The sequence below is a fragment of the Miscanthus floridulus genome, chromosome 7 (assembly GCF_019320115.1).
Source record: "Miscanthus floridulus cultivar M001 chromosome 7, ASM1932011v1, whole genome shotgun sequence".
NCBI classification, from domain to species: domain Eukaryota; kingdom Viridiplantae; phylum Streptophyta; class Magnoliopsida; order Poales; family Poaceae; genus Miscanthus; species Miscanthus floridulus.
The window spans coordinates 83594450-83666538 of NC_089586.1; the positions used below are offsets into that span (position 1 = coordinate 83594450).

The 72089-nt window shown below is 44.8% G+C and overlaps 2 protein-coding genes, 1 long non-coding RNA gene and 1 pseudogene across 5 annotated transcripts; 2 read left to right on the forward strand and 2 right to left on the reverse strand.

Annotated features, from left to right (window-relative positions):
- Positions 1-5257: 5257 nt before the first annotated feature.
- On the reverse strand, positions 5258-7609 carry LOC136463623 (uncharacterized). Its single transcript, XR_010761047.1, has 3 exons — positions 7474-7609; positions 7260-7377; positions 5258-5466 (listed from the first exon to the last, which is right to left on the reverse strand). It is a non-coding gene; the product is annotated as an uncharacterized lncRNA (long non-coding RNA).
- A 2358-nt stretch (positions 7610-9967) lies between these two features.
- Positions 9968-16289, forward strand: LOC136463624 (calmodulin-binding protein 60 B-like; annotated as a pseudogene).
- Positions 16290-16407: 118 nt separating this feature from the next.
- LOC136467196 (coleoptile phototropism protein 1-like) lies at positions 16408-22558 on the reverse strand. 3 transcript variants are annotated; one of them, XM_066465796.1, is made up of 6 exons: positions 22305-22558; positions 21935-22146; positions 21755-21824; positions 20884-21541; positions 17933-18705; positions 16408-17809 (listed from the first exon to the last, which is right to left on the reverse strand). In XM_066465796.1, exons 2-6 carry the CDS (start codon positions 22051-22053, stop codon positions 17177-17179), a joined length of 2253 nt encoding a protein of 750 aa, XP_066321893.1. In that variant the 5' UTR covers positions 22054-22146; positions 22305-22558; the 3' UTR covers positions 16408-17176. The 3 variants fall into 3 exon arrangements, with proteins under 3 accessions (XP_066321893.1, XP_066321891.1, XP_066321892.1); XM_066465794.1 differs by having other exon boundaries at positions 22263-22558; XM_066465795.1 differs by having other exon boundaries at positions 22245-22558.
- A 13075-nt stretch (positions 22559-35633) lies between these two features.
- Positions 35634-36284, forward strand: LOC136465765 (FHA domain-containing protein FHA1-like). The gene has a single exon (XM_066464373.1). It carries the CDS (start codon positions 35634-35636, stop codon positions 36282-36284), a length of 651 nt encoding a protein of 216 aa, XP_066320470.1.
- Positions 36285-72089: the final 35805 nt, after the last annotated feature.

A 72089-nucleotide genomic window follows, 5' to 3' on the forward strand; every position in this document is an offset into this window, starting at 1 on the left:
GGCGACGACAATGGAAGGACCTAGGAAGGCCTTGAAGACTGTCAACCTCGACGAACCACATGCCCAAGTCCACCTTAGATGTGTGGGCACCGACCAGGAGCAGCAGTGGTACCTAGACTCTGGTGCCAGCAACCACATGACGGGCTCCAAGGCATCCTTCTCTGAGCTCGACGACGATGTTGCTAGTACGGTGAAGTTTGGTGACAGCTCATGGGTGGCAATCCAAGGGCACGGCACCATCATCTTCACGTGCCAGAATGGGGAGCACCGTGCATTAATGGATGTATATTACACCCCGCAGCTACGTTATAGCATCATCAGCATTGGTCAGTTGGATAAGCATGGTAGCGAGCTACTGATCAAGGATAGAGTCCTTAGAATCAGGGACCGGGAGCAGTGACTTCTCGCTAAGGTGAAGAGGTCCCAGAACTGGTTGTACCTGCTCGACCTAAAGGTAGAGCAACCGATGTGCCTGGCGGCAAGGCAAATCGAGGAACCATGGATATGGCATGCCTAGTTTAGACATATCAGCTTTGACGCGCTTGGTCAGCTAGAGAAGATGCTCCGAGGGCTACCCCACATCAAGCACGAAGGCGAACTATGTGACAGCTACTTGGCTGGGAAGCAAAGGAGGCTACCATTCCCAAAGGTGGCCAAGTATCACACGAAGGATGCTCTCGAGCTCGTCCATGGCGACCTTTGTGGGCCAATCACGCCAGCTACAAATGGTGGTTGGCGGTACTTCCTCCTGCTTGTGGATGATTGCAGTCGCTACATGTGGCTGCAACTCCTAAAGAGCAAGGTTGAAGCGGCGACGGCGATCAAGAAGTTCAAGATGCACGCGGAGGCCGAGAGCGGAGGACTGATCGCGGCGATGAATTCACTTCGGTGAAGTTCGCTGTGTACTGTGCGGATCAGGGTGTGGTATGACACCATACCATACTCTCCACAATAGAATAGCATGGTGAAGAGGCAGAACCAGACGGTGGTCAGCATGGCTCGATCCATGATGAAGGCCAAAGGCATGCCGGAAAGGTTCTGGGGTGAGGCGGTGACCACGGTGGTGTTCATCCTCAACCGTGCTCTGACCAAGGCCCTGATGGGCAAGACACCATTCGAAGCTTGGTATGGGCTCAAGCCAAGCGTGTCCTTCCTCTAGACATTCGGCTGCATCGGCCACATTAGGATGATGAAGCCGATCCTCACCAAGCTAGAGGATAGGAGCACACTGATGGTGTTCCTAGGCTACGTAGAGGGTACCAAGGCATACCAGCTCTACGACCCACGTGGAAACAAGGTACTTGTCTCATGCGATGTCATGCTCGACGAGAAGATGGCTTGGGACTGGAGCAGTCCGAGCACGGGGGAAGCTGGCAGCTTCACCAGCACCTTCGTCGTCGAGCACCTGGTCATCCACAGTGGTGGAGACACTGGGGAAGAGGTGCCGAGCACTCCTGGAGGGATGCCGAGCACGCTAGGAGTGATGCTAGGAGGTTCTGTAGTGGTGGCGACCACTCCAGGATGGGTGTCGAGCACTCCCATAGCGGAGCCAAGAGGTCTTGCAGTGGTTCTGACCACTCCAAGACTAAGGCTGAGCACTCCTACAGTGGTGCCAAGCACTGCAGGAGTAGTGATGAGCTGTCCAGAAGTAGTGTCGAGCACTGCAACTAGGGTGCCAAGCACTTAAGGTGCTGTGTCGAACACTCCGACAGGACAAGGAACTCCATCGATGATGATCGAGTTCGCCTCACCTCCAAGTGACATCACTGAGTTCGTGGATGCCTTCCACGAAGGTGAGGAGGTGCATTTCTATAGGCTGGACAACATCGTCGGTGGCACAGGGCCCTCAGGACTAGCTAGGTAGCTGCTCAATGATCAAGAGCTGTTGCTCGTTAGTGCAGAGGAACTACCCATGTTCGCGCTAGCGGAGCGCAACGAAAACTAGCGATGGGCGATGCTGGAGGAGATGAAGGCGATCGAGGAAAACAAGACATGGCAGCTCGTCGATCCACCTCTAGGATACCGTCCGATCAACCTAAAGTGGGTGTACAAGGTCAAGCGGGATGAGCTCGACGCCATTGTCAAACACAAGGCGCGCCTCATCGCCCGAGGCTTTGTTCAGTGTGAGGGCATTGGCTTCAAGGAAGTCTTTGCTCTAGTAGCATGCATGGAGTCTGTTCGTTTGCTACTAGCCTTGGCAACAGCAAAGGACTGGCGCGTCAATCACTTGGATGTTAAATCGGCCTTCCTTAGTGGTGAGCTAGCAGAGACGGTCTTTGTCAGGCAACCTCTAGGTTTTGCCGTCAAGGGAGAGGAGCACAAGGTGCTCCGACTACACAAGGTGCTCTATGGGCTGCGGTAGGCCCCACAAGCATGGAACGCCAAGCTTGATGCCACGCTGGGCGAGCTTGGATTTCATTGGTGCGCAACCAAGCATGTGCTCTACACACGGCGATGGGGGATGGAGGAGCTCGTCGTTAGCATGTATGTGAATAACTTGATCATCACCGGTATGCGCACAGAGGACATCAATAGCTTCAAGCGCGAGATGGCTCATTTTTGAATGAGCAATCTCGGCACACTCTCCTACTACCTCAGCATCAAGGTGAGACAGGGGAAGGAGCAACTCACGCTCGGTCAGAGTGTGTATGCCTCGAAGCTGTTGGAGCAGAGTGGCATGGCTGAGTGCAAGCCATGCGTGACTCCGATGGAGGAGTGGCTGAAGCTGACAAAGGCCAGCACCACGGTGAAGGTGGATGCAATACTCTACCGGAGCATCATCAGTGGTCTGCGCTACCTAGTCCACATGAGGTCGGACATTGCGTTCGCCATGGGCTACGTCAGTCGCTTCATGGAGGATCCTAGAGAGGATCACTTGGCTGTGGTGAAGCGGCTACTGTGCTATGTCAAGGGGACGGTGGATCAAGGGATCATCTTTCCCAAGACCGGTAGGAGTAGGCTGTAGCTCACTGTGTTCAGCGATGCAGACATGGCGGGGGACATCGACGGACGACGGAGCACCTCTGGTGTGCTCATCTTCCTCGAGTCGGCCCCAATTTCATGGCTGTCGCTGAAATAGAAGGTGGTGATGCTATCTATGTGTGAGGCAGAGTATGTAGAGGTGGACACAGTGGCGTGCCAAGTTGTGTGGATGTGCTGGCTACTGGGTGAGCTGACCCGCGTGGAAGCTCACCCACCAGCACTAATGGTGGACAACCAGCCCGCCATCGCCCTCGCAAAGAATCTGGTTCTCCATGATCGGAGCAAGCACATTAACATGAAGTTCCACTTCCTTAGGGACTGTGTCGATGAAGGGTAGATCATCATTGAGTTCATCGAAGTTGGTCAGCAACTCACGAACGTCCTCACCAAGCCGCTTGGACATCTTTGACTCACGGAGCTAAAGGAGATGATAGGCATGGAGGGGGTACAAGGGATAGCAGTAGGATTTGGGGAAGAATTGTTAGATAATCTACTGCTTCCTTGTGTGAACACACAGTAAGAGAAGATGACACTAAAAAGGCCCCCTGGGTATTGTAGCTGATGTAGGGGCAGGCACCGAACGTCTCACCTGCCGGACTATAGCCACATGCAGGGACAGGCATAGAAGTCAGTCCTACTGTGTTATCTAGTCACTGTTACAGTAGGGCAGCTATACTAGAACTAGATGGATAGAGTTATATATATAGTTTGCCACTGTAACTCAACAAAGAGAGTTTAGTTTTGCCATCTCCTATACAGGGCTCCGGCCAATGCTGGTGCTTGTACTATGTGTGTATGCTCTGTTCTCCCTCTTCTTCTACCTCTAGCCATAGTGTGTATGACGGGATAGCCTCTGTCATTCTCGGCAAGACTGGTGAGTGGTCGACTCACCTAAGCCAGTGATCCTGTGGGCTAACAAAGGCGGTAGAACAATGTCTAGGGTACGCGCAATGATTTGTTAGGGGCACATCAAAGAATTAGGAGCAGGAGGGGCATGTACATAGGTGAGCGGGACAACGGGTACACTTGTGGATAGCAGGAGCATAGACGAGCACGTGCAGTCATGTTGTGGCCGACCGTTGTCGTCGCCGATTCTGATATGAAGACATGTGGGCGCTCTCACTTGGGCCACATCGGGGAGGTAGGGACGAAGTGGACGGCGATGGGGACGGATGCTTCTCAGAGGCCAGAGCGGTGGAGTTCTAGCGAGTCTCCACCATGGCATGTGCCGGAGGCAAGGGTTTCCTCTCGTCTTGTCTCCTCGGAGCGCGAGGACGTGGAGCGGGTAGAGGAGGCGGGACGTGATGGCCTAGCCCAGGAGCTTCTAGATCGAGGGTGAGTTGTGCGCGAACTAGAGGTTGGAGCCCCCTCCCCTGCGACGATGTGGAACAGCCACACCACCTGGAGTAGCGACTTGTCCCCCGTATCCGCCGCTACGACGGTCGCCACGGTGGGATGAAGTCAGACGGTGCAGCGGCGGTGTTTGGAGATGGGGAAGGAAGTGTGATTCACGGAGAAGGAAACCGCCCGTGGGGGAAGGAAGCGAAGAAGGAAGTAACCGCCGGTACACAGGAGGGTTCGTCCTGGCCTTGAAGGTGCAGTCGACAGTGAAGTTGTCGTGGGAAGGGAGCGAGGAAGCGTGGCAGTTGGCGGTGTGCAGGTACCTCGTGCAGGCGGGTAAAAAACTTTCTTGGTGAAAAAAACTTGGGTCAAAGTCGAGCGTTTCTCGAGGGAACACGCATTTCATATGTCAGGACATCAGGAAATGCTCCGGGCTCATAGTTAACCATCTAATTAGATGCGTTAGATGTAAATTTAAGTGTGGAGATTTTAGGTGGTAAGATGTTTTTTGTGACAAGTATTTTCTAATTCCTTCGCTCCTTTATAGTAAAGATATGGTAGAAAATTTGCATATTTTTCATGCATGATCATGAGAAATAACAAGCTGTTTGGTTCCCCCACAGGTAAGGGAAACATTATGGGAAACAGATTGCGGGAGAAGATGGAGTGTGATAATGTTTAATTGTTTTGTTTGGTTGCTCATGGTAAGGGTATCCAATACCATACGGGTGTTTTGTTTGCTGCTACAGTATTGGAATCCAATTTGAATACTAGTATAGTAGTCTCATCCAATGCCTGTCGGGTGGCATGCCATGCACAAGTAAAAAGAAACATGCTTATCAGAGCATCATCGCATATCAGAGCATCATCGCAAGTAATCCATGCTTCTCAGAGCATCATCACAAGTAAAAAGAGACATGCCAGGCAACACAAATGCAAGAATATTTTTTGATAATAACAATTGAAGATCAAGGCCGAGATCCAATCATATATAAATAAAACTCCAACATAGTTTAGTACTTGAGAAAGAGTGAAATGGAAGACAACAAGCATTCTCAATGCTCTTCTTCTAGCTTCAAGTCTTCAATGCATAGGCAAAATCCTATCTTTCTCCACCTTCTATGTGCTTCCTTCTCTCCTCCTCTACAAAAAAAGAGGAGTTTATAAAGACAATAATTCTGCAAGCTTGATCAAGTGCATGGTTTACAAAGACAATAGTACAGACTACTCCCTCCGTCCCAAAATAGATGTCATTCTCACTTCACGAGAAGTCAAACACGTTTAACTTTGACCAAATATATAAAAAATATATTAATATTTATAATACATAATTAGTACCATTAGATAGATCGTCGAATATACTTTCATAATAAACTTATTTGGAGATATAAATGTTGCACGTATTTTCTACAAATCTAGTCAAAGTTGAGAAAGTTTGACCTATACGCATCCCATAACGACCTCTATTTTGGGACAGAGGGAGTATGTGCATAGTTAACCAAAACAGTAGTATAGAATATATGTAGGCAAGCAATCATACCGCATGTTTAGAATGAACTCCCTCCTCAAAGACTATATGCATATGTATAGCACCTACTGTATTTATAGGAAAATAATAACCCATGGTCAGTCAAGATGGACTATGCTAGAAAGATTTGAGATTCAATAAAACAACAATTAAACCTTTATGGCACTATTTGATCTTCACACTTGATACAAAACAGTTTGCAACCTCCCTATTATAACCCATGTTCAACAACAACCTTCCTATTATATAAAGTATTGATACTGAAAAATCTATCTATGACCATATAAAGTATTGGTGCTGAAAAATATATCTAGGACTCTTCAATAAGATTCAATGCAAGATCTAAACCATCTCTATGCAAACTCTAATTCCTCCAAATTAATTTGCACCACCATTGGTAGACCCTTCCTGCCCATTTCTTTGACCCGAACCTATCTTCAAAAGTTCAGAACCTATCTTCAAAAGTTCAGAAGCTCTACTCAAACAAGTCTTTGTTTCATTCTTGATCTTGAATTAAGCTGATCGGTTTCAAAGAAACAACGACCGCAGTACTAACGAACAAATGAACTTGACAGTGAATATATAGCAACTCAAAACATGTGCATATACAGAATCAGTTAGAAGACAACATGCAACAACTAATTACATTACACCAATAGTTCTTCAAAAAAGGATCATCACATTTCTAGATTAACTAAGAAAAATATATCTAGGACCCTTCAATAAGATTCAATGCAAGATCTGAACCATCTCTATGCAAATTTTAATTCCTCCAATTAACTAAGAATGCAAGAGCAAGCAATTTCACAGAGATGGACTGAACCCTTATTGAGATGTATGTATAGACAGAAAATATAAAAACAGAATAGGTAGGATCAGCTTCTACAAAGGGGATTGGGAGACGACCTACACCGTGCAAACTACACCGTGCCTACGAGGATAAGCAAATATTCGCTGGACAAGAAACCAATAAAAATGAGCTGACCAGCGACCTTGCGACTTTTCTTTAATTCATTTCAACAACTTTAATTCATTTTTAGCAACTTATCATAACAATTTCTAAGCGGAAACTAGAAAGTGTGCCATCGGTCACCCCCAATTCCAACCAAATACTGGAGCATGTATGGTCATTCTTGGTTGAGAAAAAGGTCACAAGCAAAAAATGTGACTAAATTAGCAGATCACCCCGACCAGGACCTAGGCATGGGTGCTCCACTAACCTCCTAATCTAAAAAATTGATTAATACACCTATTTACTACTGATCTATACAAAAAGCAATACTCATCTCAACTACCAGATCTAATCATGAATATCTAGAAGTGATGCATGTATATCTGCAAAAGAAGTAGGGAGAGATGGCGATTTGAGGGAGATGGGAGAGCGGGGAAGATAACCACGACATCATACCTAGGACAAGACAGTGCAACAGCCGCCGGCAGTGAAGTTGCTCGCTGCTCCTCACGTCCTCCTGCTTTCCTCCCCTTCTCCTCCGTGCAAGGATCTTGGACTGGAGAAAGAACATGATCTAGGGTAGGGTTACGAGAGAAATTATGCACCGTTTTTGGGGGAGAAACAGAGGAAGGGAGGGGGGAGGGGAGCGTGAGGGAGCCAGAGATCTCACCGTCGACGAGCTGCCTCGGCCGCTGGCGCACGTCGAACGAGGAACACCGTGGGGAGAGGGAGGCGTGCGTGAGTTGCGAGCGGGGACGGAGGCGTGCGCGAGGCAGCTCCCCACATAACGTTATCGGATAGGACTCGGGAAGTGCGGTATCAATGGTGAATAGAGCAGTATCTGATTCCAGGGTATCTCATAACGTGGAGTGCTGAAACAAACGGCCGTAGCGTTATCCAATACCCTCCGCAATTCGATTGCCAAACAGCTTCTAAGTATTACTTCATCCGTCACAAAATGTAAGCGTTTTTTTTATTTTATATTGAGTCGAACTATACTAAATCGGACTGACTTTATTGAAACAACATTATCTTACGATATTAATCTAGCATTACCATAGTTTACATCCTTAGAACTATTGTGAATATTAATACTATTTTTTTATAAATTCAGTGAAATGTAAAATCCTATACTTTAGGCCGAGAGAGTATACTGATAAATGAGAAACAACTAAATGACGTCTTCATCTCTCGCATTGATAAATGAAGAGCCACTGAACGGCATTTCTATTTTTTTAAAGATGCACACGTATTTTAAAATTCAAGCATAGTATTTTTTTCAATGAGACCGATAAGAGAAAAGTGATATCGTTGGTTTCATATTTGAAAACACTCTCATATGATCATGAACTCATGATTTTAATTTGTTTGTAAAAATGATGGCTCTGTTCATTTCGCTGAAATTTGGCTGATGCTGATGCTAATTTTTTTGTAAGAGAAAAATAATGTTCATTCGTTGAAAAGCACTGCGTATACTAAAGAACATGTCTAGTATAGTAAGAGAAATTATAGGCTAAAGTATAACTTTGGAGAGCAATCGAAGAACACCTTCTGTTTTGAAATGAAGGGATACATTTAACAGTCGACTCTCGACTCCCTTGCACTGTTCATCTTGCTGGATCACCGAGAACAAGACGAACGAGGCACAAAAAGTGTCGCCTCTTGACTTGACTTGAGCGACCAATAGAACACGCACAAGTGTCGCAACACCACTCGTTTGAATCTTCCCCCTCTTTTGCTTTTTTTTTTCAAAAAAGTCTACATCACCCCAGAGGTTTGGAGATGTGTCTACCTAATCCCCTCAGGTATAAAACCAGGTATTGCACACATACAGTTTGTAAAACCGGTCAATTTACCCCTGGGGTGGTTTTGCTAGGCGGTTTTGCCACGCTGGCGCGCTGAGGTGGACTCTTATGCTGATGTGGATGATTGACGAGTGGGCCCCGCTTGTAAGTGATAGGTCCTTCTCTCACCGACAGGACCTCCAGCTCCTCCCGTCGCAGCGTGGCCGAGCAGGAGCGGGTGCGCCCACGCCGAGCGTTCACGGCCGGCGCGACGGCGGGGCTTCGGCGGACGTGCTCTCACCGTGTGGATGTGGCTCCGGCGGGTGCGGCCACGCCGGGCGGGCGTGGCTCAGGCGGATGCGGCCGGGCGGACGTGACCTCGCGGCCGGGTCCATGCCTTGTCTGCCTCCGCCGCCTAGTCCATGTTGTGCCTTGAACCCGAGCGCCACGTCGACCCACAACGCCACCACGTAGAAGCCACCCAGGATGGCATACATGCCCCAGCAGCGGCCGCGCCATGCCCCGCACCGTCAGGCATCTCCAGCAGCGCCATTAGCATGAGCAGGCCACCGCCCACCCACGAGAGCAGCAACCGCCGCCGGCCAAAACTTACTGCAACACAACTAAAAAATTACAACAGGATTATAGAAAAATTTATACGACTCAAAGCAAAACTTTTAATAGCTACGAATTTCTTGGGCTCCGGCGAGGACTGACCGAAGGCGACGAATTTCCAAAATTCATTGACGACAGGGCGTGGCTAGCTCTTGCTGTGGGTTCGTTAGCTAGGTAACTTCCATAACTACCCATTGGTGCAAGGAATTGAACTAGGAGGCTTCGACCTGGGCGTACAACGCGTTCTCGTGGCTCTGAGCGGTGGCTCGGTGCGGAAGCGGCACCAACGGTAGAGGAGGTAGAGGGAGGGGCGCAGGAGGTGGGAGAGGAGGCCATAGACCTGATGGCGAGCTCTCCTCGGCCTGCAGCTGAGCACCGCTGTGGGAACGGCGGCGGCGTTGCGAGCTCTCAGCGAGGCTAGGCCTGGGAGAGCATCGGTGAGAGAAGGAACTGTCACCGATGAGGCCACGCCGGCGGGCGTGGCCGCACCCGCCCGAGAGGTCGCGCCCGCCCCTGCTCGGCCAGGCTGCGATGGGAGGAGCTAGAGGTAGAGGATGACAGGTGGGGACCACCTGTCGGTGAGAGGACCTGTCACTTACAAGCCGGGCCCACTCGTCAATCATCCACATCAGCATCAGAGTCCACCTCAGCGCGTCAGCGTGGCAAAACCGCCTAGCAAAACCACTCTAGGGGTAAATTTACCGATTTTACAAGCTTTAATGTATTTAAGACATAGTTTTATACATGAAGGATTAAATAGACACATTTGCAAACATCAGGAGGTGACGTAGACTTTTTTTTTTAGTTCTCGCAACCGTAGAGGAAAAATGCGCGAGTATTCCTCCTCAGTCCTCCCCGCCGCCCTGGCCGCGAATAAATAACGAACTGAATGAATCTTGCGAGCTCAGCCGCGTCTCAAGTGTCCGGACTTTGCAACATCACGCGTCATTCGTCGTCGTGGTGTTCCTCCTCTGCTAGTGCTCTCCCTCCGGCCGCGTTTCGCCCGATTTGCGCCTGTCAAGCTCCCGGTCCCGGCAATGTCGTTCTCTCGGCCTCGTCGGGGCAGGGACGACGAGGAGCAGGATGCTGTTCGTGTTGGTGATGAGGGGTCAACGCCAGCGAAGCGACCGCGGTCGCAGTGATGCTCTTGCTCCTGCTGCAGACACCACCAGTGAGTTCAATTTCTTATTTCTTACAAGTCAGCTGGCAGCTGTCTCCTTCATTCATTCATGCGTCCAGTAGTCACTAGCCAGCTTGAGTGATTCGATTCGCTTCCATTTATATGCTCTCGTGAATGTTTGAGTAAGATAAGCGCCGCGTATAGAAGTGAAAACAACTGAGGTCCCTTTGGAATGCCGGATTTTTTTTCCTTTTGATTTCCGTGTTTCTCCTGTAAAAATAAATTGATTCAGGTAAAATTCCTATCAAATTCGTACGAATTGTTGCGTTCCAAAGGCACTGAAACTGGGAGATACAATCGGACACGGTAAGGGTTTAGTGACTGGCTCAGCAAAATGTTCTTGTAATAGGGCATGCGACACCTTCAGATTTAGTACTACCATGTTTCTTGGACAACTCTCATCCGATTCGATTGCCCAGCTTGATGTCCCTAGGGTTTTGTCTTGAGATTTATTTAGTATGGATACTTTTTTTGAAAAAAAAAAATATATATATATGTGCTTTACTCACAAAGGAATTCTATGAGGCCCAGATTGAGATCCTCAAGAAGGAAATGCAATGTATGTCAAAGGGGTTCATTGAGGAGCGCAAAAGCTTTCAGAGAGAGATGCAAAGATTTTATCAGGATTCCCATCTGCGCTCAAGGAACAGATCAGTGAACAACATCGGAGGATGGAACAGCTGTTCCGGGAACAGTTCAACACCTTGATTTCGGTAACCAAGTAACCTTCATGTTACAGCCTTCATGGTTCTACTAGGCTCGGTTGCAGATGAGATGCTTTGAGTTTCACTTGATTTCATTATTATTGAGTATGGACTGAAACAATTTAGGCCGTCTCTCTTATGTTCTGGGTATTTGTAGTCCACGCAGGGCATAGAACGCTACACAAAATGCTTTATTTGAGTGCAATCAACACCAACAGCTAGGGGCCTAGCTCTAATCAAATTTATGGAGGTGAAATTACGCCTAGCAATGTACACCAATGCTAAAGTTGTTTTGGGGTGCATTAACTTTTTAACAGAACAGAAGGGGTAATCTAATTTTTGGTTTAGGATATTGGTTTGCGTGTCTCAGCCCACCAGACCACCACTACTAAAGAGTAAAGGCTTAGGCTATCTAGAATTATCTAAACTAATGACACAAGATAATGATAACCCATTATCATACCGAACTAATGTGTTGATATTTTTTTACCACGTGCGCTATATACCTTTTTGTAAAGTTATTTTTTATAAATACATTGCTTTGGTGATTATAAATGCAGTGTTCCCTATAAGTATTATTATAGACAGGAAAATGTGTTTTCATGAATTGAAGCACACTTTTAACATCTTAATAGTATTCTTATGCTAGGAATTATGGGTCAAACTATGTAACACAATAGCACTCTCTAATGTGTAAGAAAGGTTAGCAGAAAGGACTGAATGGTCCAAGAGAAGGGTTGAATTGGGCTCTAAAATATTTAGAGCAACAAACCTTAGGCTATGCAGAAACGATCAAACGACACACCCTTTGCATGGTTAAGATTTAAGACTAAAAAGATTGTACTAAATCAAGTCCTTAGGGCCTTAAAGTCAAACAGTTTCCTTACTCCTGACCACACTAAGATAAGGTCCTTAGTTGCGGAATTTAAAAACTATGCCTAAGCACACTGTAGCATGGAGAAGCAATCCTAGTTGCTACTCGAAGAACTTCCAACCAAGCAAGTGTGAAATACAAAAATAAACAAGAAAGGAAATGCAAGAATGACAAAAAAGAGACAACTGAATTTTTTTCCCATGGTCTAATGTAATTACCACTACCCCTAATCCATGTTGGAGCACCGAAGAGTCACCAGGACTCTATTATGCTCACTTGTCACCAAGACTGGAATACCCCTTCTCACCGGATTGGCGGATTTCAAACCGAAAACATCTCTAGGAGGTTTCTGACAAGCGACAAAGTAACTCCATCGGTCCATCTAGAACGTCACCTAGTCCTCCCCTGCGCTGTCTAGGTGCTGGCAAACACTGAGTAATAAGTCTTCAAACTTCACTTGATGGAAACCAAGCCAAGAACGCCGGATGCACACTAAGTACACCTAATCACTACCAAAATGGTGGGCTTCTCCTAGTGTTTTTAAGTAGTAATAAAATACTACCACTAGTCATAGCACATGGGAATCTTACTAGGAGGCATTTAGTAGGGAAAATTTATACTAAACTTTGAATGCTAAAACACTAGAAGCCCACCTCACTAGGAGAAGTCTAAAATTCTGGTTGTGAATCCTCCATTAGTGATTATAAAATGAAACTTAATATATTTACATTATGAACAGGAGCATATAGTTTTTTCGATTAAGAAGAACAGGAGCATATAGTTACAATAGAAATTTTTTATGGGTTGAAGCACATCTTTAACTTCTAACATTCATGTACTAGGGATTCTGGGTCAAACTAAGTAAATCGATTGTGTTAATAAGAGATTATCATAATCTCTGAGCTAACAATTATATTTATTTCAACTGATGAATGTTAAGTTGTTCCTGTGACAGGAGGCAAGTGGACTTGGAGAACATGTTCGCAAACACAGTGATCTTAGGTAGGAAATATTTTCTTTATGAAAATACTGGTATTTTATCTCATTACAGAGTTTAACGACCTTTTTGTGTATTCTAATTGAGTGAAAATTTAGAAGTGATGCACCGATATATTCCATTCGTTAATTGATTAAAATATGTTTTCAGGGTTTTATCCCCTCTGAGCGAAATAAGAACACATCAGTTGAAATTTGAGAATAAGTGCTGCAATGACAAGTACTCGAGACACGATATAATGGCAGATGATGGAACTCCTATTAAGGTAGCCATATATGATCAAGAAAATAGGGTCATCACAAATGGACCCTTATCCTCCATTCAAGTTAAGATTGTTGTCCTGGATGGTGAGTTTAACAAGGAAAATAAAGAGCAGTGGAATGAAAACTACTTCAAAACAAGCATAGTACACTGCCGGCCAGGAAAACAACCTTTGTTTGCCAATGAACTGTATCTAAGGCTCGAAAATGGTGTGGCTCCCCTCTGTGGCGTCAAATTCCAAGACAATTCAAGTTTTGTTCCAAGCAAGAAGTTCAAGTTGGGAGCCATGGCAGATGATGATAATATATCAGAAAAAATTCTGGAAGGAATGTCTGAATCTTTTGCTGTAAAGGATGGTCATGGTTACCGTAAGTTTTTATATTGCTCCATTTACTCATACATGCTTCTCTTCATGTCAACATTTCCCGTCTTGTTTGTATTTCCTTTAGCAGATAAGTGAATCTAGTGATAAGCTATTGTTATGGTAGCTAATTGTGGGGAAATGAATGCAAAGATGATCGTAATGTAATTCTTTTGTTATGTTTACGATTCCTCTTTGACATGATTATTTTCCACAAGCATATTTATTTTTATAAAGGATGGTAACTTCTAATTTAACTACTTAAAGACCTACTCACAGCATCATTGTCTGTATAGTAGTAAGGCCTTAAAACTCTAGAAATATCAGGCCTGTACTTCTAAAACTTTTATGCCCTACACTTTTAATTTTTGTCAAATATCAATGCCCTGCTTCTACAGAGAAAAAGAAGGATCTGTTTCCATCTCTAAGTGACCCGATATACAAGGTCCTGGTTAAAGACTTTTTGTAATTCTACAATAAGGATACAAACAATCTGCGTGAAGTATGAGAAAAAAGTTCTATCATCAACTCATTCGCTTATGTTCTCCAGTAACGTTTTATGATGTCAATAGGTATCTGATACAACCTGTTTCATATGGTACAGGCTTGTCAAAATATCCCAGACCATGATTGGAACATCATAGTTGGACATGCTCTTAGTTGTAAACCAGGACCTGAACGTTATTCATACCGCATTCCTGGAACGGACACTACAATTTTCTTCACCTCACTATACCAAATTGTTGGTGCAGAATTCAGTGGTAAATACACTTCTCAGGAAGAACTTAACAATGCTCAGAAGGTAATTACTACACTGATTTTCATAACTTGACAATACTCAGAAGGTATTTGTTTAATTTTTGTTCCTTTTTTCAGGCCGGTCTATGGAACTCAAAATAGTTTAGATTGCTGTATTTAATAGCTTATTTATGTCATCGAATCTGTATATCCATATTTAAATAATAATAAATCCATGCATTTAACTGAAAGCATTAGGAATTTCTAGACCCAACTTATAGTATGTGTACACGTTTAGATCCTACCTCAACTATACCTTTTTTTTCACTTCTGTTATTCAGGTGTCTGATCTTTTATTGTTGTTCAGATAACATGTAATTTTATTATTGTTTATAATACCAAAAAAAATATGAATTGTCTTTTAGTTTGTACTAGTTGATTGTCAAAAATTGTTGCCATATGATATATAGCAACTCCCAAGTTTATGATGAATACACTTCTCCTATATTTCAGGTGCCGAAGTGTCTTTTTAATTGTTCCAGTTGATTGTCAAAGATTGCTGCCTGAAAATTCAGGCACCTAAAATATAGCAACTCCTTTCTTTTTCTGTTAATTCTATTGAATCCCATAGCCATTCTGCATAATATCACCTAAGCAAAGTTGCACCAAAAATTGTACATGTTTATATTTGGAGGCACATCTATATGTGCGCATGCATGATCCCTGCATGTATGCATCTAGTCTTCTAGCATAAGAAATCAAGACAATTTCTCTGGACATTCAGGGTATAGTGCAAGGCTCCAAGGCGATAGCATATGACAATCTGAAACATGAGGTGATCACTGGAGAAAGCCATCGCCCCCGTCAACGTTGGGTAAAAGTTGTGACTATGGTCAACACTATGGTCACCACTCTTCACATCTGGAGCAAGAAGTTGGAGCCGCCATGTCCACAGGGCACATTAGACTTTGAGATAACAGATGTGTCCATGGATAGTTTTTGGGAAGACGTTGACAGCGAATACCCAATTCCTTTGGCCCAAACTACTAGCTTCGAGATGACAGATATTCTGAATCTGTTTTGAAAGCATATTCTGAATCTGTTGGTGGTGCCAGAAACAAGTTTCGAGATGACAGAGTAGCATGTAACATGTTCGAGGCTAGGCTGCTTATATTTGTTTTGAAGAAGTTTTCATTGTTTCTCTATGAAAAGCTCCGTAGGCTGATCCAGCTGCCTAAGCCTAAATCCGCCGAATGGATGATACTGGAGTGGTCACGATTTGCCTTAGATGAATACTCGTTGTCCGTCCTTAATGTAAGTAAGCCCCTCACCTTCCCTTTTTGGAGTAGAGGTCAGAGGCTAGTGCGGGTAGCCCTGTCGGAAACTAGAAAGAAGAGGCTGATGCACCTGCCCGGCGGCAACCAACTAGAACCTGTAAACTGACAAGTGTCAAACTTACATTTTGGAGCAGCTTGGTCTTCATCACCACGTGAAAGTACTCTCGTTCCACGATGAGGCCAAGGAAAATACGCTGCAAACGCGCCCTCCATGATCATTGCAAGGTTTAGAGCAGTGCTTGGATGCTGTATGAACATGATGAGGTAACTGGCTGTTCTCTATATTCTGTTAGCTGTAAATATAATGCTGTGGGATTACTGTATTGAGGCTCTTGCGCAACAGGTGATTTCGCTCTTCTAGTCGCGAATTTAATGTTGTGTAATAGCTCCTGTAGTACTGCCGGTTGGCTTTTTTAGCTCTTACAGGATCATCACTGGGAATCCATGGCGTGCCACTCGCATGCTGGGATATTGCTGGCTTCGTATATATTTTGTTGGATGTGATAATAATAATTCAGCGCACTGCCTCTTCTGGTGTAATTTGCATGTCTGTAAAGTTGACAGTTCTTGTCCCATGGGGCATTGGGCATAGCAGGCAGTGTTCCAAATTGCTACAGCTTTGTAAGAGAAGCAGAGGCCTTTATCCAGTTTGATGTTTGATCGCTTCCCCTGCTGCTTTTATCCAGTTTGATGTTTGATCTGCACAGTACTTGTTTGGTCTGAGGGCAGCTTGGCCTTGGGGCCATTTTTTTTTTAAAAAAAATTGATATGTTTGGTTTGAAGGGACGGTTCATCTCTGGTGACGATGTTGTCAAGGAGTTGCGGTTCTTTCAGGTAGTCAATTCTAGCAGAGGCAGGAGCTAGCATGGATGCATACAGACACCGGCGGCAATGCATCAATTGTTGGCTTGCGCCCCTGGCCGTGTGAGTGGAGAGCAGCAGGAATGAGAGCTTGGCAAGGATGAGAGCGAAGCTGCAGGGAGCACGCTACGAATGTGTCGCGGTCGAGCCGACGGATCTGGCATATGGTATGGGCCGCGGACAGGGACGCCGTACTGACCGCACACCAGCACTCTTCCATGCCTTCCTTCTTGTTTTGTTGGACGCATCCTAGTAGCTATTTCGTGCATACTATTACCATGTGAACACTCACTGCTGTCGTAGAGAGACGAGACGGAAATCTCACAACATTCAGGACTCAAACAAGTTGATTTGCATTTGCATGGTTGAGGGCTTAAGGCCCTGTGTTCGATCGCTGGCATTCTAACACTGTTTGACAACATGGCAAATGCAGCACACTGGAAATTGACTAGATGATCTTCTCCTAGGACAGTCTGCAGCCTGCACGCACGCACACGCGCAATCTCGGCAACTCTGCTTTGTGGTTTGGTTCAAATCTCGAAAAAAACTCCATGAAGTCTGTACTACATGCATGAAAATGGGTGCTGCTACAAGTTACTAGGCCGCCCGCCGTCTCCCGCCTACACTGCTCGCTACGAACGAAGCACCGGCTCTGCTCTGCTCACGAGATGGAGTTTCTCCACCTCCGCGGCTTCCTCGGCGCCTCTCCGGGCGCTCCGGGCACGTGCCCGTCCTGCCCCGCCCCGTCGCCGCCGCTCATCTTAGCCAGCCTGCCCAGCTTCTTCCACCCGCTGCTCCACGCCGAGGGCCCCTGGCTCTGGTTCTTTCCACCAACACCGGCGGCGGCGGCCTTGGGCCCCGCCGCGGGCGACGGCGCGCCGCCGCGCTCCACCACCTTCTGGAGCGCGTCCATCTCGTGCTGCAGCTCCAGGTACTTGGCCTTCATGCTCTCCAGCTCGAACTTGAGCGTGTTGATGTCCTTCTTCGCCACCGCCCACCCTTCCTGGAACGACTGCGGCGTGCCGTCCAGCAGCTGCCGCCGCGTCGGCGGCATTGGCGGCGGCCCCACGGCGTCCCCCACCTTGTTGGCCAGCAGCGCGGAGGCGGCGCTGGAGGACGAGGTGGCCAGCGCGTTGCTGATCTTCACCTGCTCCGAGAAGAGCACCTGCACCACCACCCGCAGCGGCAGCCGCTCGTTCTGCGCCGCGTGCATGCACGCGTCCAGCGACAGCTTCTGGCAGTCCATCACACGGCACAGACGCTTCCGCTCGTGCTCCGTCAGCGTCGGGTGCGCCTGATGAACAGCAGTGCATCATCGTCGTCGCCAAGATTACAACGAACGAAGATGGAAGAATCAAATCAACAGCAGTAGCAAGCAGCTGATGATCGATCGATCGATCATTTACCTAGTACATACCTTGAGGTACGAGTCGACGGCGCGGTAGAGGCCGTCGTCGCAGGTGCGCGCCGACTCCGGGAGCGACTCGGCCAGCACCTGGAACTTGGTCAGGGACAGGTTACGGTCGCGGGACACCTCGGAGAGGTAGCTGTCGAGCAGCCGAGCGACGCGCGCCTTGGCGTTCAGCCCCGCCGAAGCCGACGCCGCTGCGGCGGCCGTCCTGGCGCCGTAGTACTCGGGCAGCACCGACGGCTGGTCCCCCGCGCGGCCGGGGGCGCTGGACGACGCCATCAGCAGCTCCGTCTGCTCCTGCACCAGAAAGTGCTCGACGAGGCGCTGCACGAGGTCGACGTCGTAGGCGGTGTCGGCGCGGCCGTAGGACGGGATGAGCAGGTCGGCCAGCACGGCCTGCTCCAGCTGCATGCCCACGCGCTTCTCCAGCTCCGTCACCAGCGCCGGGGCGGCTTTGAGCATGATGGCCAGGCGGAGCAGGCGGAGGAGGAAGCCGCACGACACGCTGTCGCGCTGCGGCGGGATGATGCTGATCAGGCTCTCCACCACCATGCGCTGCTCCCGCGCCGGCGTGCTCCCCGCGGTGTCGTCCTTGCCGCCGCCACCGCCGCCGCCGCTGCCGCTGGCGATGATCATGTGGAGCCCGCTGCCGGGGGACACCTGCGCGTGAGCCCACGGCTCGTCCAGCGCGCCGCCGTGCGGTTCGTCCTTGGTGAGCCCCGGCAGCCATTTCGACGCGTAGTGGGTGATGGACGCGCCGATCAGATCGAACCGCATGCCTACCCACGAAGAGGCAACGAACAGGAAACGGTTTCAAGTTTTATTTTACAGATAATTATGTAATAATAGTAATAATGTTCTTATTTCTGAAACATCAACAATTCCTCTTCATCACCAAAATCAGATACAACCCATCTCCCGACTCTCAAGTATCAACTGATACAAAAGGGGATTGCTATTTGTCAGCTGCCTGATTTTGTTTTTTCATTCAGGCGAGGAACCACAACCATTGAATTTGAGACGAACGTTCCAATTATGCACTGTTCATCTTCTTCCTCTTGCCACCGCACCAGCCCACTCCTGCCGCCGACCTCCCTCGTCGCGGCCGCGTCGCTCACCAACCACCACTACCAAGCTGGCGGCACTTGCCATCTGGTTGTCCTACCCCGCCCCCTCGGCGGCTCCCCCACTGCCTCGTTTGCCGCCGATCAACCCGCCTGTCCAGCCGGCCACCCCCGGGTCTCTCACTTTCTAAGGCTGCCGGAGATCCCTGAAACCCGTGCACAGGGAGGAGGAAGATGCGCGCGTCATTGCCTGTGCGTTGCCCAAATTATGTTTAGGTTTTGGTTTAGTTGGTGATGAGTACGTAATTGGCATCAACATCACTGTGTCTTTTTTATTTTTGGGGAACAACATCACTGTGTCTTTACCACATAATCTCTGCATTCATCTTGATTTGCAAGGCAACCCATACGCCTGTTTGATTTCTACGTGCGTTCCTAAAATTCTTGTCACATCGAATATTTAGACACATACATGAAGTATTAAATATAGATTAATTACATAACTTACGACTAATTTACGAGACGAATCCTTTAAACCTAATTAGTTCATGATTTGACAACATGGTGCTACAGTAAATATATGCTAATGATAGATTAATTAGATTTAAAAAAATTATCTCACAAATTAGTCTCCATCAATATAATTGATTTTATAATTAATTTATATTTAATATTATTTATTAGTATCTAAATATTCGATATGACATGACACTCCGTGCGTCTCCCGGCCATCTGACCGGCATGTCCTCCAAGAGAATGGAAAGGACGATGTGACGGCTTGTCTCTCAAAATAAGCGACATCATGTGGCTCCAACATTCCAACATCACACGAGACCGCCAATGAAAACAACAGTTGGCGTAATTTGCACTGATGGTTTTGAAAGTTGGAGGGCTAGTTGTCTCGTTTTTTCTGGTGCCGGAGAAAGAAGAGATGATCAAAATTCTACCCTTTGGTTTCACAGGATTCATCAAATCTAGCAGAATTGCTACTGTTAATGTAACTTTTGTTAACCATGCAATGTCAAAAGCAGAGGATGTGTGACTAGTGATTCGGTAAAAGGGAAAAATAGCTTAAGCCGGGAACGTAAACTACTGGGAGTAAAGTTTGATTTGGCCCTATCCCCCATGGGCCCAGCTTCCCTGTCGGCAACTAATGTGATTGTGGCAGTGTCTTGGCACAGCTTGAACAACGCACACTATGCTGCACTGTTCATGACACTTCCATCATAAAATATTTTGTTTTCCTCACATGCACACAGATAAAAATGTTGTTTTCTCGACAGGAGGAAGGAACATTGAACGGTACTTATAATCCGGGCGGGCGGGCTGCATGCACTGCACTCACGGCGGTACCGATGAAAAAAAAAACTAGTAGTTTCTGTAACATAGAAAATCGTATAAAAAAATACTACTTTCTAACCTATAGTTTTTATGAGTAATAATTATTTTCTCTTTCTCTCTTCTAACTCTATCTTCTTTCTCCAATGAGAATGCGGCACAAGTCCACTAGAAACTGGTGGTTTCTCCTCAATAGTGATTTTATGGTTTTTTGGTGTATTGGGTCAAGAGAAGACCTGATTTCTTTACGAGGAAACCATTTCTAGGATTTTGCTCTCTTTCTTCGTTAATTACATTACCATGTCAACGTTTTACCTACGTGGCAAGTCATTTAATGAGGATAGAAATCATCGTCAATACACTGTTGAGACTGCCCCTAGCTGGATCGGAACGTGCATGTATCGTCGTCCATCGATCTAATTAAGCACTGCTAGGGCTAGCTACTAATCAGAGATAGATAATCAACTAGGAGCAGTAGCTTAACACAGGAGTAGTAAATCAATAAAACGTGTACAGATACAGTGTGATTAAGCAAGCGGTTGGTATCATTGGTACCTTTGACCTTGATGGCGGTGACGACGCGCACGAAGTGGTCGATCCGGAGCACGGACACGTCCTCGAACCACCAGTCCGGCGGCGGCACGGCGGCCTGCCTGCCGGGGCTCGACTCCTTGGAGTCCCCGCCGCCGCCGCCGCCGAGGTTCCACCGCGGGCTCGCCACGCCACCGCCTGCCCTGGGCGGCCTCCCACCACCACCTCCGGTGGCACCGGTGTAGGCCCACCGCACGCCGCGCGGGTTGGCGCAGGCCTTCCAGGCGATGGACTCGCTGCAGCGGCGCACGATCTGCAGGTTCTCGGCCCAGGGCGAGAGTCCCTCGCAGGTCTTGAGCACCACGATGGAGTCCCGCCACGACGACAGCACCACGTAGCTGAGGAACGCCTCCGTCTTGAAGATGAGGTTGCCTTCCTCCAGGTCCTCCGTCATCTCCAGGTACTCGGCGGCGCACCGGAGGCCCGAGATGTTGCCCGCCGTCAGGTCCACCGCCATGCCGTAGCAGAACCGCGCCGCCAGCTCGAACGAGTCCGCGCCGCCCGGGACGTCGTCCAGCTCCACCACCACGGCCGACGCCGTGTCGCCCGCCGGGTCCGAGGAGGACGACGCCGTCTCGTAGATCGCGCGGCTCATCCGCCCGCTCCGGGAGATCATCGGGTACTGCATGGAGTTTGGGACATCAGTTAAACAAGCAAGCGTGTGCATGCATGGAATTAGCTTCATCAATCCATGGCCCATTTCGTGCCAGAAATTAATCTACTGTAGCGTTGTTGCAACCCGTACGAGAACAAATTAGGAAATAACAAAGCCTGTGTTGTTAGACAAAAGTAGAAACGCCACTCCCTCAACTTTGAACGCTTAATAACTACCTACCTTGTGAAGATGGAAGCTGACATCTCCAACTTTGACAAGCAAATCGCTGGGAATATCGCTGTTAACATACCTGCTCAGATCGTTCAGACACAGTTAAAATCATCAGTTACTACCTTGGACAAGAAGAGCAAATGATAATCAAACCAGGATGATATATGGATGAAGGAAGTGTGTGTGTACCAGGACTGGTCTCTGCGAACGAAGCCGTCGTTCTTGAGCGCCTCGTGCCGTCCCGAGGAGCCGCCGACGGGGACGAGCCCTCGCTCACCGGCATGGCTCTCGCTCTCCGACTCCCACATAGCCTTCTTCTTTCGATCTACGCTCGCCTCGCCTTGATTGAACGACGACAGAGCTTATATGAAAATATATAGCTCTCGGGTGCTATGTATGATCTTCATGAAAAAAAAAAGATGGACACACGAGCAAGTTTATTAGTACCACGTGCAATTTAAGAATCTAGATGGTTGGTTGATAAGGAAACTGCGCGTACGTAGTGCGTATGTACAACCTTGTGCACGGGGAGGGGAGATGATGAAGGAGCAGCAGGTACTGCAGGAGTCCTGCTCTTGCTGTCCTTGCAGCTGTGGACGTAGTAGTACCAGCAGCAGCTGCAAGCCGGTCGCTATAGCAGAGAAGAAGAAGAAGAAGAAGAAGAGAGACGACGATGCTGAGCTGGATTAGCTTAGCTTCCGGGCTTCTACTGGCTAGCTAGGTATGGTAGGGGCCGGCCGGATGGATAGGCCGGAGAGGAGAGTGGGGGAGGGGGGGATGATAGATGGTGTATCGGTTGGTGCTGGTGCTGCGGGCTGGATCGACGCACGAGCGAGGCCGGCCGGTCATAGACTCATAGGTTATGGGGCGGGGGGTCGTCGAGGAGCTAGCGATCGAGACCACATGGGGTGTTTGTTCTCGGCGTTGGGCCTAGTGAGCGAGCGAGCTAGTACTCGATCGGATATGGTCAATCACCACGCTCACCAGCAGCTGCATGCCTGCCTGCTTCTCTCGCCGTCGTCGTCATGGGCGGAGCCACACGAGGGCCATAGGGGGCTGCGGCCCCCCTTCATCAAGGGAGTTTTCTAAAGAGCGAAACGTGAGCAGCTGTGACGTATGTTATTAAGTGTAATATGTTTGAGTGAATTCTTCGTCTGGTGCTATTTCAGCACCTCTCGTCAAACTCAGCACACGGTGCTTTGATTAAAAAATTAGCTTGCACTACTATATATGCGCCTGAAGTCTTTGAACTGTTCTCCACCCTCCCTCCCTCCTTGGTCTACGTGTAGGAAGGAGAAAGATGACTTTTTATTTGTTACTAGTGCTTGATACTTGATATGCTGGACTCCATGCTAGCTTGGTGCAATATGCTGGACTGAAATTTACTAAGATATATAGCCTCTTTGACGTGGACTGTGGCTAGCAATACCTTCTATTTTAAATGCTGCAACTGCTATCAAGCATTATAGATTTCTTTTAGCTCCCATGACAGTTGGCTGCTGCTGCCTACAATAATTGCTATACTACGTAAAGACAATATATGTTTCGCAAGCATTTCTCTTCTTAAAGCATTGGCAGGCATTGTATTGAATGATGTTGGAGCTCACTACCGGACTCAGTGAATTTGCCGAGTGCCAGGGGCACTCGGCAAAGCCCAATTTGCACTCGGCAAAGGCTTTGCCGAGTGCTGCACTCGACAAAGAGCACTCGGCAAAAAAAGAGTCGGCAAAGACGTCTTTGCCGAGTGTCTTTTGTCGGGCACTCGGCAAAGCCTTTGCCGAGTGCCGACACTCGGCAAAGTTGGAACCGAAAAAAAAGCCGAAAAAAATGGGAATTTTTACCCAAAAAAAAATGAAAATTTTTTTTAATTGGTGGAGGCCCCCACCGGTCGGCACCCATCCATCTCCGGCTTTTTTCGCGTAAATTTCACGGCTACGCGGCCGACGGGATTCGAACCCAAGACCTCCCGCTGCGCACAAATCTCCTCTACCACTACACCACACTGTCACTTGTGTCTAGATTCCGTTTTAGTTCCCAATATATTATACTAAACCGAGTGTAAATTGCTTATTTGAGACCCTAAATGAATTCAAATCAAAAAGTGGTCAACTACAAAGTTTCATAACTTTTTGAGATCTACAATTTTCATTTAGTAAGTTTTTCCATCCGAGGTCGTTTGAAAAATTTGAATTTTAAATTTGAGAGATTCAAACGTAGTTTTGCATGATAAGATGATTTCAAATCAAAAAGTTGTCAACTACATAGTTTCATAACTTTTGGAGATCTACAATTTTCATTTAGGAAGTTTTTTCATCCGAGGTCGTTTGAAAAATTCAAATTTTAAAATTTTCAAATTCAAACGTCGTTTTTGCATGAAAAATGATTTCAAATCAAAATGTTGCCAACTACAAAATTTCATAACTTCTCAAGATCTACAAAGTTTATTTTGGTCATTTGTTCATCCGACATAGTGGTAGTAACATTGTTCACAAATCATATATATCTCTCTTCTATTTTCATGAAATTAATATGAGAGATGTATATTTTATGAACAACGTTATTGTCGCTTTGTCAAATGAAGAAATGACCAAAATAAACATTGTAGATCTTGAGAAGTTATACAACTTTGTAGTTGAAAAGTTTTTCATTTGAATTCATTTAGGGCCTCAAAAATTGATTCGAAAAACTGATTTGCCGAGGGCCAAAAAAATGCACACGGCAAAATACCTCTTTGCCGAGTGCCAAAATATAGGCACTCGGCAAAATACGGCTTTGCCGAGTGCTAGAAAAAAGGCACTCGGCAAACTGAGAGTAAATTACTTGTTTGAGGCCCTAAATGAATTCAAATCAAAAAGTGGTCAACTACAAAGTTTCATAACTTTTTGAGATCTGCAATTTTCATTTAGTAAGTTTTTCCATCCGAGGTCGTTTGAAAAATTTGAATTTTAAATTTGAGAGATTCAAACATAGTTTTGCATGATAAGATGATTTCAAATCAAAAAGTTGTCAACTACATAGTTTCATAACTTTTGGAGATCTACAATTTTCATTTAGGAAGTTTTTTCATCCGAGGTCGTTTGAAAAATTCAAATTTTAAAATTTTCAAATTCAAACGTCGTTTTTGCATGACAAGATGATTTCAAATCAAAATGTTGCCAACTACAAAATTTCATAACTTATCAAGATCTATAAAGTTTATTTTGGTCATTTGTTCATCCGACGTAGTGGTAGTAACATTGTTCACAAATCTTATATATGTATCTTCTACTTTCATGAAATTAATATGAGAGATATGAGATATGTAGATTTTATGAACAACGTTATTGTCGCTTTGTCAAATGAAGAAATGATCAAAATAAACTTTGTAGATCTTGAGAAGTTATACAACTTTGTAGTTGAAAAGTTTTTCATTTGAATTCATTTAGGGCCTCAAAAATTGCTTCGAAAAAATGATTTGCCGAGGGCAAAAAAAAATGCACACGGCAAAAAGCTTCTTTGCCGAGTGCCAGAAAAAAACACTCGGCAAAGACGTATTTTGCCGTGTGTTTTTGTTTGCCGAGTGTATTTTATTTGGCACTCGGCAAACACGGTATTTGCCGAGTGCCCGATAAAATACACTCGGCAAAGCCTCGGCACTCGGCAAATCGCCGGTTTCCGGTAGTGGCTCATCCACGATGTCATCAAACGAGTTTTACATATGCACAAGCACTTCATCTCATTTTTCATCTTACCTGCTAGCTTCTCTTGTTCATGGAGCAAGCGCTAGCTGAAAGGTAGTAGCATCTAGATAGGTGTGGCATGAGCTTATGGAATTGACCCCCTCTTGATTTTAGCTCAGGCTCCGCCACTGGTCGTCGTTACCTGCAGACAAATAGGTAGCCAGCAGATGAGGCCTCGGATCAGCGGAAGCCAGCTAGCCTCTTCCTTACTCGATCTATACCTCCGATATATGCGCTCCATCGCTAATCCGTTTCACCTCCCAAGGATTATACTTCTTGGCTTCGCAAACAGGATTATATATAATTATATATCAATTGCATTGCTTTCTGGGATCATATCGATCCTTGTCTCCTTCGCATTGTATGAGAGCTCTCACCGTTACTGCTGCCTGCGATTGAGTGCTAACTACACCTACACGTACGTGTTCAATCGTGTTGCCGCCTGAATAAACAAGTAGGAGTAAAGATACTTAGCCCCCCTTTGGGATGGCTTCTCTTTATAAACGGTTGTTGTTTCTAGGGAATATTCTACAATATAATAAACAATGAGTTATTTTTTCTCTTTTTCAGAAGTAGATATATAGGAGCCGGTGCCAAAAGAAACCTGCCAAAAAGCGTCTTATTCAGGTCTTGTCAATATAAGAAAAAGGAAAAATATACAACTCCCTCATTTTTGAGCTATTTTTCTCTCTCATTACTTTGGGTGCATCCCTCCCCCTCCTCCGGTGTTTTTGAGGTGTTTACCTTCTTTTTTTCTTGAGTGAATGCCATAGTTTATACTCCTATATAAGTTACTCCTACTGTAACAGAACCGACCAATTATACGAAATTAAGTAAGAAAATCATCCGCCAGAGTAGACGATTTAGCAAACTTAAGACCGTATAACCCGGTAGTCCGTGAAATCACGAAGGATTTCAAACCAACTTCCATTCTAGCCAAGATCGTAATAAGTTTAGCGGTCACCATCACATATTACATAAAAGTTCGCAATCTCAGATACATCAGAGTTTCAACATAGTTATTACAAAACCAGTTCGAATAAAAGTAGCGGAAGTCATTTGTTCAAACCACACACATACTCACGCGGAGTTTAAATATAGTGCCAGCGAATGATCATCTCCAACAAAAGCATCAGACGAGACGTAAGGAATGACCATGCCCATGGTCCTAAGCATCACCCATCGTAGGATAAAGGCAGTTGATACAGTAGCCATAATACATCTGCCCACCTGCAACAAGTGGGAATAAAACCCTGAGTACGAGAAGGTACTCAGCTAGACTTACCCGACATAACCGAAAATAAATGACACCAAGGATTATGAAGGGCTTTATAGTAGGGTAGCTGACTCATTTGCAAAAGAAGCATTTTTAGCATTTCAAGAACCTTTCTAAAAGCATTATTGTCAAGTTAATTATTATTGACCTGTCGACTAGATTTGCACCTATACTAGAGCAAACACATGATTAAGCAGATAATGATAACCCATGATCCTTAAACAACTTTCATACTGTCATATTCATTATAACTGTCCAAGTGTTCCATAAACATTTACTACGATGAAGTAACTCAAGTCAAGTGCTCACTATCCAGGAGCGATGGCGATTCGAATCGATTCCTAACCAGCTGGTGATTTATTCCTTACACAAACCTCACTCACCCGCTAAAGTGAGATATTGATCACCGAGTCAACTTTCCAGGTATCTCGAGTTTGCCAGGAACCACATGTACCCGGGGGCCGACCGACTGCACTTTGGTCTTATCATCTCGCCCCCGTGTCCTACCACACCTGCTCCGGCACAGTGCGCTGCGGGCAATCTACTCGGCCCGAAAAATCTCCTAGCTTCGCGGTCGGAAGGTACTTTATCCGGCCAGCTAAATGTAAGGCATGCGTTCAACATGACTCGAGGCCCAACAACGGTCGGTCCTTAATCGACACAGATGGAAACACTACAGTCTAAAACTCTGCAAGTCTCCGTCCGGTCTCAACTTCATTTAACACTTAGTTATACCATGACTTCATAGTCATCCAAGCAGATCCAGATAACCACCTATAGCTCGCAGGTGACAGGAAATCACATGACTTCTACCGGTCTAAGCCAGCTAAGCATTGACTCGACTGCGGATACCAGGGTAACAAGGATATAGTATAACAAAGGTAGACAAGGTATAATGCAGCAACGGTTGCAAACAACTCCTGAACGTAATGCATCAATTAAAGTAAAACATTTAATGAAATAATCGCAAACCGGGAGAAAAATGCTCCGGGGCTTGCCTCTCTCGAAGGAGCTCGGACGGTGATCTGGGCACTCCGGAAGTTCCTCAACGTCCTCCTCGTCGGCTTCGGGCACTTCCTGCGGCTGCACCTCGAACTGCTCCTCGGGCTCCTCGGGTATGACGACTAGGTTCTCGGTTTGCGATCCTGTATGATGCAATGTGCGTAAGTGCTTATGCAATCGGTGCATCGGATGAGATGAATATAATGGATATGTTTAAATGCAAGGTAGTCAACATCATCCAAGAAAATATACTACAAGCACAAGTTATCTACTGCATTCTCTTCTACTACTAATATGTTAAGTCAACATATCTTATGAAATGCTTCAAAGATACACCAAAGCTTTGCTAATTTCTTAAACACATAAAGCAATGCTTAATTAAACCCTAATTAATAATAGGTTTGAATAGCAACCTCTATTTTTCTTGCTTAGAAAAATCTTAGAAAATTACTACAGCATAGTACTACCCTAAGAAGTCTACCATCAGATTTTCATGGTGTTTGAATGAGTGGATTAGCCTACACAAAAATCACAAGCTATGGCAGGATTATGAACATAAAAATACTTTGAACTGTGAAAAGTGTCAAACAACAGAGTTAGTATTTTTCCTAGGTTCTTCATAGTATACAATGACTGTACAAAAATTATCACATGCATGTTTTATACAAAGTTTGCCCTCTAGCTAAAATAACAAAAATTCAGCCATTAAAGGTACTTGAACTACACCTCAAAATTTTCCCATAGCACATGCATGAAACATATTTTTCCTAGGTAGTACATTACATAGGAAGATTAACAAACTTAGAATCATATTTTTCTGAAGCCTATAGATTTTTCTACACATTTTTCAAGTTATCAGCAATATACATGATTAAATAAAGTTCTACAGAAAAGTATTTCAAAAATGACATGCAGAAATTTTTCCAAGTAGATCTGATGATAAGGAACCTAGACAATTTTATTTCAATAGATTTGGAGCAACTTTGAGTATCCAAACATTTTTCAAACCATTTCCATTTTCAAATAATAAAGAATAAATTGAAAACCATTTATCCTACAGCTACTGGGCCAGCCCGCACGGATTAGGCGGCCCACTGCCACTTTTGGCCTGCGCGGCCTGAGCGCAAGGGAGGGGGAAGACGGCCCAGCAGGGCGTCGGCCCACGGCCATTCGGCCTGGCTGGCTGAGGCAGAGGCCACGCCGGCGCTTGCGCTGGCGCGGCGGCGCGGCTCGGCCATGAGGCCGGCGGCCATCTCTGGCCGAGACAAGGCGAGCTAGCGGGCGCATGCGATGTGCGAGAAGATGGCGAATGCGGTAGGGTAGCTAGGCGGGGCTGGAGAAGAGAAGGAAGGGGCCTTCCATGGCGGCCGAGCACGGCGGCGCCATGGCCGTCGGTGGCGGGGCTTGAGGTAGCGCTACCTAGGCTCGGCAGTCGGCGCAAACGTGAGCACGACTTGAAGGAGAGCGAGGCGGAGCTGCGGGCGTGTGCTTGCTGGCCGAGGTGGAGGAGCCACGGTGGATTTCGCCGGCGGGTGCGTGGGCGCGGCGAGAGGCAGAGTTGGGGCGCTCGGCTCTAGCGGAGAGGAGAGGCAGCGCGGGAATGAGCCAGCGAGCGCACTGGCTTCGACAGGTGTAGGCGGGCATGTGGGCGCGGGCGCAGGCCGGCTACGACGTGCGGCAGCGTTGACGGCGCATGGCCGCCACGCGGCGGGCAAGCTCTGCCGCGGTCGGGCGCGCGGCGCGGCGCGTCAGCGGGCAGGCGCGCGGAGGCAGGCCAGGCGTGGCGTGGTGCTGGGCTAGGCCGAGCGAGGCGAGGCGCGCGCGGGAGGCTGGCTGGGCTGGCTTCGGCCGTGGGCCAGAAGCGAGGCGGCGGCCCGCGAAGGAGAAAAGGTCCTTTTCCAAATATATTTTCAAGGAATTTTTAAATGCCATCTTTCAAATATTATTTTGAGCAAGAAAATGACATCTTTTGAAAATGTATCAAAAATAAAAGTTGATTAGAATTTAATTCTCTACAACTTTGCTTTTATGACCAAAGCCAAATTCTTTCTAGATTTTGAATTGTAAATTCAAAGTCCATGTTTAACTCAAAACCCTAATTTTTGGGAATTTATTTTTGAAGCCAAATTTTTGAATTAATTTGAATACAACCTTGCTCCAAAAATTGAACTAAACAATTCTAGATGATTTACAATAGTAGCCAACCATGTTTTACTAACCTAGCAAGCAAAAATCAGGGCAAAACAATTCTAACAAAGGTGTGCAACATTTAGGTTTCACAACATGTTTCAAATGTTTCGAAGCAGTGTTTTAATTGTTATTTACATGATTAGGCATGTATGATTTGGATGCTTGATGATGCATGATATGTATGATTTGCAGTGACTAAATGCAGGCATAACACCGGGGTGTTACACCTACCATCCCAAAAATAAATGTTCATCTCACATTTCTAGATCAAGTTTGACAAGTTTTTTATAGAAAATAGTATCAACATCTATATACACCACGGGATACTGTGTATTTACCGAGTGTGAGTAACACTCGGCAAATAGTGCTACACACTCGGCAAACTCTTTACCGAGTTCCACACTCGGTAAAGTGGACTCGGCAAACAACGACTCGGTGAAGTTATTTTACCGAGTGTCTAATATCGGCGCACTCAGAGCAGAGAGTTACCGAGTGCTACAATGACACTCGGTAAACAATTATGACTTGACGATCGTCAGCCTCCAAACTGACCGTTAACGACGATGTTTACCGAGTGTCACTAGCAGCACTCGGTAAATAAATTAGCATTTCGTGATTAAAACAATTCCGTAAATAATTTTTTTGAATAATGTTTACCGAGTGTAGCTCCTAACACTCGGTAAAAGAATAACCATTTTCGTGATTAAAACAATTCCGCAAATAAACTTCAGGAATAATGTTTACCGAGTGTTCCCACTCGGTAAAAAGTAGTCAAATATTTCCGAGTGGGGACGCGGCACTCGGTAAAAAATGGCACACTCGGCAAAATTCACAAAATCAGAACCAATTTGGTTCTGTTCGCTGTTTTACCGAGTGCTACACTCGGTAAAACTGACAGAATCTCTATTTTACCGAGTGCTACACTCAGTAAAATATGTCCACAGAATTTTTTGTTTGTTTGTTTCAGTGCATATCCAGTCACAATAAGCAACAAAACCACAGGAAATTATAATAACATGACAAATAGGCAATATATATCACATATATGTCCACAAATGTCACATCCACTCACAATAACCAACATATGTCGACAAGCACCATGCAAAGTCCATAAGCACCATCAACATATGTCCAAAGTCCACAAAGTTCAACCAAGTCCACAGTTCAACATACAAACCCATCAAACAAGGTCGGATGGCCTATCACATGGTCGGAGGCCTGCGGAGAAACGGAGTCAAGTCCAGGTCTTGATCACCCTGCATATCGTTGTTCGATCCAGCTGTAGAAGGTCCCTAGAATGAGATTGCACATGTGAGTTATCTGGATCAAAGCAAATTCTAAGGTCTAAGCTATGGTAGGTCAAACTAAGGTATAAGTCGAAGGTAGCTCTATATGACACGAAAGTGAAGAGTGCATCTAAGTGACTCATAGGAGTGCCGTCGCGCGGAGGTGGAGGCACCAACGGTATCATCGGCGATGGCGGAGGCGGTGGTGGAGGCGGTGGAGGCTGGCCCATGCTCTGAGAAAAACAGGTCATGTACTCGTACCAGTCCTTGTGCGCCTGCTGGAAGGCCTCAAGCTAGGCCTGCACTCGCGCCCTCTCCTGTGCCAACTCGGCCTGGTGCGACAGCTCGAGGGCCTGAAGCTGGCTCTATGAGGCCTGCTGTGACTCCTACAAGGCTTCAATCTGGGCCTACAATTATTTATCACATAGTTAGAATGCAAATAAAGAACGAGTAGAAAATGAATGGACAACGAATGCAACAGAACTAACCTGGAGTGCTACCACCTGGGGCTGTGAGCGTGGGCGTATGGCCGGACTCGAACTCGTGCTCCGGGCTCTAATCTGGGTGAGTGTCTGAGTGTTGGCCATGTCTATGGTGCTGTTGCCCATATAGTACCGCTCGTGTGGCTTACCTAGTCCCAACCTCATGACAATGTCACCCTCGAGGTTAGTGGTGCTTGGATCAAATTCTGACCCATGGATCTCTCTCGCCATCGCCGTGTACTCGCTGAGGTGCCTGTGCACGCTCGGGTTGCTGTATGCCTCGGGCGGATCCTCCGCGTTGTAGATGAGGTCAGGGTCCTTTGCCTTGCCCTTGTGTGCCAAGGCATATGCCTTGAACGAGGCGCACTCCTGGCCGGGGTGGAACCACGTCTACAGGAAGAAGCACAACAATAAGATATTATGCATTTAGAAGTTAGCATAGCATCAACGAAATGAAATCCGTGTACATATCTGGCTGCATATTCCTTGAGGGTAGTGGGGCCTTGTTTGTGCGAGGAACCCTGCATCATCGCACGACAACGTGAGCGTACGACGTGATATTGCTCGTACTCCTCACTCAACCACTTGTCCACAATGGCCTCCAGTAGTTGTCCATCCCCGCACACCAAGCAGGAGGCACCTGCACGTACACGAGCACATGACAAATCATAAATCAATTTCAGTGCAATTAATTGCAGATGATGTAATCTCATGTTTACCGTCAAGTATTGCTCCTTAGTCAGGGACAGGTGCACTGCCTGCGCTCTGGTGACTCTATGTCCTCTGTGGGCATGGTAAATTCTTCTGCACAGGAGCTTTATCTCGTAGAAGAGGTCCTGCACTCGGTGAACATAGACTCTGTTCACCACGTCATCCGTGTTCTCCCTACGTACTCCCTCCGCCAAGGTGTAGTAATCCTACAAGCAAATACAGTCAGTAATATACAATTAATGTGATGTTATTATCAGCATAGTGCGATGAACACGTACCCACAGCTCTTTCATCACCCGATCGGCCTTGCTGTTATAACACCTGCCAGCTCGATCAGTCTGATCGATGGTAGCATGCCAGTGGAACCACTTCATGGCGGGCTGCACAACACCATCGATCCTCACCATCCTGGGGTAGTTTGCCCTGCATAGAAGACCCAGGATCCCATTTACTCGGCGAGAGTGACTCCCTGGGATCACCATTTCCCAATCGCTACACAAAGTTATTGAGATTGAATATTAGTTTCTGTTATAACTTAAAAACCTATGAAGTAGTGTTAACATGCAAAAATTACTTACTTAGTTCCGGAGGGTCGAATCACTGGCCGTCTCTGTATGGGTAAGTCTGGGAGGCGCGACGACCCTCGCAGCCAAACCGTAGGCACCCCATTTCCTCTGCCAGCAAGTCGGCATCCTCCTCGCGCTCAGCCCGCTCGGCCTCATCCTCCCTCCGTGCCTCCTCCACCGCCTCTGCTATCTCCTCCCTGGTCTCCTCCTCCTCCTCATCCTCCTCCGTGGCCGCTATGAACTCATCATCGTCGTCCTGTGGAGGAGGTGTCGGCTCTCGACGCCCTCATCATCGCCGTCCTCCTCCTCCACCCTGGGCTCCTCCTCCACCCTGGGCTCCACCTCCACCCTAGGCTCCACCTCCCTAGGCACGCCCTCATCGTCGTCCTCCTCCTCCTCCCTGGGCACGCCCTCCACCCTCAGTCTGTGCACGCCCTCCTCCTCCACCTTGGCTGGACCCCTCGCCACCAGCCAGTAAGGTCATAACCGACCTAATCTTCCTGATTCCACCGCCCACCATCAATCACCTGCAACAAAAGGAATAAACTATCAGTACGCATATACAAAAGTAAATGTATCATACATGTATAAAAGAGATGCAAAATAAGTAAATGTATCATACATGTATAAAAGAGATGCAAAATAAGTAAATGTATCATACATGTATAAAAGAGATGCAAAATAAGTAAATGTATCATACATGTATAAAATTGCCATAAGTACTACAGATCTTACATGTACTAGAAATAATCATCAAGATCATTGATAGGTGGGCCAAAAATCCCATCATCGCTATTGTCGACGTAATTATGATCGTCTCTCAAAGTCTCATCACTAGCGACACTGCCTGAATGGTGTTGCTCAAGTAATAACAAGTCCTTCGCGTTGTGAACCTCCTCTCCATCATCCCCGTCAACAATGACCGTATCATTGTCTACTTCCATTGCGAGATCTACATCTAAGACAATCTCAAAACTCCCTTCTAATCCTTCTTCTTGAAAGAACTCTCCGTCATATGTGTTTGCATCGATATTATAATCATCATCGTTTGGGACGGGTACTTTACCATGCGGTGATACCTTGTACACAACATTATACGCCTTAAGACGGTCTTTGGTTTGGCACGGGTATGAGAGATAATAAACTTGCGTGGCCTGTTGGGCCACAATGTACACGTCGTCTCCTAGCAAGATGGATGACTTTAGAACTTTGACTAACCCAAGCTCAGGGGTCTTTATCACTTCTTTGGGATCAAACCAATGGCATTTGAATATGACAGGACGAAGAGGTACACAACCAGGAAACTTGAGTTTGTATATTTCTTCAATTATTTCATAGTAGTCCAACCCATCTGTGCCTGGCGTGAAAACATCGGTATTTGTGGTTCTTCGATTCGGCCGACTCTGCTCATGCCGAGTTGTGTGAAAGCGATATCCATTGACATCGTACACAGAGAATGACTTGACCCTAAATTCAAATCCATTGGCAACTTGCCTCAACTCGGCACTCATAGACACGTCAGTTTTGGCCTGCTAGTTCAAGTAGGATGATTCGTTATATATTTGTCGAGTTGAGAGTTAAGTACAAACAACAAATGAAATTGAACAATACCTCCTCCTTGAACCAACAAATAAAAGTGGGATTTCGTTCTCCCACGCCATGTCTTAGAAGGGTTTCAACTTCCGCTTCGGTGGGTTCCCTCCGTGATGGACGATGCTAGAGGAGAACAAATTTGCTGTAACGGCCGTTAACAAGAGGGTTGGATGGGTGCATGCGAAATATTGACAAGAAAAGAAACAAGTTTGTGTAAAACTTACGCAATGTACGGGCCAACCTCTTCAAAGTTCCGCAACACATACAGCTGGATAGAGCGCCACTCTTCTAGGCTCAACATCTTCAAGGTAGGTTCACTTGCACTTCCGAGTTGCCCTCGGAAAAGGCTGAGGGTTGACTGATTGTCGGCAGCATTATAACGAGGGGGTGGATTATGCACGTTAGGAAGGTTGTCGGCATAGTATCTTGTTGTGAAGTATGAAACCTCCTTCAAGGAAGGTTGATCCACACATTATGATAGGGGAAAATAGTGTTGTCAGCTATTAGTTGTTACCCTTCAAAACACAATAAGGCAACGTACGGCCAGACACTTGGAAATACAAGCGTCACGGTATCTGTCTGGATCTAAGAAGCATAGTGTAATTGCACACATAATCTTATATTTTTATCAATAACACTGATAGATATTGGAACAAAATATGGAACTTTTGTTCCCCAAAACTGTATCTTCGTGAAATCAAAGACATTACTGAACTATATTAAAGTCACAGTGAAAATTGGTTTCATGTGTACTGTGCACTATGTCTTATGTGGAATGATTTGAAGGAAGCAAAAAGTCTACTTCTGTAGTTACCTCCAGTGTATTCTCTAATAGCATAAATTTGTTGTTTTGGACCCTTTTCTCATATCAGTATGTTTTTACAATGTTTAGTTCATCTAACATCATTACCTTAGCTGTCTAGCAAGAGACTGCATAGACATATAATGCAATTCAGCTAATATAATCCATTCATACTGTATTTTAACAAATAACCTATTTACTCCATACAAGAAACTAAAAGTAAACACATAATGTTTTCTTTGACTACCAGGAACACCAGAGATGGCAGCCTCAAATTCTGCAGTGACATCTATTGGCCAGAGTCAAAAGGTGCCTGGTTTTGCCAAGCTTCAGGGTGAAAATTTTGTGTACTTCATACAAACTTATTCAGTCATCTTGGGGCGCAACACTGAAAGCTATACTGTAGACTTTGATCTCTCAAAATATGAATGCGGAAGCCAACGAGTTTCCCGTTGCCATGCATGTATATTCTATTACTTTAAACTCCACCATTTTGCCATTAAAGTCATTGGAAGAAAAGGATGCACCATTCAGGAGGTCTCTTATCTCCCAGGTAGTGTCCCTATTAAATTGAATTCTCACGACCTCATTGAGATTGCTGGAATAAAATTCTACTTTCTCCTACCATCTCGCTCCATCTTTGCCACTCTTGCTGCTCGGGATACTACTTCCTTGCCTCCACAATCTTCATCCCTTTTGCACCCTGCTGATTACCCTGGGCATCGAAATGCTAATGATTTTGGCCATAGCAATGGTGAGAATGGGGCCAAAATAATCAATGACAGGCAAGGAAAGTTGGTGAAACAAAACAGGAGTTTTTCTGGAGAATTGGAGATATCTAACTGCTATGGCATCAGTAATGCTGACCCCATTGGAACGCTTGATGGATGCGGTACGCTATCTCTGCTATAGTCTTATGCTAGATCCATTTTTCTCCTTTTTTTCCCTACATTCTAGCATACTAACAGAAAGTGTGGAATCACAAAATGACTTTATCCACATGGTTTATTTGCCAAATAATTCAAGTATACCTTGACTGCTATATTGATTGTTGGCAGGCATTTTCTCTCTTTTTTTATGCTTTGCAATAATATACATTTGCCAGTGCAGGCTTGTCTTATTTTTTAATTATAGATGTAATTTTTTTTAATTACTAAGAATGAATATTGATAATGGGAAGGCTTCCTTTTTGTTGGCCACAAAATATGAATATGCTGTAATTAGTTTTGAACCAAGTGTAACGTGAATGCCTTTTCCTATGCCTTTTTTTTGGAGGGGGCAGGAAGGATTGCCCCCCTACTGAGAGAAAACATCAAAACCAAAAGTAGCAAGATACAAGAAAAAATGAAACAAGAAAGAGATTGCACAAATGCATATAGTCATAACTCGAAAAAAGGAAAATATGGTGGCTTAGGGCATTTACCGATGGCGGCGGCGGTGGAGGACTGCCCGGTGGCGGCGGTGGTGGAGGGGAGGAGGCGGCCGTGGCGGCGGCAGTCCCGCGGTGGCGGCGGGTGACCGCCCTCCCCCGGTGGCGACGGCTGTGGGGGACCGCCCAGTGGCGGCGGTGGTGGAGGGGAGGAGGCGGCCGCGGCGGTGGGGAGGCGCTAGCGATGGTGTGGAGGGGAGGAGGCGGCCGCGGCGGTGGGGAGGCGCCAGCGACGGCGGGGAGGCGTCAGCGTCGGTGTGGAGCACGCGGGCGTGGGCGCGGGCGCGGGGAGGCGCGGGCGCAAGTGCGGGGGATGGTGGGGAGGCGCCGGCGCGGGGGACGGCGGGGATGCGAGGGCGTGTGCGGTGTGTGTGTGTGTCTGTGCACGATTTGAGGGAGAAACGGCTAAGTGTTGAATGCTTCTGTTTACCGAGTGCCTAGATGTACGGCACTCGGTAAACTCAAGCACCGCAGCCCAATGACATGTGGGCCTGGTACATGTTTACCGAGTGCCCAGATCTACGGCACTCGGTAAACAGAAGCACCGCAGCCCAATGACATGTGGGCCTGGTACATGTTTACCGAGTGCCCAGATCTACGGCACTCGGTAATAGGAAGCATGGCAGCCCACTGTGGCAGACAGGTGGGCCGTGGCTAACCTTTACCGAGTGTTTGAGGTCACACTCGGTAAAAGTATCCATTATTTCATGCAAAACAAAAAAGAAAAAAATGTCAATTTAATCCTAAAATTCACCAAACTTTCACATGAACTATTTCATGTCATCTATTTACTATCTAAAAAATTCCAAGTTCAAATCATAATGTTGAATTTCACTCTTAATAGAAATCCTACTCGTCATTGTGAATGTTTAGCATCTCTTTGGGAGATGTACCGGTTCGGCAGCGATGAATGTAAAAATACTTTCGAAACGTTATGAAAATTTTTCTATAACATAGATGTATGCTTCAATGTTAATTCTTCCAATCTCGTGATTTATCGAGTTCGATTTTAATTATTACAATTAAATTTACACGATATGTACCTAATTTTCATAAAGAATGAAAATTTTGTGAAATATAGTAAATAAATCGAAATAAACACCATATTTTGGAATGGAGTACTAAATATCATATGTGGATAGAGGAAAAAGAATGAAGGGAAAAACAAGAAATTTGGTTGAATTTTACAGAGTGTTGCGCCAATACGATAGTGTTTACCGAGTCTTGTGCACTTACACTCGGTAAAACTTTATTATTACCGAGTGCAAATACTTCTACCGAGTGTGACACTCGGTAAACATTTTCGGTCTTTTTTATTTGCTATGAGCGCTTGTTGGGCGGAGCTGTTGTTACCGTGATGTTTGCCGAGTGTATGCTCATAACACTCGGTAAACATGTCATGCCGTGACGCCGTTTGGCGCATGGTTGCTATCCTAGGTGACGTGGCACCTCAATACCGAGTGGCTGTTTTTACCGAGTGCGCCCCTTCGGTAAACTTGTAGTTTTAACGAGTGTCTGAAGTTACCGAGTGTGCTGACTCGGTAAAGCGGTCGACTACCGGGTGTTTATGTTTTCCGAGTGTTGGCACTCGGTAAGTACTATTTTCCGAGTGCCCCGACTTTTGACACTCGGTAATTGTCGGGGCACTCGGTAACTACACAGTCTCCGGTAGTGATATATCTAAATAACTTGGTTCAGTATGAAAATATATGGCGTGATTAATCTAATGATGCTTATTTGGTATCATAAACATTGTTTGACTCCTCAAAATACGAGATGCGTATTTATTTTAGGACATAGAGAGTCCTCGTCATTATCTTTAAAGGATACCCTCCATTGCCTTTGCCTTATAGTTCATTCTATCTATAGTGTATTAGTACACACCATATGTAGCACCTGTATACATATATTGATATATATGAAATTTTAGACCTGATGTTAAACACCATCTAACTCCCTTCTTCGTTCTTGAACCTGTTCTATCTTGTTTTTCCTTTCCCTCTTATTCTCCCTTCGCCTTCCGTTCATTCCTCTTATTCTCACACCTCCCCCCCCTCTCATTAAATGAAGCTCCAACAGTTAGAGGGTCTTGAGCCCCCCCCCCCCCCCCCCCCCCCCCCGCCCCCCCCCCCAACCCCACACACAACATCCACATAGGAGTTGCCCTTGCTTTCTAAAACTTACATATGAACCACACTTGAAAACATTAAATGAAGACTTAGGGAGAGGGTGCCTCACTTTCACCATACCTGTTTCTACTATGTGCTAAAGGTTTCACAGCTCTGCTAAAACATGCAGAAGAATAGGGTCGAATCCAAGGTGTGAAGGTTTGTCAGTGTGCACCAAGTGTATCCCATCTACTCTTTGCTGACGACTTTGATATTATGACAGGCAGAGGGAGGGGATGCACTGGAGCTACAGAGAATTTTGCAAATATATGAGGAGTGCTCGGGACAAATGATCAATATGGAGAAATCGGCTATCATGTTCGGTCCTAATTAGGGATGAAAACGGTACGGATATTTTTCGACCGTATTCGAAACCAAATCCGTTTAAAGGGGTTGAGATCTGTCCGTATCCGAGTCTGGATATCCAACATCCGATACCGTATCCGTATCCAAATACTCAAATCGCATATTTATGATGTCGATATCCAATCGTATCCTATCTGACATAGTTGACACTATCCGTATTCGAATCCGAATCCGGACAGAAATATGAAAATAAATGTAATATCGGTGATATCCGTCCGTATCTGATCCGTTTTCATCCCTAGTCCTAATACAACTCAATCTAAGAGGGAGGATGTCTTGTGTACTTTGCACATTCCGAAGGTCGAAGGAGACACTAAATGAGAGGTATTTTAGGCTTCTTGTCTTTGTACGAAAATCAATAACAAAGGTGAGCTATTTGAAGGAGAGAATTTGGCAGCACATTTAGGGATGGAAGGAGAAAATGTTGTTATGAGCTAGGAAGGAAGTACTGATCAAAGTAGTTGCCAGGCTATATCAACATTTGCCATGGGCTATTTTGATATCACAAAGGAGGTATGCGATCAGATCAGTAAGATGATAGCAATGTACTGGTGGAGCTGCCAAGAGAAAGAGAATAAATTGCATTGGATCAGTTGGAAAATACTAACTCGGTCTAAGGGAAAAGGGGGTTTAGGTGTTCATGATATCCAAAGCTATGCTGGCAAAGCAGGGTTGGAGATTGTTAGAAAACCTAGGATCGTTGTGTGCACAGATTCTAAAGGCCAAGTATTATCCAAATAGTTAGAGGGGCTTGAGCCCTCCACCTCTGTCTCTTCGTTAAATGAAGCTCGAACGGTTAGAGGGGCTTGAGCCCCCCAACCCCACACACAACATCCACATTGGAGCTGCCCTTGCTTACTAAAACTTACGTGTCAGCACACTAGAAAAAAGAAAATAAGAAATTCTAGAAATTCCAATCATTGTCTCAAATAATTTTTACAACAATATCTGTTAATTAACTTGCCCGATTATAAAATACATAGATTTATAGAAGTTTGTGATGCTATGAATGTGCTTATCTTTGCTCTCTCATTTATTCATATAACATAATACTTGTATAGATACTTTATAATCTTTGTGGAATATCGTCTGATTATTTACTTCATATGTTTTCCATCCTTCTTCGTAGCTTTTCCCTTCTTCATAGCTTTTCCCTTTGCATCACACAATCATGTGTGTTTGACATGTGTTTAGTTCAAAGTTGACTTGAGCTATGTAATAATGACATGAAAATCAATATGCTTATCATGGTTCCTCCATACATGTTTCCCTAATCTGTATACTTTGAGGGTTTCTTTTGTATTAACAATGATAAGAGGGTGAACTCATAAGAGTACCTTGGGATATTTTTATAATGATAGAGACACATGCAATATAGATGTAAAATTAGGGGCTTACCTTTAGGTTATTTAATAATGTCAAGTTCTGTAATTTGCGATTACACAGTACAACTCAGACACTCACACTCACAACACACGCAGACTCACCCCTATGAACGCACATACGCAAACCTAACCCCTATGAGCATCTCGTAGACTGGGCTGACAAATCCTCGAGATTAACGAAGTCACCACAGGTGCCTCGCTGTCGATGGGAACGTCACCTACCATTGAAAGTACAACATCATTAAATCCTGAAATATTCGCTCCCACGGGGAGTCGAACCAGAACCTGAGGTGCTACTGAGCCTCTTGTAACGCCACCACCGAGCTGCCTCCCGCCACCACCACCGAGCTGCCTCCCACCGCCACCACGCCTGAGTTGCCTCCCGCCGCCACCACGCCCGAGTTGCCTCCCGCCGCCACCAAGCCGGCCACGCCACCATGCCCGAGCTGCCGGTGCCGAAGTTGGGGCTGCCTCGACCATGACCACCTCGTGGCCGGCCATCGCGCCCACCACCACGGAGTCCTCCGACTCTCGTGGGGCCCCCGACGCGAGGCCTCGCTCCGTGAGTCCCCGTCGGATCCGGGGAGGAGGGGTGGGTCCCCGCCGGATCCGGGGAAGAGGGGCGGGGCGGCGGCCGGAGAGAGGGAGAGGAGGGGCCGGGGCGGCGGCCGGAGAGGGAGGCGGGGCGGTGCGGGAAAGGAGGAGGGGGCGGGCGCGCGGATTTGGAGAAAGGGAGGCGGGGCGATGCAGGAAAGGAGGGAGGCGGGGCGGTGCGAGAAAGGAGGACGGCCGGGCAGTTATAGCAAAATTTCTTTGCCAAGTGTTCTAGATCTGAGCACTAGGCAAATTTTTTTATATATTTTTTCTTCTCCTTCTTTTCTAGAAAAAAAGATTTTATTTCTTTACCGAGTGTTTTTTTAATACTCGGCAAACCCCCTCTTTGCCGAGTTTTTTTTTTACACTCGGCAAACCCCTTCTTTGCTGAGTGTTTGTAGAGCAGCACTCGGTAAAGAACTTGTTCGCCGAGTGTCCGAGGAAATACACTCGGTAAATATAAAAATACTCGGCAAATTTGAGGATCCGGTAGTGATTTAAGTCTTCAAATTGTACCTTGCAATCTTACTTTACTTTGTTTGCGTATGGGTTGGAATGAAAAGTTTACAGAAACCAACATGAATATTTATTATTTATGGAGGTGTACGGTTGAACCTACGATTGCCGCCCTTTTCATCCCTCTTGAATATCTGAAAGCAAATGTTTTTATAGCGTGTGTGTACGGCTGTAGGCCGTGAGGCAAGCAGCAGAGGCCACACGGTCGCCCACACCGTCAACGAGGAGCAACGTAGCGCGCGGCATCGCCATTCCTCTTCCTCCCCCGGCGCAGGCGCCCATGACCGCGCCACATGACTACAGCGACGTGGTTCCGCGCAACCCCACCCACCATCGGCGAAACCGATGGATCGGCCTCCAATATCTGGCGAAATATATATGACTGATGGCAACGGCCAGAGAGCGCTGTACGTAGCTACCATGGCCTAAGCTTGACCATCACCGGATGGAGAGAAGAAGCAGTGTCCAGGCCATGGCGTGTACGAGCTGTGCAGTGACCTGAATGGGCGTCGCGGTCTGGAGTGAAGGGCCTGTTTGGTTGCTTCTCTTCCTCCTAAAATTCCTGTCACATCAAATATTTGACACATATATAGAGTATTAAATATAGACTAATTACGAAACTAATTACACAACTTGCGACTAATTTGCGAGATGAATCTTTTAAGCCTAATTAGTCCATTATTTGACAACGTGGTGCTACAGTAAACATGTGCTAATGATAGATTAATTAGGCTTAAAAAATTCGTCTCGAAAATTAACATCCATCTATGTAATTGGTTTTGTAATTAATTTATATTTAATACTCTTTATTAGCTTCTAAACATTTGATGTGACATAAATTTTAGAAGCGACCTCTGGCCCCATCGTGGAAGTTCCTGTGTCTAGACAATGATTAGCTCCGAAACAGTACTTTTGTCTTTATGAAGCTCTGTGGTCCTTGCACCTTAATCACGAGCAAGTGCTAGCATGCTATAGTGATCTGCTGCCTGCTGGAAGTCTGCTACCATGCTATAGTGATCTGCTGCCTGCTGGAAGTGTGGCTGCTAAATTTACGGCAGTGCTAGCATCCGGACGTCCGCACACGTAGTCTGTCTCAGTCAACTCATTTTTTCCACCCCACACGCACACCCCGCCGCGTCGCAGCATCCGCGTGTCCGGACCCTTGCACGCACATCTCGTCCTGTTCGCCTCGATTAGAGGCCATTCGCCCCGCCCGCACGTGCACCCATCCCCGTCGCGCCCCGACCACTGGCCCCTAGCGCGCCCCCCATCCGCTGGCCTCCAACTCGCCGCGCCACATTTCCCAGCGCCCTTGCCGTGCCACCATCACTCCCCGCGCCCTCTGAGTCTTCGAACAACATGAAACATGTGCAACATAAAAACACTTGAATGCAATGTGTACGTATGAAACAGATGAAACATCTGAAATATACACTTACAACATACATGTGAAACATATGCAATATCCAGATAAAACACTTGCAACCTGCAACATGAAAACACTTATTGCAACATAAGACTGAAACAAATAAAACATTTCGAACATATTGTTGCAACATATGTGTGAAACATATGCAACATCCATATCAGAACGCTTGCAACATACGTCTGGAACAGATAAATATTTTAAACAAACCTCTGAAACACTTGCAACATGCCTCTGAAACACTTACAATATATGCAACATGTGCAAGATCCCCAATCTATTTTTGCAATATCCATATAAAATAATTGCAACATACCTCTAAAACATTTGAAACACTTGAAATATACGCTTGGAACATGCGTTTTTATCGCAACATCCCCTTGCTAAGGCCGTGTGTTGTGACGACCATGACCTTCTGGTGGGGAACGGCAACGGCGACAGCACCTCGGCAACACCCCAGCAACACCTAGGTGCGTGCGGCGGACGGGGCATGGCGCGCAACAGCGGGGGTGCGGCGTGCAGCGAGCTGGAGCGGGCGTGGCAGGGGATGGAGCATGGCGCGGTGATGGAGAGGGCGCGGTGCGGAATGGAGCGCGGCGCTGGATGAGGGAGCTGCACGGCGCGGGATGAGGTGCACGATGGGAAAGACGGTAATAGCGAGCACACGGCGCAATAACACGCGACGGGCCAGTGTGGGAAGCAGACCTATTGGCCGGTAGCGCGCAGGCCTGGAAAGCTGCGTTCCGCATGGACGGACGTCGGCTCCTGAGGATTACCGCAAAATTTATCAATTCATCCTAGTATATCTTGCAGACAGGATACGGTCTTCGAGATCGACAATCTACGTGTTGATTAGACTCTGGAAAGATGATAATGCAACAATCTATATCTATACAATAGTAGGTCTAGAAATTATGATATTAATTGAAAAAATATGTATTATTAGATTTTTTGGCCTAAGGGTCTAGATTAAATAGAAAAATATATGCCACATACTATCTACTATTTAATAATAAAAAATAAAACAATATGGTAAGTTGATTTTAATAATCATCCGATGGTCTAAATTGAGTCCGTGCCAAACACGATGAGATATCAAGTTAAATTCAAAGTTTAAAAATAAACTAGCAAACATGGCCGTGGGTTGCAACGAGAGAAAATCAAAACTTGTATCTCTACTTAGTTACTGATATGTATATTTTGCATTTAACCCATCGGCAATGAAGCAATAATTACATTAGGACATTGACCGTCTATAAAAGTGCAATTTAGAATAATGCCAGCCAAATTAGCAAAATTCCTTATGTGGTGCAAAATCAGTAAAAATATATAAACATACTTAATTATCCATGAAAGAGCGAAAAAGTTCAGTGGAAAAGAGGAACCCCTGCAGGCAGCCCGCCTCGCTCGCTAGGGCTCCCCCTAGCAGCCGCGTCCGCTTCACCGTCGTTGCTGTCGGCGGCAGCTACCTCGCCGGCGTCCACCACCTCCCCACCCCTGCATCTTCTCCACTCGCCTCCCCACCCCAACAGGTTGTCATGGCCGCCTCGCCGCCCGGCCGCCACCACCTCCCGCGGCGCCACATCTGTTGGAGGCGCAACCCCCGCTGCCGCTTCCTGGTTAGATTAGACAATAAACTGCCTAAGATTTTTGTTCATGATTTAATTAATTAGACTATTATCTGATTTAGGTTATAATAAAAATATTTTTTATTCTTAATCAAATTACATCAACAATTTAGTAGTAAGAATATTTGATTATTAAGGATTAGGGAAGGATGGATGATCAAAGACCCATAATATTGTGTTTATTATTGTTTTTATTATGTTTATATAAGAAAAATAACAAGAGAATCGAAAAAACAAAGATGACATGCAAAATAATAAGGGAAAGGGCATGAATGGACTTGATAATCCAGAAAAGAAAAAAAGGAAAAAGAAGAAGAAAAAACAAAAAGAGGAAATCAGGAAAAGAAATGGAACTAATACGAAAATAAAAAATGGATCGGATATAGTAACTAACCGGAGATAGTTAAAAAACAGAAAAAGGCCAAACAGAAGTTGCGACATGAAAAGGAAAAAAAATGAATTTACTATATATAGTAATCGTATAGGGTATGGACTTTTTCTTTTGCATAAGGTTATGGACTCTTTGGTTAACATAGACCATACACAGCTCAATACGTTTTAGAGTCGGACTCTATATCGCGCTAGGAGCTATTCTAATTCGTATCAGCACGAGTTGTATACTAGCAAATTTGCCCGTGTATTGCAACGGAGAGAAAGAAAAATAACTCTTACATCTATAATTATATAAATTAGTTTTATAAAAATGTCATTAGTTATAAAAAATGATTTTATTAACCGCACAAAGGCTATAGTCCCGAAAAAACTTATCGCATCAGCAGCCGTCCTCGGTGTCCGAAGCCGTGGCTCGGCGGCTGCGGGAGGGGACAAGAGAGCAGTTGCGGCGGTGAACTTGCGAAGCACGCGATCGAGCAACTAGGACGGCGAACTCGCGGACGACCAGGTGGCTGCGGCGGCGAACTCGTGGAGCACGCGTGCGACTGGGACGGCGAACTCACGGATGACCCCTCCACCGTCGCCTACGTATTCCTCATCCTCCTCTTCCGCTGCATCCACCTGCGGGAGATGGTGGAGTGCCGCCGCCGTTGCAGGGACCAAGACCGGTGCCTAAAGCACGGCGTGTGGGACCTCTCGGCGCTGCGCGCCAATGGGAGGAGCGTCGGCCTTGGTGCTGCGCGCGAACGTGTGGCTACGCAGGCAGGCGACGCGCGCGGCCTCGACGGGACAATAGAGGGCGACGACACGGCATAAACGCCTCAGGTAGTTAAGGTTTGACGAAGGCGAAGCGGCCGGCAGTCTGGCACACGCGTCTCGCTGACACATCTTCCCTGAGACCACGATTTGGTCGAATTTTTTTGTTTGATTTTTTTGTGCAATCACGTATTTATGGTGGTTGTTTTTCTCTATTTCTATTTGTATTCGACTTCAATCCAATTACTTGCCCGAGGCATGCACATTTCTGCTTCCTTCCCTTTGTACGCCATATTATTATTTGGGGAATTCTTTGTGTGCCATTAAAAAAGATCGTAATGCTCCGTGTGTTTTTGGAAAAGTTCAGCGATCTTCAGCACCACTGCTAACTTTTTTATGTCTCCATGCCACTGCCGTCAATTTGGGCTCTAACGCCGTTAAACTGCAGGTATAAAAAGTCAAAAATACCCTTATGTCTAAATATGTCATTAATTCTTTTTTTGAGCATCTTAACAACTTCAAATGAAAAAACTCAAAACTAGAAAGTTGTATATCTCGTCGAGATCTATAATTTTCATATAAAAATTATATTTATTTAATTCCGCAAAAAAATATGATTTTTCTAAGATATATTAATCATATCAAATCATATTTTTTACGGAATTAAATGAAGATAATTTTTATATGAAAATTATAGATCTCGACGAGATCTACAAGTTTCTAGTTTTGAGTTTTTTTATTTGAAGTCGTTAAGATGCTAAAAAAATAATGACATATTTAGACATAGGGTATTTTTGACTTTTCACACCTGCAGTTTGAAGGCATTAGAGCGCAAACTGACGATAGTGACATGGAGGGCACAAAAAAGTTAGAATAGTGACGTTGAAGACCGCTGAACTTTTTAAAAAAACACATAGTATTGTGATCTTTTTTAATAACACATAAGGAATTCCCCCCTTATTATTTTGTGCGTGTTTGATTGTAGGTGAACTTTGTTTTGAGTCTCCGCTACTAACGAGTAGGATTAGTAGTCTCCGCTGGAAACGCATAGAATTTAAAAGGGACCAGACCAAAAGGAGGCGGCCCAAAAATTGGTAGAAAATTTTCCTTTTCAGTATAAAAAATAAGGTACAGAAAAAAAGTTCATGGTCAATGGACTCTAACTGGAACTAGAAAAAATAAAAATAAAGAAAACATCAAAACACAAAAGGACTCTAAACGGAACAAAGTTCATGGACGATGGACTCTAACTAAATTTAAAAAATAAACAAAATAAAAAAGATATCAAAACAGGAAAGGACTCTAAACGGAATTGAAAAAATCACAACTACATAATCGATTTTTAGGGGCGGCTTGTAACCATTTGTAGGGGCGGTTTGGCCAGCCGCCCCTACCAAACCGTCTCTACAAATCAATTTATAGGGGCGGCTCGTATTACCAGCCGCCCCTACAAATCGATTTATAGGGGCAGCTGTACTACCAGCCGCCCCTACAAATAGGTATTTGTAGAAGCGGTTCAATCTAAAACCGTCACTACAGTATGTTTTCCCGCAAAAAAAATCAAATTTATAATTCAAAATCGCGTTGCCGAACGTCCCGCGACCAACGTTCTGAACCGCGTTCGCGTTGCCGAACACCCCGCGACCAACGTTCTGAACCGTGTTCGCGTTGCCGAACGCCCCGCGAGCAACGTTCCGAACCACGTTCGCGTTGCCGAACGCCATGCGACCGTGACTACAAGCACAAGAGTATTCTATAAACTACAATTATAAGTCCAATTCACAAGAATATATACAACCCATCATTAAATATACAAATTCCATACACATTCTTATCAACGTCCTAGAGCTAGCCTTTCAGTCTCACGAAGGTGTTGGTACTGAGGGTTGTACCTAACTCAGACTTTCGATCATGGTAGGCGCCTTTGACGTGTACAATCTGGTCCAATATAAAGTTGCAAAGGTCGCCGACGAGCTCTAAGAGTTGATCATCCTTGTATGGGTCTCTTTTCATTCCTTTCTCTTCTCTCCACTACAAGAGAATAAGTTTCGGTTTAGTATTTTATATCATGTATGAAGTTTTTATACTACGGGTGAAGAGGTTCAAACTTATCCTTAAGGGGTGTCTCCTGTAGGCACTGGTGTTACTCATCATCGAACATATATAGTATCCATAATGTACATTCCCAGACTTCTGCTTGGGGCACTATGTGTTTTGCATATAAAAATGTTAAGTAATGTTTTTGACAGCCATGTAACGGAGTACTGAAGAAGTAAGTTACACTTACCGCACATAGTGTTTTTATAGACAGCTTTTGCTTTCTTGCTGGATCATGCCTTCCATGATGATTAGTGACATAGAACCTAAATGCTCTGTTCGAATTATTTTAGCAAATACAACTTGTTAGTATCCATAAGTGAATGTTACAAGTTTGTATACAAATATATAAGCTAATGAGGATTGTCGATATGTATACGTCTTGAAAATCGATATAAAGTCTTTGTATGTCACCGTGTCCCTATCTAATGAATCAAAGACCTATGCCATGCTTCTCCCGATATCGACGGCTATACAAATCTAGTGGTTGCTGCATGGATTTAATCATAGAACTAGATAAGCTCTTTTGCATCAAATAAAATATATCAAACAAAGCTTTAAATATAGAGTTGAACTTCCTCGAAGTTGTATGGTAACCATATAGTAGAGTGCTGTTGGAGATTTTTGAAAGCTAGGACAATGTATGCCGCAATCTTAAGGGACTCTTCCCTTAGTTTCACCGTACGGATGCGCTCTTTCTCCCAAAGAGTCCTTGCAGCAGCTAGCTCTTTGGCATCCAGTGTCCACCGTTTAGGGTAATTAAAATTTGTTTGGGCTATAGCTTGAGGGTCTACATACCCGGCTTTCACACTTGGCATTTATTTGACAATGTGCACTTGCATTCTATAAATCACGGCGTGGGTTAGTTACAACAAAATTCAAAGATTACATTCATATCATATTGGGAGGACAAGGACTTACAGGCACCACGTGCGAATTAGATTCATCTCCATTTCTCCCAGGTAAAAGCATGTGTGCATGTCATTGAAGTTAAAGACAATTTTCCCGACTGGGCTTCTAAATATGCCGGTGGGAAAGCATGCTTGTATGAGATCTATGCTCGTTGGGAGAACACGCAAGTACCAATCATGAAACCTTCTCATTCCAAGTGGTAGGCACTGGATGTCCCAGTTTGATAGGAAGAGCTTGTCTCTTTCATATGTTTTCGGGCAATCCTTTGACCATTCGATGGCATCAACATTTGGATACTGCTTTGTAATTTGATGGAGTTTGCTAGTGATGGCCTCCTCAGAACCCCGTGATGGGACTTTTTTAACTTGATTCTCAGGCTTGAACTGGTCATGGGAAAACCATTTGGACACCGATGAGACTTCTTTGATCGGAATATAAACTGGCCTTATGGTGATTGGATGCTTCTTTCGAAGTTCCCATTCAGGCACGTCCTCATCTTCTTATGCATCACCTTCTTTAGGAGGCACTCGTTGTTCATGTATCGGTTGTGCTTATTGAGAAGATTGTGGTATCTCATGATGCACTTGCTCGGTACGAGTTGGAGAAGGTTGTGGCATTTCATCAGGCACATGCTCACTAGGAGGCGGGGAAGAATGTGGCATCTTAGAAATGTGGGGGTCACGAGACGGTGAAAATATCTCTCCGACCTCAATAACTTGCTCCAAATTTGGAAGAGGGGGAGGCGGCGAAGAAGCAGTCAACATAATGTCCCGTTTGTGCTAGAGGATGAACTGCCCCATAACATCTCCGAGTAACACTAGCCCCTCGGAAGTTGCGTAGTCTATCCTCCACTACATGAACTCGGGCTTCACTATATGCACCTTGACCCTAGTGTAGTCCGATGGTATCTTATTATTGTGGTGTAAGACACCGGGAGGATGTGCCACACCCGTTGCCACCTCCATCACAGTGTTCTGTCGGCCGCTGAGAAACACCAAGGTGCAACTAGTTGGTTCTCATATGCGATTGACTAGGGTTGTGGCTGCAGTGGAACCTTGGCTGCTAGGAACTTTCGGAGGGCTGCCAACTAATGCCAATTCTCTAGGCGGCGTCACTAATAACTGTGGCTCCATAGACAGTCCTTGCTCCTCCAGCGCCTTCATAACTAGAGCCTTCACTTGAAGCTCAAGACTAGTCTCCCGGTCTCGGCCATGTTTCTTGTACATGTGCCTGTCCTCTTCGAATCCTTGCTTCTAGGTTGTCCTTTTCCCTAGCCCCCTGGTGCGGCCTATGTGCTCCTTGTTTCCCAAGCCAAGGCTAAGCTCATCCCTCTCTCTAGAAGGATTGAATGAGCCCTTCTCCTTGTCTTCAGCATATTTCAATATCCTTGATACCGCCTCTTGGGTCTCCGGCTTATCCAACTTAAGATTACTGCCGGATGATTCTATACTCCTCGTATATATCCAGTTCCTTGAGCGTACCTTCAAATTCGTCACATCAATATTCCTAGTAGCTGCGGCCTCTTTGTCCATCTTCCTAAACTGTTCTTCCTTAGCCTAGTAGCTACCGAGGTCTAGATGATGGTGGTGTTTGTTCCTCTTCGCCAGCTCGGTGTTACGGGCACTGAGCTCCAATGCCTCTGGTGAAGTCTTCTGAGCCACGAGCTCCTCCCATTGACTAGGAGTTATTTTGCCAAACTCATTGAAGGGAGTTAACATCTTTTGGATATACTTCATGTTGAGCTCCAACCTCCAACGTTGGAATGACTCTCCCATCATCCTGATAGCATTTTTTTACCAATTCATGCTTACCCTCCGGAAATCTAAAATTGAGCTTCAGCTGCCTATCCTATAGTGCATTCTTTGTATTCTCTGGTACCTCTTTCAAGTTAGGGATTGCTGGATTCAATTTATCTCTTACTAGGGCTCTGATCGCATTACGGGATCATCCTCTTAATTCCTTCAGCTCAAGGATCTCCCCTGCTGGCTCGACCTCTGTTATCACATAGCATGCCTTATCTGGATCTAGATTTCCTTTTCTATCCCCTTATTTCCTCTTAGGCTTGGTAGTCATGGTTGTGTCTTGAGGTTGTGAAGCAAAGGCATCGTGATCCATCTCTATGGTTGTTGCCTCTGCTCTCCTTTCCTCTACTCCGTCTTGTCCAGCGAAATGTCGTGAACATCAACATCGTCTTTTCCGAGTTTCAGGAGGGACCTATATATATGACAGGTCAAAGTGTTAGCAAAGGTAACACAACCAAAGCTTTAACAAAATTTACAAGCTAAGGCTTTTTCCCTACCTCCTCGTTCGGGTCAAAATCCTTGTCCAAATCTTCCTCCGTTGGCCTCCTTCTGGCTTCACGTGGGAAAGGATCCTCGGGACTTTCATATCCCTCTTCTGAGTTATCATCATCATCATCCTCTTCTTCTTTGCCTTCAGCAGCCTCTCCTTTGGGGCCTTCCTCCTCGTCACACTGCTCCTGAGTAAGCATCACTTCTAGATCCTTTTCTACCTCGTTATCGAACTATTCCTGAGTAAGCTGGTCCTCAAGTACTTGCTCCTCAAGGGTTGGCTGCTCATCATGCTCGGGGCATCGGGCTGCACTGTCTGGTGTCCGCGACATTATTTCACGCTTTGTTCTAATAGATGCAAGAAAGTGTGCTTTAGGTACACGAGAAGGTATAAGAAATAAAAAAAGTCTATAAAACAAAGTAGTCCTATAAAACAATAATATGTCAAAAAACAAGAAGTAGCAGTAGTAGAGGTCTCAGAAACATGTCAATCATCATCTGATCTTGAACTTGGAGCATCAAGGCATCATAACAGAGAAGAGAGGAGAAGGCAATGTAGGGGCAGTTGCTAGTGATACCAAGTTCCTCACAAGTTCTTGATCATCAGCTCATATTCCATATAATGTATGGACTTAAGACAATTTCATCATCGGCAAAACAAAGGAGAGGAGAGGAGAGGGGAGATTTGGCAAAAAAAAGCAACAGCTGCTTAACAAAACATAGAGAGGAAAAGGTGTAAAAATAAGCAGCTGCTGCTTCCCAAACATAGAGGATAGGAAAGGTGGCAAAAATAGAGGAGAGGGAAGATTTGGCAAAAAAAAACAGCAGCTGCTGCTTCACAAAAAAAGCAACAGCTACCATACTGACATCAGAAGTAGTAGACAATAGTAGTAGGGAACCTGTTATCTAAAAAAAGTAAGCAAGAACAGAAATATAATGTGTAAGTCTATAAATAACAAGGTGTAGATAAGCAAGAACACGCACTTATATAGAGAAAAGAAATATACTGCCATCAGAAGTAGTAGTCAAAGGTGCTAAACTCATAGAACATGCACTTATATAGAGAACCGTCACAATAAACTGTATAAAAGAAGAAAAAGAATGTGTAGCAGCCAGCAAGTACCAATCAAGAAGCAAAACGCTAAAAATGTAGCACTAGCATAAGATAGTAGTAACACTAGCATAAAAGAAGACAAATCTGTATGTGGGTTACTTATATGTAGAGTGTATCTTTAGATTGCAGTTTACTTTTAGTCTTTAATGGAGAAATACAAAATTCATAAAATTTTTGTCTCAGTATGTTTACTTATATGAATTATGTGACCAGTTATATATGCCACATAAAAGAAGACAAATCTGCACTAGCTGAGTGCGGAAGCTTTAACGAATGGGCGTGCATGCCATGGTTAGATAAACTACATCGTGTCACTGGGAAAATGAATGCAGTTCTTGTGATAGTGAAACAGTTCATAGTGGGATAGATGGCCTTAGCAAAAATGACAACGATGACTAGCTGGGGCAGACCTGGAGACAGGCTAAGCCCAAGGTTGGGCTGCATCTTTCTTTGCTGGGCCCTCAATCCCTTGATTTTTCTGGGCTTTAGATCTTAGGCCAAGGTCCAAGGGCTGAGATTCACCACTCATCTAAGTCCGATGAGAAGCGCTAGCATACACCACTTTCTACACAAAAATAGCAGTATGAACTACGAAGAAGATGGACACTGCACATTCAGCACTTGGGCACCCAAAACTAAACATCAAGACACCTTAGAAATGTACTAACACGAGAGTGCAACATAGGAAACACAAAGCAACCTTACAATAAAGTAGATATTCCAATCCAAACATTTTGGTGTTACTAATTAGAGACCTAAAGAGTTTTCAATCCTCATGAGGCACCATTGGATAAAAGATAAATCTTAGATCTGAAGATTTTCCATGAGCACGTTGAATTCGTGCTTTCAAGCTTTTTTTAAAAATAGGCAGTCATGTTTGAAAGTAGGTTAAGGCGTTAAGCTGGTTTCCTGACTTGGTCGGGTGTTCATTGACTTGGCCAAGTTTATTTTCCAGTATCATTTTAAGGTATGTTGTGTGTATGTGATATTGGCGAGAGCTAGAAGAGCAACTTGGATTGATCTTTGAAACACACTATTTGCATATTGCTTGTCTACTTGGTGAAAAAATTTAAGGCTCTCGTCTTTCAATCCTCTAATTATCTCTTTAGTCCTTCACCGAGCTTGGTCAAAATAAGAGCTAGGAAAGCATACACAACTACACATGAGCCTCAGCTAGCACCTTCTGTTCTTCTATCTAAAAAATGAACTTAACGCGCATTGTGCACTTTGGCGTCCAAAGCATGACAGTAGAGTAGTAAAGACAAATACAATAGGACATGTACTTCACATGAGTGCAAATGAAGAAACGAAAAACAACCTTCCAATGAAATGAATATTCCTAACATATATAACTGGTCGATTCAAATCTTAGTATCTAACATTTTAAGCTTCCGCACGCTAAAAATGTGCCTTTTCAAACATTTTAAGTGGCATATATAACTGGTCGATTCAAATCTCAAAGGAAAAGAATGGGGTAAGATTGCTGAGCATGTTGCTACAAAAACAAAAGAATCGTGCATGTTATACTTCCTTCAAATGCCAATTTCTGAACCATTTCTAGATGGTGAAGATTTCAATGAAACACCCCAAAAGATCACAGAACAAGATTCAGAAATTGGTCCTTCTGATGTACCTGATGAAATGGATTGCTCAGGTGTGAAGTTCATAAGAAAGATGGCAAGTGTTGTGGTTACCTGGAGACCCACGGTGGCGTCGGCAGATTGGGGAAGCGGAGACGGAGGCGGAGGGGTCGGCATCGGCGTCGGCCCAGTGCCCTGACCCGTTGGAGGGGGCCCAGCCATTGGAGGGGGCATGGGTGCGCCACCAGCCGCCGATGGAGGTGCGCGGAGGCCGCCCGCTGGTCAAGGTGCGCGGAGGCCGTCCGTCGATGGAAACCCTAGGGAGGCGCGTGGGTGCGGGGAGGAGCAGGCGTGCACAGAAACCCTAAGGCGGGGAGGAGCAGGAGGGAGGGGGTGCGGGGAGGGGGCACGGGTGCAGGGAGGAGCAGGCGCGCGGGTGCGGGGAGGGGGCGCAGGTCCAGAATGCGGCGTCGGCGGGGCAGCCGGATGGCGTCGGAGAAGAGAGCGCCCAACAAGAGACAACACCCGTGCGCTCTTTCTTTTATAGTCGGGATGATTTGTTAGGGCGGTTCCTGATCCAGCCGGCCCTACAAATTCATTTGTAGGGGCGGTTCCTATTCTAGCCGCCCCTACAAATGCATTTGTAGGGGCAGTTCCTGATCCAACCGCCTCTAAAAATATTTTTTATTTTTTTAAAATATTAATTCTGTATTATAAAAACAATTGTGTATATATAAAACAATTGTGACCAAAATAAAAGTAATATAAAACAATTGTGTATATGCACAAATATAATATTTTGTATTATTCTATATATGAAGAAATATATATAAACAATTGTAGTCAAAACAATATAGAAAACAAAAAAAACAAAAATTAAAAATTTGAATTTTAAAACTTCGACTACAATTTTATGACATTAAATGAAATAAAATGAAAATGTTGTAAACATAAAAGTTATATAACTCATCAACATGTACAACTTTTATTTTGGTCATCTTGTAATGTGACTTTGTTTGAAAGATTCAAATTTTGAAATTCAAACAATTTTAACTTGAAATAATATTTTGAAATAGTAAATGATTTCAGATGAAAAACTCATGAATACCAAAGTTGTAGAACTCATCAATATGTATAACTTTTATTTTGATCATATTTTCATTTGACTTAATTTGAATAGTTAAAATTTTGAATTTCAATAATTAGCAACTTCAAACGAGATTTTGAAACCTTTAATGATTTCAACAATAAAAGTCGTGAACATAAAAGTTGTTGAACTCATCACTATCTATAACTTTTATTTTGGTCACTTCTTCATGTGATAAAGTATTAGTAAACATTGTTCATAAATTCACATTTGACTCAATTTCCTGAACTATATGAGAAACATGTTGATTTGTGAACAATATTTAATATCACTTTATTAGATGAAGAAATGATCAAAATAAAAGTTGTAGATCTTGATGAGTTATACAACTTTAGTATTCGTCACTTTTTCAGCTGAAATCATTTAATGGTTGAAAATCTTGTTCAACTTTGTTATTTTTTTTTAAATTTGAAAATTTAAAGCGCTCAAACTTTGTCAAATAAAAAGAATGACCAAATCAACACACTAACTTGATAGAGCAAGATTTTAGAAAATTTTAGAAAAAAATCATCACATTTGGAGTTAATATGAGAGAGAAAGACTAGTTACAAATTTTACCCAGAGATTAAAAAGTAAAAGCACAACTGTTCATGATAATCAATGATGAACAAGTGTGATTTCTCTTTTTAATTTATGGCAGAAACTTGTAACTAGTTTTTCTCCCTCATATTAACTCCAAATATAATGGTTTTTTTCCTAAAATTTTCTAAAATCATGCTCTATCATTTTAGTCTAGTCATCTATCTTTGTCACTAATTTTAAATAATTCAAATTTTAAATTTCAGAAAATGATAGCTTCAAACTTAATTTTCAAACGCTAAATGATTTCAGCTGTAAAGGTGATGAATATAAAAGTTGTATAACTCGTCAAGATCTTCTACTTTTATTTTGGTCATTTCTTCATTTCATAAAGTGTTAAGTGATTTCATAAAGTTTTAGTAGTAATAGAGTGGATGTTCAAATAGAGTCATCTGGATGTTGCAAAGGGTAGTCTCACACACATGCATAAATGTAGTCTCACACACATACAAAAATATGTAGTCTTATACACGTACATAAATATATAGTCTAACACGCATCCATAAATAAAGTCTTACAAACACACACTTGCATAAACACTCCATGTTCAACAACTAGCTAGCCCGCTGTAATGATTTTCCCCTTAACACATTTTCGTTCCTATGTCAATATGTCTTTGGGGAGGTTCTTTTCCACAACACTGATCTTCTTAGGAAAGTCTATGAATAGCGACATCTTATCGTAGTTATTGTAAGCTTCAACATCGTCCACGCCATCAACTCTAATAATGTGCTGTTTTCTAGAGGCAACCACGTGCTTTGTCTTCTTCTTCAGGGAGAGGTTACTTTGTGGGTCAGACATATAGAAAACTTGTGCAACACGTGAAGCGAGCACCCAAGGGTCATCTTGGTAGCCTAGATTCTCGAGGTCCAGGACTCTCAATCCGATCTCATTCAGTTGGTGTTGTTTGATCCAGCGGCATCAAAATAGGGCCACCGTTATATCTCTTCCATAGTTAAGTTCCCATATCTCTTCAATGATGCTAAAGTATTGGATCTTTTTCCCCAATCCATCAAGAGCCTCTATTCAAACGCCACTGTTTTGGTTCACATATTTACTATCCTTTGCGTGGGTATAGTACGTATACCCATTGATGTCATAAGTATTCCAAGATGTCACTTGTCTCGATGGCCCCTCTGCTAATCTACTGATGATAATAGACTTTATAGTTTCTCCAGTCGGTATGTTTTGGTTCTTCAACCATATAGTTAGTCATTGCTTATGTTGTTTCATGACCCAATTATCCAAACGGCTATTTCTCTCCACCATAATGATGGCCAAGTGTTCATCAATGTACGGTTGCATCAGTTGTGTACTCTACAAGACATTATAATGCGCCTGACTCACCTCTTTGTTATCATGGTCGATGAACACTTTTCTACCACTAGTGCCCTTCCCAGCCAGTCTACCATTGTGACGAGAATCAGGTTTACCAATCTCTTTTTGTACTTTTAGGTACTCTTGACAGCACTCGACGACTTCTTTAGTACTATAACCCGCTATCATGGAGCCCTCTAGGTATGCTCGATTATGCACGTATTGACTTAGAACTAACATAAACCGCTTGTAGGACCACATTTCATGCAAGTAGCAAGGGCCCAGCGTCTGTATCTGATGAATCATGTGAATCATGAGATGTGGCATTATATCAAAAAAAAAGGAGGTAAACACATCTCCAGTGGATTTTGTGTCTCCACCACAAATTCATGTAGGTCACTTAGCTCTTGCTTGCCAATCGTCTTTTGTGAGATCTTCGAAAAGAAGTTGCACATGCGGGTGATGGCCATTTTCAAGAACTCTAGCTTTATAGCCCTGATTGCAATAGGTAGAAACACTGCCAGCATCACATGGCAATCATGAGCCTTGTAGTGTGTTATTGACAAGTCCTTCATCGACACTAGCTTCTTCACATTTGCTAAAAACCTAGTCGGGACTTTGATCCCCCTTAGGAAAGTGCATATAGCTCTCTTCTTATCTGGTGTTAGGTTGAAGCACGTCATGGGCAGAGTGTATTTTCCATTAGCCTCAGGTACTGAGTGAAGCTGTGGCATCACGTTTAGCTGCACCATGTCTTTCCGTGCTTTCAGACCATCCTTTGACTTGCCTGTGTCTATCAAGGTAGCAATGAGACTCTCAAAGACGTTCTTCTGCACGTGCATAGCATCAATGGCATAGGGGACCTCTAAGTCTAGCCAATAAGGCAGATACTGAAAGAAGATCGATTATTTCTTAAAAGGTACTCCTTCGACAAGAGGTGTGCTTCTATCTCTGTTCATCCCATCCGGATTCTTCTTTCCATAGACAATGCGTATGTTTTTTACCATTCTGTACACGTGTTCTCCGTTATGACGTCTCTCCAAAGGGGGTTCAATCTCTGGGGCGTTGTCATAAAATCTAAAGAACAATTTGTTGCGGTACTTGTGACTTGTCTTTAAGAAGTGTTGGTTCCTTAGGTAAACTATCTTCTTGGATGCATCCAGGTATAGCCATGTAGTACCATCCAAGTAAACCAAGCATCCCGTCTTTCCTTTGATCTGTCCAGACAAAGCAAACAGCGCGGGGTAATCATTGGTTGTAACAAATATTATTGCTCTACATATGAAGTCCACCTTTTAGAACGCATCGTACATCTGCTCCCCATGCTTCCATAGTCTCACCATTTCTTGCATCAAAGGCTCGAGGAACATGTCTATATCAATGCCTGGTTGTTTAGGGCCAGAAATAAGAATAGTGAGAAGATGGTACTTTCTCTTCTAACACAACCAAGTTGGGATGTTGTACATGGTCAAAATCACTGACCATGTGCTATGGTCACTCATCCTCTCATTGAAGGGATTCATTCCATCGGTGCTCAAGCAAAACCGTATATTCCTTGGGTCATCGCTGAATTCTTTGTGCTTCTCATCAAACCTTTGCCACTGACTACAATCAGTCGGGTGTGCAATCTTATCATCATCCACCTCGCGCTCATCATCCCACCATGTCATGAGTGCGGCTTCTTTAGGGTTTAGGAAGATACGTCTCAAGTGGTCGGTCACTGGCAGGTACCACATTACCAAGGCAGGAATTTTTCTCTGCTTTGTATCGTTGCCTAATGGAGTGTCCTCTAGGGGCTGAGATTCTTGTACCACCTTTTTTGTACCCTTCTTATTCCTCTTTTTCCCTGTGGAGACTTCGTCCCCACCGTAAAGGTCATTATTCTTGTATCAGCTGGCCCCACACTGGGGACATTTATCTAATGACTTAAACGTTTCGTCACAAAAAAGTATACAGTGGTTGGGGCATGCATGGATTTTTTCAACCCCCATTGTCAATGGACTTATGACCTTCTTCGCTTGGTATGTGTTGGCGGGAACTGACTTTGGTTGTGGCAGCACCCATGATAGGAGATGCAATAGATCATTGAAACTACAGTCTGACCAGCTATACTTAGCCTTCAAGATGAGCAGCTCAAGCACAAAACGTAGCAATGTCCAATGTGTCGGACAGCCCTTTTCAACACCATACACAGTCTCCTTCGATGCTTTTATCATCCTTTCCAAATTTTCTAGATCTTTCGGGCTATTTAGTAAAATCTCTGGTCTAAGAGCTCGAATCATGTCCTTCAAATCATCTTCATCCCCGACACGTGCTCCACCATCATTATTGGCACTACCTTCATAGTTACCATCCCAACCACCAGCATCACCATCTTATTCATTGCCAAACTCGAAATCCATTCGTGCATCAAGCTCTGCTGAATATTGGGATAGGGATTCTATGGTTTCGTCGTCGTATTTGTCCTCATCCTCGTCGTTAACAATAACCGTTTCACTATGATGAATCCACACTGTGTAGTCCTCAACAAATCCTCACATAATCAAATGTGATCTAATGATAGTCACATCTGTCCATGCCATACGGTTCTTGCAATCTTTACATGGGCAAATAATTATATCCTTATTCTCTTTCAATGTCGTTGCATGCTTCTTTGCGGCTTCAATAAATTTATCCACCTCTTCACAGAAACCTGCCTTAAACCTTAACGAATCATACATCCAAGAGTTCCTGTACTCCATCTTTTACAACAACAAACCAAACATTAAAGGACTACTTATTCAGATATATATAAAAATGAAACAAATTAATAATTACTTGAGAATAATTGTATATACTTCAGATATATATGAATATAAATCTAATATAATTACATGAAGCATACAAACACACCATGGTAAAGAAAAATTAATTAATGGCCTATTTATCCATAAATAATTAAAATACATATTTATTGATTACAATAAACAATTTCAAAGACAACAATTAGCAACAATTATACTTTACCCAATATCTTTCATACAAACCCTAGTCCAATTTCATCAAACATAAATTTACAAAAACGAAATTAATAAAAAAACCAAACCCTAGATTTAGATCTACATGCACATGAAATATCCATAAAACTAACTAATTGTTCACTAAAATCAAGAAACATGGACCAAATAAGGGTATGATCTTGTTTCCCTCCCTAATTTACCCTAGTACATTTAAAACTTGGGTCTAATTTGCTTCATAAGTAGCTCATGCACCATAGAAGAGAGAAAAAAAACAAAACTCTAATTACTCACTAACCAACCATTAAAATTTAAAAAAGTGTGGAATAACATTTTCTTACCTTCTACAACCTCTCTACCAAAGGATTTGAGACAAAAACCTTCCCCTCTTAGTAGAGCAATTTTTGGAGGTGTTCAAGGCCTCTCCACCTTTGTTTCATGGGTTGGAGTGAGTGACCCAAAGAGAAAGAAGGTGCTGCAGCTGTTTTATATGTGGGTCATTTATAGGGACGGCTAGGGATTGAGCCGCCCCTACAAATCGGAGCTATATATACGGGGGCATTTGTAGGGGCGGCTCAATCACCAGCCGCCCCTACAAATAGCAACTCCAGGGGCGGCTGCTGATTGAGTCACCCCTACAAATCAGACCTCATTTGTAGGGGTGGCTCGTATCACCAGCCGTCCCTGCTGTTCTATTTGTAGGAGCGGCTAGTGTCTGGGCACCCAAGCACGTCACTGTAGGGGCGGCTCCATCACCAGCTGCCCCTACAAAAAATTCGACCCATTGCTAAAATCGTTTTTTATGTAGTGAATGAAAATTGGAAAAAAGGTAACCTAAAAAAAGACATCAAAACAGAATTCGGAAAAAAAATCATGGCCGATGGACTCTCATCGAAACCGAAAACAGAAATAAAAAGGACATCAAAACAAAAAAAGGACTTTAACCGGAACTAAAAAAAGTAGGACTCATCATATATTAGAGTCAGAGTTCGTATCATCGCTAGACGCTAGTTGTTCTGACATATAGGAGCATGGACCCAATATGTTTTGGAATCGGGCTCCGTATCGTGCTAGATAAGAGCTATTCTAACTTGTATGAGCACAGTATTATATATATAATTCCAGACAGAAGAAACTCTACATTGTCCGGTAGTTAGAAAGAGTCGGACAAAAAATGGATGGACGAAAATAATGGGCTAAAATTTTGCCTCTTTATTATTAGGTATAAGTATAAATATAGATATATAAGTTCGGACGAAAGAAACTCTCTATTGTCCGGTAGTTAGAGGGAGATGGACAAAAAAAAATGAACGGACGAAAAAATAGCTAGAAATTTTGCCTCTTTGTTATTAATTAGGTAAATAAATATATAGATATAGATATAGATGTCAGACTATTTGTATTGCATCATCAACGAGCAATCTACGTCTTGCGGAACTAAAAAGTTGTTTGCTTCGGCAACCTCTCTATAATATCATGCCACTCGTCGTCCCCCGTCCCCCGCTACAACCTCCTGCACTTGCCCTGCGGCAGCCACCCGCCATCTCCCAGCAGCGCGACTGTGCACTGTCTCCCCATCGCAGCCACCTGCAGTCACTCATCCTCTCCTTAGGCCTCTTTCGGAAGTACACTCAGAACTAAGATGATAATTAAAATAATATTTTCATGAATTTACCTACCTAAGAAAAAGTCCAGGATCCCCGAGACATTAGAGTTACCTTACTGTTTTGGGCACCGGGAAGAAGAGCCACACTATTTTTTTTATAGGGACGCCAAGTTGTCTCCCCTGGAACTTCTGCAGGCAGAGAGAGAGAGAGAGAGAGAGAGAGAGACGAGCAACTGACAAACGGGGAGCAAGAAAGACAGGATCTAAAGCAGGTGAAAAATGATTTAGTACATGTTTGGAACATGTTTTTTTACTATTCTTATGTTTTTTTCCTGTGAATTGAATCAATTTCTATGAAGTTCCTGCATGATTCTAGTGAACTTTCTACGTTAGAAACAAGCCCTTCGGCCTTTAGGGTTTTAGAGAGTTGGTGTCAGAGGATTGTATTGTAATCGGGATGCTTGTTGGGATGCGCTGGGCTAGGAGCCTAGGACTCTATTTGATCTCCTTGTTAGATTGAGACCTGGGAAATATGGTCTTTTGGCCTGCTCGGTTATTGGGTTGCATAGTTTTTTCACTATTTTTCATTTTATTAGTTGGGCTGTCAACTGAGAATGTGGGCTAATTTTGGCCCATGTTAGACCCAAGTTTTGCACTGGGTTGAAAATTATGGCCCACCAACACACTGAGTGGGTTGGGTTGATGAGTTGGATCAAGTCGGACAATCCATGATCAAGAGTCTAGCTAGGTAGAGTTATGCACCTAATAAGACTACTTCTAGCTAGATCAATGATACCCTCTAGGTTTTATCTAATGCCCATATGCTTTGGAAATGTATCATTCTTTTTTACGAAATATTGTACAAAGTATAGGGTCATATACATGCAGTCATGCACACACACACACACATCTATGAATACATGCACATACACGATATTCTATGAGCCCTCCGAATGGTTGGGCCGAAAGATCTCGACATTGGCAAAGTCATGGCAGGAGGATGCTCTATTGTTTAGTTGTCTCGAAACTCTAGTAAGCAAGACCTATGAAACAAATTACCTATCGGGTAAAATTTTATATCCACACTAATACTTGTGGGTAAGATTTTGTGCCCGCACTGTCGATGTTTCACCACCGATAGCCTGCCACGGGGGTACCCGGGGCAGTATGTTCGGGCTTCGGCGTATGCTGAACTCGATGGTTAACGCAAGAGACAGTCGATTTATCCTGGTTCAGGCCCTTGATCGTAGATCGAGTAATAACCTTACGTCCAGTCGGCGTTAGCCTTTGCGTTGGATTGATTGCAATGTGTTGTGTTGTACAATTGTTGTTGTGAACTCTCAGGAGCCCTGCCCTCCTTTATATAGTCAGGAGACCAGAGTCCTAGTCGGTTTATAATGAGATTTCCTAGTAGGATTACCTAATAGTTCTACTACTACAATTATATGGGAAGAATCCTAGTTGGACTAGATCTTTTTTCTACCCTGCGGGGTATCCTGTGGGTCCCGCATCGACAAGCCCCCGAGCACTTCATGGTTGAGCTCTGAAAATCTCGCTCTGCTCCTTCTGGTCTTGTTGAGTAGGAACAAAATATCATCCGAGCGTTTTCTGGAGTGAAACCTTGTAGCGCTTCTTGGGATCTTTGGGTGGTGAGTGCTTTTGAAGAAAAAGTGCATCCCTCTGGTTGTAGCCCCCGAGCCTCTTGCTATTTGGAACAAGGAGCTGGAGGATCTTGTCTTGAAGTTGCCCTGATTGTTCGTTGAAATTTTATCAAAAAGAACTCGCCCGAACATGGCTTGTTCCGGGTTCTTTTTGCCGTAATGTCTTGAAGTGGTCTGCGTTGAGGAAGCCTATTGGTGACGTGCGCTTTTTTGAAGAAAAAGTGCACTCACTGAGTGTAGCCCCCGAGCCTCTTGCTATTTGGGACAAAAAGTTGGAGGGTCTTGATTCTTTATGTTGTTTGAAAATTTTGTATTCTGAAGTAGTCCCCGAGACTTGGATTACGTCATCATCCGAGTAGTTTTGCGGTAAGCGGCCTCCGAGCTTATGTCAAAAAAGTGCACTCACTGAGTGTAGGCCCCGTGCTTTCTCTGAGTTCTTCTTTTTAGAAAAGAAGTCGGATGAAGTGTCTTGATGTGTCGTCGTTGTAGTCTTGAGTTTCTTGTATTTTTGGTCTTTTGTCTTTGGTTCCGAGTCTTCGGGAATAGGTGAAAATTAAGGCCGAGCTCCCTAGCTCAGTGTTGTTTAAGCTATGATGCCGTCCAAGCCCCCGAGCGTATATCCGTGTTGTTTTGTTCAGGAAGAACTCGGATGCGTGGTTTTGGCGTATTCTTTGATAGTTTTGCTGTTGTCAGATGTAGTTGTATGGTGGTGGTTGAGTGTAAATGCCTTTTGTTCACGGGTTGTACTGTGCTGGTATATTCTTCCGAATATGCCCGTCTTCGAGTACCGCTTCCTCTCGCCTGAGTCGTCCATTATTGTGTCCTGTCTTTTCACTGTGTCCTTTGTTAAGCCTATTTCGTTGGTGCTCCTAGTCCATGTGCGCCGATCCTTTGGTCTATAAATACTGTCCCTGAGTGCTTGTTTTCATTCATTGGATATTGTGTTGAAACCTTGGTGGTCATGAACATGGTAGTTTGTGAAGTAGAGCATCCCCCGGGCATGTTTTGTACTTTCTATGTGTCTTGTCGTAGATGGAGGAAGTCTTGTGATAGGGATTAGAGGTAGGCTGATCCCGTGACAGCATTGTGCCAGGATGTACATGGTGGTAGTTGGAGAAAGTCTTGTGATGTGGGCTTCGTTCCTTCATCCAGCAGTTCTGGGTTGATCCTCGTCGCCTGTCTTGAGACCGTCCGGTGCAGATCAACACCATATCCAGCATCACATTGGTCTTGGGTAGACAGATGCCTGCCGGTCTTCTATGCTCCATGTTGCCCTGCCGTGCTGTCGATTTCCGCCTTGGATGCACTGCGTTCGTCCTTTGAAGAAAACAGTATAACTGATGGCGGTTTGTCCTTCCGAGTAGCAATTTGGGACACGTAGTCGTTCCAGAGCCTAGTCATGTCCGTGTTCCTCTTTGCTACTTTGCTTTTCATGGTGCTGAGTTCGTTGGGTCTTGTAAGATTTGTGATCTTCTATTTTGAAGTCGCTTGTAATGTAACGAATCTTGTCTTCTGAGTTGTCTTTGACTTTTCTGTTGTGATCCCTGTCGTTCATAAGACTACCGAGTTCTTTCTTACATAACCGGGTTCTTTTGTTCCTCGTGAGGTAGCCCTTTCTTTCTTCTTTCTTTCTTCTTGGTTTGACGGGTCGTTCTTGTATCGATCTGATAATCCTGCCGTGGCGTTGGACGGATAAGTCTGAAATCTGCCCGTTGGTTTTTACCGTTGTGAGGATTCGTGCCCTCCGTTGTTTTAGCTGCGTCGGTAAATGGACCGTTGCGTTCCCACACTGTGCTTTAACGGGCCTTGTGGGTCATTTGTATTACTGAGAAATCTACTTAAAGACCTTTTATCTTCCTTTCCTTTGTTACCCAGCTCTTGCCTTTAAACCCTAGTTCTCAAAAATCCGCCGCCGTCATTGTCGCCATCACCCGAGCACCATCATTCTAGCTTCATCTCCCTTAGCGCCTTTTTTGCTTCCGCCAATTCATGGGAAAGAAGAAAACCGCAAGCAAGTCTCAGGCGACCTTCGTGGACAAGGAGTCATCCCTGTCTTTGATTGAAAACCAGGAGTTCATGGCCATGAGGGCAGCTCAGAAAGTTTGGCCGGCTCCAACAACAAGTGAAGACCAGCTGCGCGAGCTCGCTAGTGATGGCTTGATCCAAAGCAAAGTCATCGCTGAATGGAGAGTTCTAGGCGAGCATCGGGTTCTGGCTCCGGGTCCTGGTGAGATTGTCCTTTTTGTTTCCTTTGTCCGCGCTGGACTCTGTCTTCCTGCTTCCGCCTTCCTTCATCAGTTTCTTGGTTATTTTGGGGTTAGTCTGAACCATCTAACCCCCAATGCCGTTCTCTATCTTTCTGTTTTTGTTTACCTTTGTGAAGCCTTCCTTGGGATCCCTCCTTCTCTATCTCTTTTTCGCTTTTTCTTTCGCCTGAAACCCCAACCCCGCCGTGAAGAAACCAGTGCCCTCGGTGGTTGCGGGATTCAGTTTCGCCAGGGTCTCAAAATTAAGTTTTTTGACTATGACCTGGCTGATTCTGTCAAAGATTGGCGTGCCGAGTGGTTTTACGCTGCCAATTTGATTCCTTCTCTTGTTGTTCACTCTGGATCCGGTCCTGTGGTGAATGACCGGTGGGACAAGAAGCTTGAGTCCCCTGCTGAGATTCAAGCGATCCAGCCACTCCTTGATAGGATTAGCACGTTGAAATAGCAGGGATTGACCGGCTTTGGTATTGTCTCAAGCTTTCTTCGTCGCCGGGTTCAGCCCTTGAAAGAGCGGGAACATCTCGGCTTTGAGTATTCTGGGGCCGAGGATCCTTCACGCATGGTCCCAGCTCTTGAGCTAACCGGTGAGGAGGTACTCGAGCGCCTCCAGAAGATGCTGAAAGGAGTGAGCGTCATTCCTCCTGCCGTCTCTGAGTTCTCGGCCAACAACCCGCCCCCAGCTGTGAGTTGTCTATCTTTTTTATTTGAGTTCTTTATGTACTCTTGCTACATCCGTTCTTGCTTAGCTTTTCTTTGTCTTGGTGTTTTATCTTTTTTCACAGGAGCTTGGGCGGAACTTTGTCGATCCGATCCCCCTTGGTGTTCTCCCTACCATGGCAGAGACTAGGGATCGTCTAGCTGGTACTTCTACAATTAGTAAGTCTAAAACCTTTACAGCCCTTCCTGGGGTTTCTTTCAGATTTGTTGATGTATATGAAGAGTATGTTCCTCGTCTAGTTCCTCGCGGTCCTCGCAGTGTCCCGAAGAGGGGGCGAATGGACGGGTCTTCCTCTGGCTTGCCTGTCTCCAAGAAGCCTCGCAAACCAAGTACTTCCTCAGGTACTCCAGTTGTTGCTAGCATGCTCTTAGGTGAGCACATTTAATACTCTTTGTTCTTTTATTTTCATGTTTCTCTCTTGAACCGAGTACTTTTCATCTCCTTTTCAGTGGGTGCTCTGGTTTCGTTGGCTGAAGAAGAAGAGGATGATGAAGTCCCCCTCGTCATGCGGCGGTGAGTTGTTTTTCATATTCTTGTTGCATTGAATTTCTCCTCTTTGTTTTGAATTTTAGTCTTGGACTTTTTGAAGTAATCGGAGGTCGGGTGTGAGTTCTTCCGAGGTTCCCGCGCCGACTTCTTCTGAAGCTCCGGTGTCGAGTTCTTTGGTTGCCTCTGTCCCGAGCTATACCGCTCCTCCGGTGCGGAGTTCTTCTTCGGCCCCAGCCCCAGCTTCTTCTTCAGCCTCGGCTTCTTTCACGGCTCCAGCCCCGGCTTCTTCCGCGGCTCCGTTGTCTGCTGTCCCGCTCCCATCGCCGGGTTGCGGGGACGTCTTTGCCGTCGTGGTTCCCCCTGCGAGGCCTTCTCTTGGTTTCGCGAAGAAAAAAGTAGTCGGGTGAGTAAATTCTAGCTTTATCTCTTTGGCTTTTATCTTCCTTCTTCTGGTTCTTATTGGTGCTTCCTTTTATCACTTTTCAGTGTTTCGTCTTCTCTAATTTCTTCATCGACTTCTTCTCTGCCTCCCGCCGTGCCAACGAGTTCTGAGCCTCGGGACTCACAACATTGTGTTGATGAAGTCGCCATGGGGGCTTTAGAGCTACCTGGCGGGGTTGCGGACTTGGTCGCTCCGGAGGTAACTGTGGCCGTCGCGCCGGGTTCTTCTGAGGGTTTGGCTCCGGCTTCCCTGGAGGTTGCTTTGGTCGTTCCTCCTTTGCCCCAGCCGGCCTCTCCTTCCCCTTCTCTTATCTCCGGCGGCCCCTCCTTTTCCGGTGACGTGGTGCAACAGTTCGATGCCACTCATCGGTTATCGGAGCTGACCGCAGCCTGGGGGAGCTTGTCGACCCTCGCGACTTCTTTTGGTGAAAAGCTCCAGGTAGGTTTTACTGTCGTTCCTCTTTTGTATGCTTGTTTTTTCTTCTATTCTTACGCTTTGTTTCTCTTTGCTTCTTTTTGCCCAGTCTTTTTCTCGTGATCATTCTGGCTTCTTTTTCTCATCTAAAAATGAGAGGAAGTTGTCTTTGGAGGTGGACGCTCTAAAAGCCGATCTTGACCTTCTCCAGGTTGAGTTGGAGATGGAGCGTCAATTGCACCAAAAGGAGGAGAAAGCCCTTTGCGCCTGGGTAGTGGAGACAGAGAAACAGAGAGATGCTGCGGTGGAGTCTATGAAGAATGAATGCAAAGGTGCCGCGGGTTCTGCCTGTTTCTTCTTGTATTTTGACTTCTTTTTCCGCTGACTTGTTCTTTGGTGTCCTGTCTAGCTCTCCGAGTTGAGAAGCAGAAGCTCTCGGAGAGTATTGATGAAATGAAGGCCCTTGTCCGTTCTAGTCATAATAGAGCTGAGGAGGTAAATACTCATGCTGAGGAAGAACTCGCCCTTGCTAGGCTGATTAGGCGTGGAGCTGACAGAGATCTTGTGCAGGCCCAAAAAACCATTGAAGGCTTGTCCGGGAAGCTGGCGACGGCTACCGAGAATTGGAATGCCTTGTGAAAATCTTTTCGTTCGGTGGCCGATGTCCTTCGGACTCCAGCGGATGACGGGCAATCTTGGGCGCAGTTCATTCCCCAGATTCTGACTCGTTTCCAAGAGTTCGCGAAGAGGTGTGCCCAAGTATGTACCAAGAATGTGCTGGCCCAGGTCCGGGTCCTTGCTCCAGAAGCGCCTCTCTCCAAGATAGCAGAAGAAGCTGAAAGCCAAGAATATCTTGACGCCGTTGAAAGGATGGAGCCCGAGGTTGAAGATCTAGCCAGTAGGGTTGTAGATAGTCTAAATATTGATATTTCCCTTTCTGATGACAACGCCTGACTCGACTGAGCGTCCTCTTGTAATATTACACTTCTTTTTAAATGAAGATTCTTTATCTTTGTCGATGTATTCTTTGCCTGGGTGCGGTTGAAGTTACTTGACTTGCTGAGTACCTTGTCTTGTTCCCGTCTCTGCTCCGTAAGACAACTCTGTGCGTTATTCTGACGAGGCCCCTCGATTTGTCGAGTACTTTTCTTTTCTTCTTTCCTTTGTGATCCGTCGAGTGCTTTGTCCGTGCTATGACTCGGCATCCGAGTACTTTCTTGAGTGGCGCTTGTGCTTTCCTCATCCCTCTGGTTGTAGCCCCCCGAGCCTCTTGCTTTTCGGAACGAAGTGCTGGAGGGTCTTTTAAAGTTGAAATTTCGGTCGACTCAGCCAATTTGCTTTTTGTTAGCTTTTAGCTACCCTCATTGGCGAGTTCAAGCGTTTTTTCAGCTATTTTGCTCTTGGCCGGGATGCTCAGGCATGTTTTCAGCCATTTTACTTTTTGTTTCGGGTGTTAGCTTTTAGCTACCCTCATCGGCGGGCTCAAGCATTTTTTCAGCTATTTTGCTCTTGGCCGGGATGCTCAGGCATGTTTTCAGCCATTTTGCTTTTTGTTTCGGGTGTTAGCTTTTAGCTACCCTCATCGGCGGGCTCAAGCGTTTTTTCAGCTATTTTGCTCTCGGCCGGAATGCTCAGGCATGTTTTCAGCCATTTTGCTTTTTGTTTTGGGTGTTAGCTTTTAGCTACCCTCATCGGCGGGCTCAAGCGTTTTTTCAGCTATTTTGCTCTCGGCCGGAATGCTCAGGCATGTTTTTAGCCATTTTGCTATTTGTTTCGGGTGTTAGCTTTTAGCTACCCTCATCGGCGGGCTCAAGCGTTTTTTTAGCTATTTTGCTCTCGGCCGGAATGCTTAGGCATGTTTTCAGCCATTTTGCTTTTTGTTTCGTGTGTTAGCTTTTAGCTACCCTCATCGGCGGGCTCAAGCGTTTTTTCAGCTATTTTGCTCTCGGCCGGAATGCTCAGGCATGTTTTCAGCCATTTTGCTATTTGTTTCGAGTGTTAGCTTTTAGCTACCCTCATCGGCGGGCTCAAGCGTTTTTTCAGCTATTTTGCTCTCGGTCGGAATGCTCGGGCATGTTTTCAGCCATTTTGCTTTTTGTTTCATAAAAACAACTCATTGGAAGTCATGACAAGATATGCTGTGGATGAATATCATCTTTTATTGATCATGAGTATAAACTAATACATATGTTGTTGAAGAGTATTGTCTTTCGTTGATTGTGAAAGTAGGTCCCTTGTGGCTTGCATATCTGTTTCTTCTTGAGTTGTTTTTACGCGTAGAATCTTTTTAGCTGGCTGATGTGCCATGTATTGCTGACTTCTTTTCCATCTTCGGTCATTAACTTGTATGTGCCTAGTCTGGTGACTTTTGTGACGATGAACGGGCCTTCCCATGGACTGAGTAGCTTATGTCGTCCATCAGTCTTTTGTATCCTTCTTAGTACTAAGTCTCTGACTTGTAGTGATCGAGGTTGGGTGCTCTTGTTGTAATGCCGTCTTAAATCTTGTAGGTATCTGGCTGATTGGAGGGTAGCGTTTATTCTGATTTCTTCTGAGCTGTCGAGTTCTAATCTTCTTGTGTGTTCCGCTTCTCCTTCATCGTATTGCTCTATTTTTGGGGATGTCCAGATCAAGTCGGCAGGTAGTACGGCCTCTGACCCATAAACTAGGAAGAAAGGTGAGTAGCCTGTTGCTCTGCTTATTTGAGTTCATAGTCCCCATACTACTTTCGGTAATTCTTCAATCCATTTGGACCCGTAGTCCACTAGTTCTTCGTATAATCTTGGCTTTAATCCAGCTAGTATGAGTCCATTAGCCCTTTCTACTTGTCCATTGGCCTCTAGATGTGCAATAGACGCATAGTCTATACTGAAACCACAGTCTTGTGCCCAGCTCTTGAATTCTGTAGCTGTGAAGGGGGAGCCTAGATCTGTGATGATTCGATTGGGCATGCCGAAGCGGTGCGTAATGTCTTGGATGAACTCAACTGCTTTGGTTGCGCTGTATTTTGCGAGTGGTTTGTATTCGATCCACTTGGTGAACTTGTCGATCGCTACAAAGATGTACTCGAAGCCGCCTTTTGCTTTTTTCAGGGGTCCTACTTGATCTAGCCCCCAGCAGGAAAAAGGCCAAGCGGGTGGGATGCAGATAAGATTGTGAGCTGGTACATGGGCTTGTTTTGCAAACATTTGGCAACTTTTGCATTTTCTGACAAGCTCTTCTGCGTCTTTCAAAGCGGTTGGGCAGTAGAATCCGGTGCGAAATGCTTTGCCAACTAGTGTCCTTGAAGCGGCATGTTTTCCACAGCAACCTGAGTGTATTTCGTCTAGGATCTCTTTACCTTCTTCAAATAAGACACATTTTAGGAGTACTCCTGATGATGCTGCTCTTCTGTAAAGTTTATCTCCTACTAGAACGTAGTTTTTGCTTCTGCGAGCAACTTGGGTGGATTGTACCTTATCTGCTGGTAATTTGTTTTCTTTGATATAGTCAATGAAAACTTGGGTCCATGAAGTGTTGATTATCAAGATCTGAACGCCTTTAGCCTGAATTTCATGTGTTGTTTCACCGGGTTGTTTGATAGAGGGAACTGATAGCTCTTCTATGAATACGCCGGGTGGAACCTTTGCTCTGTCTGATCCAAGCTTGGCAAGGACATCTGCTGCAATGTTGGAATCGCGTAGGACGTGTAAAATTTTTAATCCTTGGAAGTGTTTTTCAAGTTTCCGTATTTCAGCACAATAAGCACCCATGTTTTCTTTGGTGCAGTCCCAATCTTTGTTGACTTGGTTGATGACCACTGCTGAATCGCCGTATACGAGTAGTCTTTTTATTCCGAGGGTAATTGCGACTCGTAGCCCGTGGATGAGGGCTTCATATTCTGCTTTGTTATTTGTAGCTTGCCATAATATCTGAAGGACGTACTTGAGTTGTTTTCCTTCTAGAGAAATGAGGAGAACGCCTGCACCGGCCCCGCCTAGTTTGAGTGATCCGTCAAAGTACATCTTCCAGTGGTTGAGGATTGTATCTGATAAGGGCTGTTGAATCTCTGTCCATTCGGCCACGAAATCGGTGAGGGCTTGAGATTTGATTGCTTTCCATGGGGTGAAATTGATGTCAAGAGCTCCAATTTCAACTGCCCATTTGGATATGCGGCCTGTGGCGTCTTTATTGTGTAGGATGTCTCCGAGTGGAAAATCTGTCACTACGGTAATCTTGTGGCTTTCGAAATAGTGGCGAAGTTTCTGTGAGGTAATGAGTAGGGCGTAGAGTAGTTTTTGTACATGTGGGTACCGGGTTTTGGATTCTGACAGTACTTCATTGATGTAGTATACTGGACGCTGCACTTTATACACATGCCCTTGTTCTTCTCTTTCTATGACTATTGCTGTGCTGATTAAGGTAGGAGTTGCCGCGATATATAGCA

What these genes read in the sequence shown, in the direction of transcription:
- LOC136467196 (XM_066465796.1), bottom strand. Translation starts at nt 22,053, where the DNA reads ATGTGGGAGTCGGAGAGCGAGAGCCATGCCGGTGAGCGAGGGCTCGTC. An exon ending in GTTCGCAGAGACCAGTCCTG is followed by an intron (nt 21,825 to 21,934) that starts GTACACACACAC and finishes CGATCTGAGCAG; the next exon opens with GTATGTTAACAGCGATATTC. An exon ending in CACCGCCATCAAGGTCAAAG is followed by an intron (nt 18,706 to 20,883) that starts GTACCAATGATA and finishes CTTCGTGGGTAG; the next exon opens with GCATGCGGTTCGATCTGATC.
- LOC136465765 (XM_066464373.1), top strand. Translation starts at nt 35,634, where the DNA reads ATGGCAGCCTCAAATTCTGCAGTGACATCTATTGGCCAGAGTCAAAAG.